At 25.7% G+C, this 72,089-nt stretch overlaps 2 protein-coding genes and 1 long non-coding RNA gene across 11 annotated transcripts in view; 2 read left to right on the forward strand and 1 right to left on the reverse strand.

The window, feature by feature from the left end:
* The first annotated feature begins 1,128 nt into the window (after positions 1–1,128).
* LOC129606457 (putative uncharacterized protein DDB_G0282133) lies at positions 1,129–10,002 on the forward strand. 2 transcript variants are annotated; one of them, XM_055516802.1, is made up of 9 exons: positions 1,129–1,826; positions 2,488–2,834; positions 2,910–3,159; positions 3,263–5,693; positions 5,940–6,599; positions 6,673–8,284; positions 8,361–8,529; positions 8,651–8,760; positions 8,851–8,991. In XM_055516802.1, the coding sequence occupies exons 1-8, from the start codon at positions 1,190–1,192 to the stop codon at positions 8,713–8,715; spliced, it is 6,171 nt and encodes a 2,056-aa protein (XP_055372777.1). In that variant the 5' UTR covers positions 1,129–1,189; the 3' UTR covers positions 8,716–8,760; positions 8,851–8,991. The 2 variants fall into 2 exon arrangements, with proteins under 2 accessions (XP_055372777.1, XP_055372772.1); XM_055516797.1 differs by having other exon boundaries at positions 8,361–8,760; positions 8,851–10,002.
* Positions 10,003–14,299: 4,297 nt separating this feature from the next.
* On the reverse strand, positions 14,300–40,034 carry LOC129606879 (inositol 1,4,5-trisphosphate receptor). Of its 8 annotated transcripts, none has more exons than XM_055517523.1 (23): positions 39,604–40,030; positions 30,212–30,425; positions 29,461–29,531; positions 29,234–29,349; positions 26,977–28,656; positions 25,079–25,627; positions 24,705–24,880; positions 24,450–24,605; positions 24,214–24,364; positions 23,982–24,138; positions 23,798–23,821; positions 22,753–23,655; positions 22,521–22,682; positions 21,849–22,072; positions 21,581–21,781; positions 19,398–21,428; positions 18,230–19,336; positions 17,942–18,134; positions 17,726–17,848; positions 16,436–16,773; positions 16,151–16,340; positions 15,756–16,075; positions 14,300–15,607 (listed from the first exon to the last, which is right to left on the reverse strand). In XM_055517523.1, the coding sequence occupies exons 2-23, from the start codon at positions 30,307–30,309 to the stop codon at positions 15,044–15,046; spliced, it is 9,534 nt and encodes a 3,177-aa protein (XP_055373498.1). In that variant the 5' UTR covers positions 30,310–30,425; positions 39,604–40,030; the 3' UTR covers positions 14,300–15,043. The 8 variants fall into 8 exon arrangements, with proteins under 8 accessions (XP_055373498.1, XP_055373489.1, XP_055373482.1 ...); XM_055517514.1 differs by having other exon boundaries at positions 39,438–40,030; XM_055517507.1 differs by having other exon boundaries at positions 39,393–40,030.
* A 3,348-nt stretch (positions 40,035–43,382) lies between these two features.
* The window catches only part of LOC129606818 (uncharacterized), a 34,329-nt gene continuing 5,622 nt past the window's right edge, over positions 43,383–72,089 (forward strand). The window contains exons 1-2 of the long non-coding RNA XR_008696775.1: positions 43,383–43,573; positions 47,948–48,315. This is a non-coding gene — a long non-coding RNA (uncharacterized LOC129606818). The remainder of the gene's footprint in view (positions 43,574–47,947; positions 48,316–72,089) is intronic.

Genomic DNA, 72,089 nt, shown 5'->3' on the forward strand with positions numbered 1-72,089 from the left:
ATAGGTTTCAGAAAAATGTGTGTGAATGATAAAAACTATGATGATATATCGCGTTTGTATCACATAAATCACATGAATTTTTTGTTGAATTAGAAAATAGATACTATGATGACTGCAAGTATTAAAGTTTTTTTATAACTGTTGCAAAAATATTATAATTTAAAAGAGGGGCATATTAAAAATATGTTGAATATTGAAGAATTAGTTGAGTAGATTTCTAAGTATATGTGTGAGACTTTTAAGATTTAATTTAGAACTTTCAGTGTATGTCGAAAATTTCCTTGCATTTTGATATAAGATAAATTTTTTACGCAATGTAAAGTATAAAATGATGATGAAATATCGCTGTGGAACGTCGTAAATCGAGGCATTGGTGTTCAGAATATTATACATTATGTGTGTATTATGTTGTTAGAAAATTAAAATGAAATAATCAAGAAATAAATAAAAAGTATAAAAAATATGGGATAGGATAGCACAGCATAAAAAAGGAGAAACAAAAAAAAGGAGAGTAGAAAAAAGCCAATATCTTATTTTAAAAGGATTAACCGTTATATATTTCATTTCTATTAAAGCCGTTAACGAAGCTGTTTTAAACGGAATATTAAAATTAAAAAAAATTAAAAGTAAATTTTAAAACAATAATATTAATATAATTTATTGAATTCTATAACACAAAAATTATTAATAAAGGGTGAAGGATGGAAGGTGAAATTATTAATTAGAATAAGATGGCTGAAGTCGCGTACCTTCACATTTTTTTATGTTTAAATTATATTTAAATAAATTTCCTTACAATTCGAATAGGAGTGGTATCTTTTAATAAACTACCTACATATCGATATTAATTACCTATCTATCGAGAATTGACAGGGAGAAAACAAGGGGAGAAGTTTACGAATGGAATGAGAGTTATAATCACATAATTATGTAATAATACTGATAACTAAAAAAGCTATTATGTATATAATTATAAAATATAATAAAACTTATATATTACACATAAAACTTTTTTTCGGAAATTGATCAACGAATTTTTTCTTAGCTTTATTTTGAAAAGTCTTAAAAAAAATCAAATCTAATTATTTATAATTAATTATTTTTTCTTTTTTCTTTAACAGGAAAAAATAAATAAATAAAATAATTAAAAAAATAAGAAAAAAAAACTCAAAACTATTTTAATTTCAAAATGCGAATTCTTGAAACATATAATTTCGAGAATCAAACAACATATGGTATTACTGGTGAGATTAAAACGGCAACACTATTAGGTGATAAAAAAATTGCCATAGCAAATGAATCATATATTGAAATTTATGATTTTGATGAAAGACAACAACAGCAAAATATTTTTATTCCAAACAATATTGAAATTTATCCAGCAAAATCTTCAGCAACACCACCTTTAACATCACCACCAATAGTATCATCGCCATTAACATCACCACCCATAACATCAGCAAAACAACATTTATTAGATAAACTATCAACTTTGTCGTCACCAAAAATATCATCAGATTTGTCGACGCCGCCACCAGAAATACATTCATCATTATCGAACAATATTGCAAAATTTTCAACATCATCGTTAACAAATCAATCATTAACTTCATCAGTACCATTGGTAGAATCATCAATACTAAAAGAACAATCGTTTATCAAAGAAGACAATGAGAAAATTGAATTGGATAAAGACAAAAAAGCAACTGATAAAGCAAAAAGTGATGATAAATCAAAATATAATTCAGATTCAAACCAAAATCAAATAAACAAACAAATATTTGCTACATTAGGTGATATACAGGAAATGATATTTTGCAAACAAGGTAAATTTTCATATTAGATTGTATTTTGTTTAACATATTAAATTTGAATTGTAAGTTAGAGATATTGGGGTATTATCAATATCTTTTTAAAACCAAAAATTACTATATACATGCATACTTATTTTGAATGTGATTTATAATAAGCATGTACATATATACTTATTTTTTTTAAATGTACTCAATCCTTTTATAGGATTGGTTCTATATTTCTTTAATTACAAGCATTAAAAGAAACTGCTCACTAAAAGTTTCTTTATTTGACCGTTTACATCTTCTGATGTAATTACTTTAAAAGCGATATAACAAAATGGAATTAAAATAAATTGCTAAGCTTCCGTATGCAATAATTGTAATTAATAAAACTTTTGGAATCGTATCGATAACCAGCGTAAATTATTGAAAAATTTTTTCAGTAGTAAAATGTGTAATAAAAAGTACAGAAGAGCATAAACAGTTTAAAATTTCACAGAACGAAAGGTTACGAATTATATTTAATTATATTAAATTAATTATGATTTTGTAATTTCTAATGATTAATTATGAATACGGATAATAATGAAATAAACTTATGGGTAAAAAATTAAAGGTTGTTTTTATAATACTTACAAATAATAAAATTATTATATTAATAAAAATAATGATTTTATTCAAACTATTGCAGGTAATTATCTTCTTAGCCTGGAAAAATTTAATTTTGAGAATGATTTCGGAGAAAATTATAACAATCACCAAAATGGTAGATCAAATAGCAATAAAAATCATCATGGATCAAAAGTTACCGTTGATGATAGTAATAATTCAATATGCAAAGTATTAATTTACTCAAATATATTGGAATATTTTGAAAATAATTCAAAAAAAGATAGTGAATCTCAGAATAATAAAGAAATGCCATTAATAGTACCTAGAATAGCATCAAAAGTAACACCAACTGTTAACGTTACAAATGGAATTGAAGTTATTGAATTGGAAGTTTATGAACCACCGGATATGGTTAATTGTTGTCAGGTATTTACAAACAAATAAATAAATATGTCTTGTGCATATATAATTAAAAGAAATTTTTTCAAATTATCATTTCAGGAAACTGGAAATATTCTTGTTAAATCAAATTTACATTTATATTTATTTAATTTTCGTGAATGTACCAATGATCAACAACATTTCAATTATATAGACTTTTTTGAATTTCCATTTTACTTAGAATTAAATTTTTTACCGACACAAATATCACTTATTGAAAATGTTATTGCGTGCATTAATAAAAAACAATGTATTGTATTTAAAATAATACAACATGAGCAACGGGAACAACAAGAGCAACAACAACATGGTAATTCAAAAACTTACATTAATTTAACTAGTATTTTAAATTACAACAGTAATCATAATGCTGATATTAATAATAACTTTAATTTCAATTATAACAAAAATAGATTTTGATGAAATATTAGACGATGATGAAGATTATAATGGTATCAGTTATGCAACAAGCACAACCACTACAACAACAACTGCAACAACAACTGAACTAAGCATTGCAGCAACATTAAGTAATGATGATGACGACGATATATTAATTTATAATAGAAATGATAATAATTATGATCCTAATATTAAAGTAGTTGATGATGAACAACATAAGATTAATGATACTATTCAACAACAACAAAATATTGAATATAACAAAAAGGATATAAACCGTACTAAGAAAGATATTGATACTGATTCATTAGAGTATAATAATAATAGTAAATACAAGAACAATAACATTAAAAAATTAACTGCAAATGACAGTAAAAATGATTCAAAAATAAAAAAATTGTTAAAAAAAATATCTGCATCATCAACACCATCTCTCGATTATGGTTTATTAGTTCAAAATTCTGAATTGGAAGACTGTGAATTAATTTCAACATGTGATTCAATGCCAACATTAAAAAGTAATAATAACAATAATAATCCAATTTCTTCAAGACAAAAATCTTTGAATGAACAACAATATCAAGCAAAACAAAATGATGTAAAAAATTTAACAATTGAAGACCATCCAATACGATCAAATGATATTAACGTTAAATTGATTAATGAAAAGCATTATAATTTTAACAATAATGATAATATGAATCAAGTATATAATAATAATTATAATAATTATTATAAATTTAGTGAAAAAAAATATGAAATAAAAAAAATGTTACAAATACGTATGGCATCATTAAAATATTCAAATTATATAAAAATCCCAGAGACCTTCACTTGTTTCGATTTAAAATCTATTTATAAAAAATGTAATAATAGTAATAATAATTACGAAAGCAATGATAAAACAAAATTAAATAAAACATTTTCAAAAACCGAATGTGGAGAAACAACATCGTCGTCATCGTCAACTGCTATACCAAGTAATAGTAATAATAACAGCAACAATAATAATAATACCCATAATAATAATAATAATAATAATAATACTCATAATAATAATACTGATAAAAAAGATTTAATGAAATCAAAACGTTATATTGATTGTATTGGCTTCAGTTTTATAATTACGACAACTGCTGCTGATGGCTATTTATATCAATTTTGTAATCATGGCAAATGGTATCGTGAAAATCAAAAATCATTGACAAAATATCAATTTACTGCACAAGTAATATCAATTATAATATCAGATTTTGTCGTACATGCTGTTACTCGTGAAACAATTGAAACAGTAACATCACGTATTGGCCATAAATTATTTTCAAGTTATTATGAATATCCAATGTTAAGTGAACCATTTCCCAATGAATCTTCAGCAACAACAGATATGCAAATTTTTTGTATGAAATTACATTCATTTTGTAATATACAATTTGTATTAAAAACAAATAAATATTTAATATTGATATCAAAATGCCCAGTGGAATGGTGTAATAGTGTTGCTAGTAATAGCAATTACAGTAATACTAGTAGTAATGATGTAATAAATAGTACAACATCATCATTGCCGCCATTAACATTAACAACTACAGCAGCTGCGACAACAACAACAGTAGCATCCTCAACAAAAATGGACACTACAAAAACAATAACAGATATGGAATCAATAACAGTAATTAATTCAAAAGAATCAGTTATTGATAATACCTTTACATTTAATAATGATAATATAAATAATAAAACTCATACTTCATCATCTGATGTAATATCGATTATTAATACAAATAAAAATAGTAATACTAATATCAATAATAGTGCTAGTGTTGTTGGCATACTTAATGGTAAATATTTTCAATTTAATGCAGTTAATAAAAAATATACAAATAATCGAAAAAATAATAAAATATCAATGTCATCTGGTTCATCGTCGCAATCATCATCATCAGCGTCACAATTCTCGTCGTCAATGATGACAACATCAGATACAACAACAAGTAAATTGATGAAACAAATTAATTCATTTGAATGGACCGTATATAGTTTAAAAATGCCAGATGCAATACGCTTAGCTGACGATTTAGAAATGTCAGCTAGAGAAACATTAAAGAATGGTAAATCAATATTTATAAAAAGCAATAATAATATCAATGATGATTGTATGAAATTACATTATGGTGAAGATGAAAATAATGATGTTAATAATACAAATTTGATAAATAATTTTGATAATACAATAAACGATTTGAATTATTTAATAAATGATATTAATAGTTTAAATGTAACACAAGCTAAGTATGATTTGGTATATGAGTTATTAACCGAAGCAAATATAATACTACGATTAGCCAAAAATTTAGATATCAATTATAATGAAATTTATTTAACAAAAATTGATGCAATGTTTAAAAGAAATTGTAAATTTTTAGCTGATATTATAATACAGTAAGTAAAAAGTTATATAAATTTTGATATACTTGTTTTCTACGTACATTCTCTTAGATGTATCATATGAGGTGATAGAGTATTATTCAAAAATATTTGTAATTTTCTAATTAAAATCAATTTTGAAATTTACAATTTTAAGCCCACAATACTTTTGAATAATACTTTTAATTTAAGCGATGAAAATGTGAATAAATGTATTATATTCTTGATGAGAAATTTCAGTACGTATTTTCTTTTTTTTAGGTTAGATAAAGAGGAACAATACGGGGAAGCAATCGGTTATTATAGAATGAGCGAGACGTTACCGCAAATTATATATGAAACATATTTTAATAATTTAAAAATTCAATCATCAGATTATTTAACTGCAAACAATATTGAAAATAATAAAAATAAAATGATTGGTTTAACGCATACAATGAAAACAATTTTAAATTGCTTTGCTAGAAAAAGACCAGATAGTGATTTTTTATATGAAATGATAATGCCAATATTACAAAAAAATTTGCCAAAAGATATTAATAATGACGATATATTGAAGTTCTTCAATATGAAGACTATAGAATCTTCGTCATCATTATCAAATAAAGATTCAGAAAACATAGAATTATCAGTGATAGAAATTTCAAAAACATCACACGATACTATTGTCGAATCATCTGTATTGGATGAAAAAAAAAAGAAAGATATCAAGGACACAGAATCAAATTTAGGAATAAGTAAATCGGATACAGTAAATAATGACGAAATAAATGCAATGATACCATTTGGTTTTGAATTATTTCGATATTTTTATGTGTATGACAGAAATTCATTGGGTGTATTAGGTCTAAAATCTATGCCATTTTTAGATTGTAACATTGATAATTATATATTATATCTAAGTTCAAATGATATATCAAGGTAAATAAAATAATTAATATTTTTCATAACATAAGTTATATGTTAAAACATTTTTGTTTTCTTTTAATAACAGTAATCACAACGAAATGTTATTATATTCACTAACATTAAGCCGTATGAAAAAATATGAAGAATCACTATTACAAATAGAAAAAATGACAAGACATCAATTATATTTATCTTTGAAATTCGCTTGGCATATAATATTTGATGATAATTTTAATCCAGATAATTATAATGATGAACAATTTTCGGAATTTACTGAACGCATATTATTTAATACAAGTAAAACGTGTTTAATTGAAGCAATTAGTGATGTTTTCTTATATTATTTATGTACAACAAATAAACTTCGGATTAATTTTATAATTAAATTGTTTGTTAATTATTTTGCTTTACATGTTGAAAATTATAATATTATAAGAAATAGTAGTAAAAATGATAACAAAACAAATAATTTGATAATTAATAATAATGATATTGCAAGAAAAATTTTTGAAACCATATTAAGTTGTTACTGTCATGATTTCTTACAATCCGAAATTAATGATATTGATAATATAATACCATCATCAACGAATAATAACATTATGTTAAGTTATTTTAATAATTCGAAAAAAATTACAACAACAGAAGCAACTTCATTACCATTATCACCACAAAATAGTATCGATAATCCAGATGATTCAACTGATAATATTTTAATAAATTATTTTAAAATAAATAATCACACAAAACATAATTTGAATTTTATTAATTGTAATAATAATAGTAATGTTATTAATTTAAATAACATAAATGATAATAATTACGGTAGTGGTAGTCCTAGTTCAAGTAATAATATACAAACACAACAACAACAAGCAAAGGATATTATTAATTACAATATAATAACACAGAATTTAAATTATAATAATAATAATAACAACGTTTTATTAATGAATATAGAACAACCAGAAATAAAATCTCTTATATTATTACTTAGATTATATTTAGGTAATTTGGCAACAAAACAAAAATGCAAATTAAATTCCAATTATCCAATAAATAATAAAACTGTTTTAAATGATGATAACATTAATAATATTGATGAAAGTATAATAATAACAAGAATACAATATATTGATGAGTTGATTAATTTATATGAAAAAAATAAATTAGCGACTATAAAATTATATAAAAGGTCAATTTTAAATAATAATTACAATGCTAATAGTAATAATAATAATAATAATATTAATAATAATAACAACAATAATAATAAAAATAATAATAATATCAATAATAATAATAGTAATAATAATAAAAATAATAATTTAAATAGCAACAATAACAATAACAATAAAGTTTTCAATTTACAAAATAATAAATTAAATTTATATACAAACGATTATGAACCAATTCCCGAAATTTTACCAAATTACAATTTACTACAAAAATTAAATATTTCCAATAATAATATTAATAATGATAATAATAGTAACACAAATAATAATAGTAAAAATAATAAAATAGATAATATTGATATTTTAAAAAATATTAACGATCATATAAGACCTATTGCATGCTTAAATGAGAGACCAAATTATTTAAATTTTATGGAACCATTTAAAAAGGAACATTTTAAAAATAATTATTTTATTGGGCATACTGATGAAATTGTTATGTGGACTTTAAAAATTCAAGTAAGAGAACTACACTAAATAACATAATCAAGCTAACATTTACTTATTATATTTCTTTTGTTTTAATTTTTTTTAGTGCTTATTAAATTCCATTAAAACAAATTGTATTTTATATGATTTCCTATTATTTATTCAAAAAAATCCTCATTTAACTGGTATTGACAGTTTTATATCAATATTATTACCAATGGATTCGGCTATAAATTTTTTAACAATTGTTTATCCAGAAGTATTATATGAATATGGTAAATGTTATAAAATTTTAAATGATGATTTTCGTGCAATATTTAGAACATTAATAAAAAAAATACGTGAATTGATGACAGAAAAGCAATCGATAATAACAACAAACAAAAATGTTTTTAGTTATGAAAGCGGAGACCAAGAAAATCAAACGAAAATTGAAAATGAAAATATTAATAAGTCATTAAAATATATTGAACATCAAATTGAAAAATATCAAAAAGTTTTAGATGGTGAGTCTCGAAGATTTGTAAAATTAAAGCAAACAAAAATTCACAAAAAAAAAAAATGAATGTATCGAACTTAATTTTTTTTCATTTCAGAACTGCTTCATAGTTTACATAATGATCGTTCGTTCGAATCGTTTTTAAATTGTTTACCAATTGAAGAGGTTTCGATTTCTGGTAAGTTTGTTATTCGTAAAACATCAAAAGAATTGATATCAGAAATTCATGATACTAATAATACAAATGAAATTGATAATGATGATAAAAATAATATTAATGGTGTTGAAGAAAATATCAGTGAAAATTTAACAGAACCATTGAACTTAGCATTACAACCAGAAACAACGATCACTGCAACAGGTGTAACGAAAACAAAATCATTGCGAATGACAACAAATCCAAAGCAAACAATAAATACTAAAAATGCAAATATCTCAAGCGGAACGCAAACAATAACTGAATATGTTATGGATAATGTTGATGAAACAAATCTATTTCAAGTTTTTCTAAGAAAATGTGTGGCAAAACAACGTGTTGAAGCATTGCAAACAATGATAGAATCAACTGGTAAACAATTATTTGAAGCAGCTAAAAATTCACAATTAAATTTAAATTGAGTTTTATTTGAAAATTTTTCAAATTTCGCGGAAATTACAAATCCTCAATTATTTGATTTAGCATTAATAAATAATTTGAAATGTTTTTTATTGTTCAATAGATTTAGAGAAATTGTATATGATCTCATAAATTTGATCATCAAAAAATGAAAACCCAAATTAAATGATCTCTGATATTGTTGAAACTTTCTTAAATTGAATCGAAATATAGCAGTCATGCTGAAAATTTCTAATAAATACTCTTTGTATAAAGTGTTTCAACAAAACATAGAATGTACAAGTAAGATCGATAGAGCGTTAAAAATAAATTTGAATTTTTAAACGGTTTGCTTTGAATTCCGATCAAATCCACATATGGTTGTTTTTTAATTGTATAGTAGTATCTTAAAATTACATTTATTTTAAAATTACATAAACATTTTCTTGGTATACAATTAAAATTTTTTTTTTAATTTTTTGTAACAACGTTTTGTAGATTTGGAGTGTTTTGTTGAATTATTAATTTCAATCCATTAGATTCATCTTGAAATGAAAAACTTATATTTAGAGGATTATTTTTGAACTTTTAAAATGCTTTTTAAAGTTAATTTTTTGCTTAATCTTATAATATATTCTATTTTAAATATTTTGATTACGATGCAAAATGTAATTTTTATATTGTTTTTTATGTAAAACAGTAATTATGATTATAATAGTATTTTTTTATATTGTTTTAATAAATTATTTATTTAAATTACATATATATAATTATATGTATATTAATATATTATGTAATGTTTTATTAATATAATTATGTAGTTTATGTAAGCATATATAAGCATATTTTAACTAATTAATCATCTTTTAAGCTTTGACATACCATAATAACATATTTATTTAAAATTCAAATAATATTATTTTATTAAAAATTAAAAATATGACAATATATTATGAACATACAAACTATATGTCTATATAATGAACGCTATAAATCGTCTAAACACGTTAAAGATATGAATACCAAAGAGTAAAAAAAACCAATTCGAATTTCCCAATTTTTTTTTAAATAAGAAACGAATTTTGACTTAATAAAACAGAATTTTTTTTATTTAATTCAATCTTAATCAATTTGTTTATTTAATTATCAAAGTATTTTTTTAAGCGGACTCACCAGCACGAATTATAGCAGCCTCTTTTAATCAATTTAAATTTAAACTTTTGTAATGGTTTATTGGGAAATATAAACTGGATATAAATGAAGAAATAAAGGACAGGAGATCATTAGAACTTTCTTATGTTTTTTCTTCATGTTTTGACTTTAGGTCCTATGATTAGCGAATTTGCCTAAATTTTAGGCGAATGAGCTGTGAAATCTGCAGAATGAAAATTCTGTGTGACAAGTTTGGCGAATGAAACCAAAAATTAATTTAATACACAAGTGTTTTTTTTATTGGATATTATAGCATTGAAAAGTTTATGAAGATATGAAGATCAAAAAATACAGAAATAAAAGCTGAATTGCGATTTGTCGCAGTGAGTAAATTGGAAAGAGGCTTGGATGCAGGGAGGTTGAGTGTAGTGTCTAAGAGTAGTAAAGAGCAGTAGTAACTCGTTTAGAGAAAGATAAATATAGTATCAAAAAAAAAAATTTTGTATGACATACGAACTATGAGTTAGTGAAACTATTCAAAAACGAGTTTAAAAATTTAAAAAGTGATTTCTTGTCGCTTAAAACTGAACTTAACCTGTTAAGCGATTAGTTTTTCTTACTCAGGTCGATTTACTGTGCAGAATTAATTTCAAGCGAAGACGCGAATTTACGAAATTTTGTTAACAGGGAAATTTTCGTTTTTTACTTAACTTTAAATTTCATAGCAAATGCAATTTTCTTTTTCTGCATGACGCACATATACGACATTAACTAAAAAATTAAATTTTGAAATTGACGTATATATACGACATAATCTCTTAACAGGTTAAAGAAGAGCTCAATGAAACTTAGTAAGCAAACGAACGCATTCAAGTTTTGGAACAAGAAGTTGAAAGTTTAAAAAAGATAATAGAAGAGAAGGAAAAAGAGCAAAAAGCTGAAAAAGAAACCAATGACCAAACGGGAAGAAAAAACAATTTAATAGTTGGAGGTATAAAAGAAAACGAAGGAGAAAAGCTACTAGAAATAGTGCTGCATTTTTTCAAGGCTGTAGTAAATGTTCCCATTTCTAAGGGCTACGTGAACTTTGTGAAAAGAATTGGTAGAAAATCAAACGATACTGAAAAGAAAAATCCAGCGGTATTAGTATCATTGGTATCACAACTAAAAAAAAAAGAAATATTGGGCAATATAAAAACACTTGAGGGCTGGAATTTTTATATGAAAGGCAGCTATACAACTAACCAAAGAACAACACACGCAAAATTAAACGGAGCAAAGTAGCAGTTGATAGCAGAAGGGAAGGAAATAATTATTAAATGAAAAAATCTCATAGTGGACGACAAGAAAATTGAGTTTAGTGAAAGTAATTTAAACAAAGAAAAAGAAAATAACAAAACACTTAGATCACCAGAGGAAGTTAATAGTATTACACCTAAACATAAGCATAATAGAGAGACGACAGATACTAAAGCAACTCGGTAAACCGAAACAAGACCTTTGGATCAAACGATAACAACATATAGAACGAATTTAGCCACGAATTTAATCAACATATAAAAAAAAAGAAAAATGGAAGAATATTGGGAAGGCAACTGAAATCCACCCCATTGTAAACATCCCAAGTAATTCATCAACATTGCATAAAAACATTTCCATGAAAGATAGTATCACAATATCAATAAAAAAGATAAAACACAATAAGAAAATAGGTACTTGGAACATGAGAAGTCTTTACCAAGAGGGAAAACTAAAAAACCTAGAAAAAGAAATAGAACGTTTAAAAATTGATATCATCGGTATTAGTGAAATCCACTGGAAAGACTGTCGATTTATCAACAGGTGAAAACTATTATACATATTCCGGTGACAAAAAAGAAAAGGTTCATCGCAATGCATCGGGTTTGCTTTTTGATTAGTAAAGGATTGAAAAACGCAGATCAGACTAGAAAAGAATTTTTTGAATTTCATTCAAGTTTATGAAGTAGGAGCCTTCAACTTGTGAAGAAGAGGTAATAGAAGTATTTAATAAAAAAATCGAAGAAATACTAGATACACTAAAGAAAGAAGGTATAACAATATTACTGGGAGATTTTAATGCCAAAGTAGGTAATATAAAGGTGAACTATGTCACAGGTGATTATGGATTGGGGTACCGCAATAAAAGAGGAGAGAAACTAATCAATTATTGCATAGACAAAAAATTTACAATTACCAACACCACTTTTCAACAACCAAAACGCAGATTATATACATGGGTGTCTCCTAAGAGCAGGAAAGAAAAAATTATTAGAAATCAAATTGACTATGTAATTATAAATTCAAGATTCAAGAATGCGGTAAAAAATGCAAGAACATACCCAGGGACAAATATTCAATCTGATTGCATTCCATTTCTGGCTACAATTGATGTAAATATAAAAAAACCTGGAAAGAAAAGCAGAACCAATAAAGGTGCCAATGTAAAACTCTAAGAGAATGAGCAGATCAATGAAATTCAAAAAGAAAAATTAATGAAAGAATGTCAGAAGTTAAAAACGAAATAAAAAATGAAAAAGATATAGATAAGATGTGGGAGTCGATCAAATAAATAACACGGATATCGAAAAAGTTAATAACATTAAATATCTAGGAGAAATAATTAATCAAAATGCATCCACAACAGACGAAACTACATCAACACTAGCCCAAGCAAGAACGAAGTTTATAAAAATTAGCTATATCTTCACCAGAAGCACAATAAATCTGAAAATAAAATTGAAATGGTTGAAATATTACATATGGCCAATGCTACTATATGGCGCTGACTTTTGGACAATTAACAAAAGAGAAGAACCAAAAATACATGCCTTCGAAAGGTGGTCTTATCGTAAAATTTTGAAGATAAGTTGGATCCAAAAAGTGAAAAATGAAGGGGTGTTAACAAGATTACAAAAGCGAAGCGAACTTTTGAACATCATCAAAACAAGAAAGTTAGCTTATCTTGGCCACATTATGCGCTCACAAAAGTACCAGCTGCTGAAATTAGCAATGCAAGGGAAATTTTAGGCAGGAGAAGAAAGAAAAAGACATGTGCTATTAATCTAACCAACTGGCTGACCGCAAGACATTAGAAAACTTACCGCAAGTTATGACGTTAACCAAACATATGTACATATTTTGTTTTTGCCGTTTTGCAAAAACAATTGAATTTCGTTTTGTACATGCTTAATTGAACTGACTTTACAGATAGATTAGATTTTTCCATTACATCACTATAAAATGCTATAATATCCAATAGAAAAAAAACACTTGAATTATTTTGATTTTTGATTTCATTTGTGATTCATCACACCGAATTTTCATTCGACAGATTAGTCGAATTATTATTTAGGCGAATGCACCAATCATAACACCAAAAGTTTATATTCGGCAAAAATTTCATTCACTTCGCCGATCACAATAAGGGCCGGGCCTATGATGGCCGGATCTCGCCTCAAGTTTTACAAATAATTTACGAATTGCCTCTTTATTTCAATTCAACTTAATCATCCAATCTCAAATAAGCTCATAAAGAGTGTTATTTAGTATTCTGCTCATATTTAAAAATTTGTCTTAATAGTTTGTGCCTAGCTATTAAGACAAATTTAAGGGGTACAGCATGATTTCAATCTATTAAAAGGTAAAGTTTGTTACCCTATGTTTAGCAGGATCTGAGATTTCGTCGGACCAGACATTTCCGGAGATGCCTTTATGAAAGTGTAAAGTTTCTGGGGACCCTTTTTTTGTTTACCTATTCGTTTAGAAAACAATGAAAATGTAACGAACAACTTTAGTTTTATTATATTTCATATTGAGATAATTAATACAATTTTTAAATATACGATTTTTATGTATTTTTTTTTCTTTTATAAATATTTTCAATAACATTATAACAAGTACATCATAGGTTTTTTTATTTTATTTGTATTTTAATTAATGAACAAAAAAAAAATAAAGGAAAACAAATAAAAAAATTTAAACTTAACAAAACAACACTTTTTTTCCTTAAATAGTTCCTTTTATGTACGATTACATCTTTTTTTGATGAAATTTTAGATGCTAAAACTAAGTTATTAGCCTGATTGTGTATATCCTCCTTTTTTCAATAATTTTTTTTAGTGTTGAAAGTCACTAAATATATAAAATTTTTTAAATTTTCAATTGAATTGAATCAGTAAATATTTTTAAATACAAGCACTGACATAACAAACACACTTCTCTTTTTCTCACCCGGTGAGTAGAATAAAAGTGTTAAAAAGGTGAGTTACACTATATTTTTTTTTCAAATATATTTTTATTTCAATTTCATAAAAATTTTATTAAACCATAATATTAATTTCCTTCTTAAACTATATAAATATTGCAAATATCAAATGATTATAAAAAATTCAACAAAATATCATTATTTGACATAGGAAACAAAAAAAAAGAAACTATAATCTTAAACAATTTTTTTTTATCGTATATCGTATGGTTTGACTAAAAAAATAAATTTTTAAAACCGAAAGAAGAAAAATTCAATTTAGATAATTGAATTACTTGCGATATTTTGATTTAATAAACCTAGCCGTTGTTTTTGTTTACGCATTTCTGTCATATGATCTTTTAATTCAGTTAACTGTTGTGATAAATTAGTAATTAACATTTTTGTATCTTCTAAACATGTCTGCAAATGACGTAATTCAATTTGTTCACCTTCAGCATCACTTGTTGCCAATGACATTGCACGTAATCTCGGAAACCAATCTAAATTACATGCTTTTACCATATGATATACATATGATTCAGGACCAGTAAATTCAGTTGGATCTTTCACTTTAACCAATACAATAAAATATAAATAGTGCCACATATTATGTTCAGATTTTATATGTTCTTCAAAACTAATTGTTTTGTTATCAAACGCTGAGCGATTTAGGCCGCATATAAAACATGTTGATTTTAATATCAATTCTTTTTGTTGTTTTTCACTTCTTAAATCAGCAAATGTATCAATAATAACACCAAATATTAAATTTAATACAATAATGATTACAATAAAGAAGAATAATAAATCATATATCACTCGTGCAGCAAATAATTTTTCCTTAAATAAAAAAAAAGGAAATAAAAGAGCTTGTCAATTGTAAAACAACTGTTACAACAGTAATGAGGATGCTACATACATGTAATAAGATTTTATATTCTAGATCTATAAAAATTTGCCATTAAATTTGGCAAAACAATTTTATTACCTTACTTGAAGGGTTACGTAATATGTCGCCGATTCCTCCACCATTACGTAATCCCTGATTTAATGTAGTTACAATACACATAACAAGTGAATCACATGCACGTTCTTTTGTTTCACTACTACTATCGCAATTTGTGGCGGCCACTGGACATTTTCCTGTTAATGATGGAATATTCGATGTTAAAAATTTTTCTTTATCACATTTTTTTCCATAGCAATAACCATTATAATCATCATTATCAAGTATATCATTTAATGCTGGATCAATGGTTGATATTTTTTGTGGAATTTCATTTAAATGATTCATTAGTGGTTCATCATCTAAAAAATTAATGATTCATTAGTGATTCATAAGATGAATATTCAAATTTTTTTTTTTAATTCATTCGTAAATACCTGTTAAAGGTTTTAATTCCTCATCAACTGGTAATAAGAAATCATCTTTGAAAAATATATAACCAATTATTGAAAATAAGTACACTAAAATAAGAGCTAAAACAGCAGTCAAAACAATTGAACGACCATTTCGTGTTACCGAACGTATAACATTCAAAAGAGTTTCCTCTCGGTAAACAACATCAAAAAGCTAAAATCGAAAATTTTTAATATTATATAACTATTTTATTACATAAATTAAATATAATTTTACATAAAACATTTATTTATAATTTAACTACTTACCAAAATCGAATAAAAAAATGGATGAAAGAATAATCCACATAAACAAAAGAATATATATAAAACGTGATATAAAATTTCTAAATCTGTTATTATTTTCAAGAAATTCTTTTCTAATGTTCCATTATTACCCATTATACTAATAACATGTATTGCCTTTAAACCAACAGTTACAGTACCTAATAACCATAATGATGGTTCTGGTCCAATTGAAAATATTAATCTTAATATAATTGAACCAATTAAAGTTCGTATTCCTGATTCTCTTGGCAATGTTACAACAATTACAAATGATAGTATCATAATAGTCCACAATAACATTGATAAATGAGTACTGATTTCTAGAATTAGCGAAAAATACAAACAATGTTTCAGTATATAATATAAAAATAATCCAAATTAAATTAATTTTTTTTGCTATACTATTTAATACTCGATTAATTTATTAAAAAATATTCAATATTTTCGTTCTATCTAATTTAATCACGTTAAATTATTAAATTTTTACAAATATGCAGTTGCATATAATTACTAAAACAATGAATTTTTATTGTAAAATATATGTAGTTATATACAAATATACAATTGGATAGAACAACTAAAAATAAGAAATTTACAGAATAAATACAATATGCAAAATATAATTTTTAGTATAAGTATATTGACATGTTGCAAAATTAAAAATTATTAAAAAATGAAACACATTATTAAAACATGGAAACAAATATAAATAAAAAAAACTCAGAATCTAAATTAATTAAACTTTAAATGTTCCATTACATTTTTATTTGATAGCAAATACTAATCTTGTACATTTATATTTCAAATACCAAAAACTATTAATCAAATTTATTAAATTCTAATTTAATTTTCCTTCATAACAAAAAATAACTAAAAACATGTGCGTCATTTTAGAAAAACACAGGCCCAAATTATGTTTTGTTTTGTAATGAGCAAAATTATGATAATTCTATTCTATAATTCTTAATTATATTGAATATATAAATTTGTATAATTATAGCAACTGAAATTTATATAATTCCAGCATTGATTAATCCATTTTTGAAAATTTATATAACAACGTAGCAACAAACTTAAATTTATCTTATAAACTTTGAATTTTTTCAATTCGTTTTATATTTTTTAATTTCAAAAACAGAACTTACGAAAATATTGAATATTTTGCAATAACAAATTTGTAATTAAAATTAAATTGAATAAGTTAGTTAAATGTATGAAAAAATAACTTAATATTTATTTTCTTTTTTAGTTTTTGTAATTCAAACATTTTACCTGGAACACTATTTTTAAATGGATAACAAAATGCCAAAATTAAATTAATTACTACAATGCAATTGAATAGAATATTACTCCATAACGACATAAAACTACTAACCCAAAATAGAACTGGTTGTCCTAAAAAATAATAATAGCACATATATTATCGAGATAATATCGAAGCAAATTATATTTATCTTATTTAATATTTTTTTTTTATTATTTATTTACCTCTTAATTTTTTTTGCCAATTCATTTCATTAAATAGTTCTTCTGTTTTATCAAAGAAATCAGCAACTTTTGACCCTTGATCATCTCTTTCAGCTGTTGTGAAAACCTTTTTCTTTGTTTCTTCTGTTAGATATTCACATATTTCTGGTATTGGAAATACAATTTGTTCTAATGTTCTATCATATCGTACAATCTGTTCAAATATAAACATATAAAAAAAAATAAACAAATTAATAAGAAATAGTAAATGCATTTATAATTTTTCTATCAATTTTTATTTAAACTTACTTCAATTTGAGCTGTATGTGTTGCATAATGTAATAATGCTTCATTCATTTTTTCTCCATAATTTTGCATTGAATTTTCTGTCATTTTTAATAATGCTGATAGTTCTTTATTATGCTGCGATAACTGATGACACAATATATATATATTATGCCCAACTTCTTTTGGTTTAACACCGGTATCATCATCTTGAGTATATTCACCATGATTAAATACATCATTATCATCATCGTTATCATCAACATCTTCTTGGTGATACGCTTTACATGCAACATCAATTAATTGTTTTGGATTCATATTATACATAATACGATCAGCATTTTCATTATCATGTCGTGATTCCATTATAGCCAATAACAATTTTGATGCATTATTTTTTAATTCTAATACTAAATCCATACGGTTTTTACCTAATGGATTAATATCATTTAGTAATAATGCTTTAACAATATCTAAACCATTAGATTCATGTGTTGCAATACATGTTTGATTATCATGACACGGTCCTTGACAATATTCAGTTAAAGTTTCTAATGTTTGATTAATTAATGCTACATTATTTTCATTAATATATAAACCTAATAAACCCAAACCACCAGTTGTTGAACCACATATACAATCTAAAAACATTAAGGTTTCGGATACAAGATTATAATTTGTTTTATTGTTTTGATTTCTTAATAAATTTTGTAAATCTTGATTATGATTTTCACACAACAGTTGTAAAAATCGTAATATTGGTTGCATAACTAACACTTTTACTGATAATTTATTACGATCATCTTTATTTTTATGCCTCTCTAATTTTTCAGCTAACATATCTTCTAATGCTGACCCAATATTCATCATTGATTGTTGATCTTCACCCGGGGTTATGCTACGTGCGTTGTTGTATGACTTTGCTGTTTCAATACCAGCATTATTTAACTCATCACGTAATTCATCGGTTATAACAATACCATTTGTTTTGACACCATGTTTGCGAGAATTTTTATCAAAATCTTTAACATCTTGCTTTGATTCGTGTGCTTTTGCTGCAATATCTGTAGTGTTCACAGATACAGTGGATTTAATTTCATGTTGTGCATCTTTCATTTTTTCGAAAAATACCTAAAACAATAATATTTATAATAGTTCTTATTCTTTTTTTTTTTGTTTTATAAAATCTAACCTTAAAAAAAGTCTGGTTTAAGTCGCCGCTCAAAAATTTTTGAAACATTCCCTTTTGTATTATTGGATTACCACCTTCTAATAATGCAATACCTAATTCAACAGCTTCCACAAATATTGATGGTGAATGTACCGATTTGATAACCAATTCTACCACTAAATCAGATGCACCTTCTCTATCTAAATGATTTTGAACTTCATGTAATGTCTTACCAGCTCTTTGTAAGTATTTTGCTCCCGGTCCATGATATATTATTTGTGTTGCAATTTTATTATCAATCGCTTGATCATATGTTGGAGGAGATAATGATGATGACGATGTTGAAGATAATGTAGCAGATGTTGACATTAAGTTGGATGATACTGATGCTATTAAACGATTTGTTGTTGCATTCGGTGAGATTATATTATCATAATTTTGATTGTCAGTATTTATATTATTTGGCTCAAAGTTATTAACATTATGAACATCAATATTATTATTTATTACTGATGATGATCGCACTAAATTTGTAGCATTGTTACCGTTACTACCATTTAAGTTAAATCCAAGACCGACATTTGCTAAATTCTCATTATTATTATTTGCTGAATTATTTACGTTATCATTACTACTGTTAATATTGTTATCTATTACTCCAATTATTCCACTATCATTGGGAGAGGAGATTCTACTTCCCGCCCTCATTCCATTAATTCCTCCAATTGCTCCGCCAATACCTACGTTCGATATTAATAGTTCCGATGCTGATGTATTGCCAATACTATTATTATTTTGTTGTTGCTGTTGTTTTGTTGATAAATAACCTTTACCAAAATAACGAACTAATAACGTATTTCGTAAATTATCACCTTTTTCACCATATTCAACATCAATTGCCATCATTTCACGTAACGTACGTAACACTTTAACACACAATTTTTCTTCTTTTTCTTCTAATAATTTTTCAGTATGTTTTATTAAACGTTGAATAAAACCACCAGTTTCGCAACGCTTACGAGATTCAGTTCCATATGGAAATAATAATTCTGATCTATACAGAATATCAACTAATAATGACAATTCAGCTTCAACTAATGGTTTTAATTGATCTTCCAATAATGATACAATATCTTGTAATCCTTCAATAATACTACGATCTTCTCGCATTAATTGTGATACAGAACGTTCAGTTTTTGTTTGTTTTGTTGCCTTAACCCATTTCGATGTATAATTTGTTAACGTTGATGTTATTGATAACTGACGTTCCAATTCAGATGGAATTGTAATGCCACGGTTTTTAGCTGATTCAGTTAAACTACGTACGCAATTTTCGACTGTGAAACGTTCAGCATATGATAAATATTTTATTTCAGAAAATTTATATATAGCATTTAATAAATGAATAAAAATATTTTGTCTTGCTAATACAACAGTTGTTTGATCAGAAAATGGGCTATTGAAAAATGTAGTTAATACTGTTAACACTCCATTTAATACATAATTATGTAATGATTTTTTTTTATTCAAATTTTTTTGTTGTAATTGTTGTAATTGAGACTGAAACTGCGATTGATTTTGTACTATTTCAGGTGTTAGTGATGAATTTTGTTGTTGTAACAATAGTTGGTGTTGCTGTTGTTGTGTTGTTATTGATAGTTCACATACATGATTAATATCAACTAAAAATGATTTCTCAAATAAATTCCACATGTGATTCGATGAAAAGATTTCTTTCATTTCAACTTCTGTATCAATGTAACAATGATTCAAAAAATCCACATAAGCTTCTTTTATTTCGCAATGACAGTCAGGATGAGATATAACGTTGACAATATCATCTAATGATAATAAATTATTACATTTAATTTCTGTAAATATATTTTTTCCCATTGTGCAACACGCTAACAATTTAACTAACTCTACATGATATTTTAATGGGCTGTCTTCATCTAATGGCAAATCTTTTTGGTTTCTCATCATATCGACAAATTGAGCAAATGATGTTTGATCATTATAAAATACAAGAACATCTTCGCCAGCATTTATTAACTAAAATTATATTATAAAAATTGAAATGAATTTATGAATTAAAAAAATTAATACTGTGTTTAATGTAAAAATGCAATGAACTAAAGATGAAGTTTTAGCAAATAACAAATTGTCATTTCTTTAAAAAATTTTTTTCGTTCAATTTAACTTACCTCTTGCATAACCATATCCTGACTCCTTCTAATAAATTGATTTTCAGCTTTAACAATTGTTTGTAAAAACTTTAAATAAACAACATGTCTACCATGAATTTCAATACAATGTACAAAGTGTTGTACAACTTTTTCACTAACTTCGTTGCACAATGCTAAATTATCTTTAAATATTGAGCATACAGTTTTTGCTTCTAATATCTGAATAAAAAAAGTTAGCAGACCAATTTATATAAAAAAGGTTATATATTTTATATAAAATACGTACACCTGGATTTAAAAATAAATCTAAATGATTATGTAAAAGAACTTGATTCTGTTGATTATCCAAACAAAAATGCTGCAAAAATTCATGCGCCAAACACATTAGTTCCTTCATTAATAAATCATCTTTTTCATCATAAGGATTTTGTAATAAATCTAATATAACAGTATGTACACCGACGTTTCTTAATAATCGTTGTTCATGTTTCCTAGGCTTAATATTATCACCTGAAAAATGGAGAAAATTTTCTTTTAAAAAAGATAGACAAAATTCACATAATAGATTAATAATTGTAATAGAAATAATTAGCCATACATATTTTATTAGAAGCATTACTTGAAGTGACGTTATTCAAAAGTTGATGTTTTCGAAATTTATTCTAAATGATTCAAAAAATTATAGAATTTTTAATATTATGATCTTAAGTGATGCCTCTAAGAGAATATAAGGGATGTAATGTCTCATAATTTATGTAATTTTAACTTAGAAATCAGTTTAGAAATAGACAAACAAAAATATTGGCTACATTTGGTAATTATTACTTTTAGTAATAAGTAAAAAAAATTTATGTAAAAAACGTACAAACATTATGTTTATATTTTATGTAAATAGTTTTCAGCAACAAACTTATCACAAAGACTTCGAAAATTAAATGTTTTTAAAATCTTTGCTTACCATTAGTTATGCAATATTTATTCATTCGAATTAAAATGTCTTTAACTTTCTTATATTCGCTCCACTGATATGTATTCAAAGACGCTTTATATTCGGCTGTTAATTGACCAGTTTCACCAAATGTTAAATCTATTACTTCTTCTGTATTGGTAGCCTCTGCATCTAAAAGTAATTGCCGAGATAAAATTATTATTTTCTACATAGTTATTAGACTTTTATAAATATTATTTACTTGTTGTCCCAATTTCATCATTTGCTTTAGATTTATAAACCCATAATTCTGACTTTTCAACACTTTGCCTTAATATATCTAAATCTGATTTTATTTGTTTATACGATTCAACATCGCTATCTGAAACAAGTAATTGCACTTGACGAAATGCATGTAATACTTCTTGTCGTTGACTGAAATGTCTAAATAATAAATGTAATGCACCAGATACTAAAGGCGGGTAATCATGCATAATTAAATGTAATAGAACACGTAAAAAAGTTCTACCACCTTGACCATCTAAATCTAAGCTAGTTGATTCAACATCACAACCAAAAATTTTTTCAGCTTGTATACCAATTAGCTCTAAATCAATATTCGTTTTTTTAGTTGTTCCGATTGGAGTAGAATTTGTTGTTAAATTTGCTGAATTTTGTACAGTATCACGATCATTTAAATTTCCACTTATATTTTCAGTTTTGGGTGATATACCTGTGGCCGATGTCATGTTAAAATTTGTTGATGTTGATGTTAATTTTGTTAATGTAGATGTAGTATTATTTATTGTTGTTGCTGTTGAAAAAGTGCTAGTAGCAGTATTAATGTTAGTATTAGTAGAAGCTGCTGCTGCAGCTGCTGCTAATTCAGATGGTAATGATATTGTTTCATCAAATTCACGTTTAAAAATCGATAATAAGCAACTTATTCTATAATCAAGTCGTACATCTAATATAAATTGTAATATTTCAATTATTTTTAATTTTGTATCCATAACTAATGGGAATTCTTTCATTAATAATGTAACTGATTTTCGGTGTTGTATATTTTTTGTTGGAGACGTTATAGCTGTACCAATTGGTCCTAATGCAAGTGATGTCATAACTGTATTCATATCACTAATTGATCTTAGAACACCACCTTCAGCTAAAACAAAAAATTGTTAACATAATTTCAAATTAAAAACTAAAATTGATTATTGATAATCTGCTTTGATTTTTAATTAGTAAGAAAAAATTAAAATCGTTAAAATAAGAAAATGAACAAGCAAAAATTTTCATTTACTTACCGTCATTTTCTTCTTGTTCATAATCTTTATTTTATATTTAGATTGGGTTAGTATTTTAGATGGAAAAAAATTTCAATTAATTAAATTTTATACTTTTAACTTATCTTGAAAATTTAAAATATATCTAGTAACATGAAAATCAATTTTCACTTACTAAGTGTTCAAGTATACACTAATAACTTACTAGAAAATCTCGCATCACTAGACATTGATGCGTTTGAACCAACACCATCTGACTCAGATAAACAATCTAATATACGTAATAAAGTTTTAGTTAATCTAAGTAAGTCATTCAAACTGTAAAATCCAAAATATATTAAGTCTCTTGCTAATTTTACAACCTAAAATGACAAAAAATGTTTATTGTGTATTACAATTAAATATGTGTATTATTTTTATATTTTTGTGTGAATTACCTCAAAAGTTAACTTATTCTGTTCTTGATCGGTAAATAACCAAACCTTTTCAGCTACATTACATAAATAATTTTCAACAAATGCTATCGTTGTATTAAATCTTACCCGTACAGCCTTTTTATTTGTGTTTGGCTGTTTCTTACAATCGTAACTATAAAATAAAACAAAAAATTGAAATTAATATTTTAATAACACATATAACAAAACACACTAAAAATTTTTATTTAAATATTTACTCTTTAATGGACATTTCTGATGGTATATCCTTCCACAAACGAGCGTATTTAACTGGTGTAACAGGTTCTTGTGGATCACGGTCAACATGTAAATGTAACATTAAGCGACAAAATGATGCTCTCAATTCATATGGCATCGATTCATCTGACATACATCTGTTTAAAAAAAAAATTAAGAAATTTTTTACCTTATATTTGTTATCATTATAAACAAAATTTAAAAATTTCATATATATATATTTTTTTAAATTTTACTTCAAAATTAAATCAATATCTAAATGTGGTGATAAGTTATTCAACGCTAAATACTGACGATTTAAGCACATATTCGAGAATAAATTTAATTGATGATTATAATAATTTAAAATTAAAGATTCTTCTTCAGCTCCATTTTGTATTGCGTTCGTTATGGAAGACATTGAACGATAATCCTAAAAAAATGCAAATTTAAATAATTTATTATTGGTTATTTGAAATTGCAAAATCAAATTCTTATAAAATACCAAATGATAAAATGATAATCCGAAATTATGTAATTTTTGTATAATTTGATTATTTAATAATAATATATAATAATATATTATAAATTATATAATAATATTTTATAATAATATATTATAAACACTTACTGCAGCTTCACCCCACTTTAAGTGAACTTCATATAATTTATTTTGAGAATCATTATTATCTGACTGAGATGATGATGATGATTGTAATACTAAATAATTATTATCATTATTATTATAATTTAATAAATTATTTTCATTTAATTCATCGATATTTTTTGAATTTTGCACATTTTCTGTTGCTGTTGATGACGATGATGATGAAAATGTTGATTTCAATTTTGATAATTGATTATTACATTTAACAACTTTTGTTCCAATTAATATATCAGAATTTTTTGCACTTAAAACACTTTTACATATTAATTCTTGTGTAACAGCAATAGCTTTACGATTTGAAACACATAAATCTGATAAATAATCTAAAAATCTTGAATCCCAATTTTTCATATTTTTACGTACTAAGCCAACAAATGTTTCAATTTCTGCAGCTGTTATATGTTTCTCTAATAGTTTACGATTATTATGTAATAATGCTGTAATTGTATCTTCAGCTAAAATATCATATCCAATTTGTTTTTGCATTTGACCAAAACGTTTTGCAATATATTCCTTTGAAATTTTTTATTGTTGAAGAAATAAAAAAGTTATATTTGAAAAATTAAAATATTTGTTAAAGTAATTTAAAAAAAAATTAAAAAAGCCAAAAACAAACTCATACATCTAAGTGCACTAAAAATTAGTATCGGGAGGAGGTATTTTCCAGTATGTCAGAATGTTAATCTTATAAATTCCAAGCCGTCAGAACGCAAGTGTAATAAATAGCAATATACTTGCGTTGCCAAACCAAATTTCATTTCGTTTTTGTATTTTTTATAGTTGAAATAAATATATAACTGTTTTAAATCTTTGACATAACAGAAAACAACTTTACCATTAACTAATAGTAAATCTAATAATAATAAATAGAAAAATATTGGAGCAACATCACAATTTTCAGTCATTTTCAAATTATAAAATTAATTCAACAACAACGCATTCTATATACAAACCGATTTAGTTTTTGCATTTAAACAAATTTAAATCTTTTTAAAATTTTACTTTATTTAAAAATAAAAATTAATTAGAAGAAAAGAAAACTAAACCAACCAACACATTAAAAAATTAATAAGACATTTTCTCATTATTATTGAAAATCAAAAAATTTAAAAAAAATATATATGTTGAAAAACAAAAAATATCAAACAAATAAACCTTAAGCCAAAAACCAAAATATATTTGTTAAAAATAAATCGTTTACCTTTTTAATTACTTTTTAAGTTAAAATATGGAAATTATGCATGTACAACTCATAGTTTCTCAACTTTTTAGAATACAACATTTATAAGAATAACAATTACACCGATATAATATTTTATAAGTTCTAGTAACAATCAATCATAATTTTTCAAAAAAAAAAAAAAATAATAATAATTAAATGAATAAATAAATAAATTGTAAATAAATTGTAAATCAATTATTATATTTATATTTTCAAAAGTTTAAATTAATAATAAAGTTTGAAATATTACTTTATAACTATTTTAATCTTAAATCGTGGCTATTCTGGAAACTGAGTGTAGAATTATTACGAAAATACAATTAATATAATTAATCTTAAATGAGGTCAATACAACCTTTATAGTTTATTACAAAAAAATAATCAAAATCACTTTTAATTCAAATGTTTTTTTACACATACTATGACGTAACAACACTTAATCTTCATTTTTAAAAATTTAATTTATATTTTTTTTTTAATTTTACAGTTTAAGGTTAAAGTGATTTAAATGAAACCTGGAGCACCGACTTTACTGGTTTTGACGATTTGGATTTCGAAAAAAAATTGTAATCTAGAAAAACCACGATTACAGATTTTAGATAATCAATATATGTTTAACTCTACAATGCTAATAATTTACCTGATTTTTACGATAGTCTTGTTGACTTAAACGTAATATTCTATAACATAAACGGAACATATTTTTGAATGGTGCATTTTTTGGATCACTTAATTCATTTAACTTTAATAAAGGTCCAGTATTATCATTTTTTACTTGAAATGGCTCTTGTAATATACGAAACAATTGCTCTAATATATATTGTTCACGTAATAATTTCTGTCGATCACGATTAGGTTCTTTTATTGTCAATTCTAATGCTTTTGCTTTATTTTGTTCATTTTCTAATCCAGCAATAAAATAAACAATATCTTGTAATAATGATATTAATGATCTTCTTTCATTATTCGATATTAAACCTTGTTTTAATTTTGAACTCATTGTTGCTAATACTTTACATGCATCATTTGCAAAATCTAAGTCACGTACTTCAACTGGTGGTACTGGTATTAATTGAAATGCTTCTTTATCTTCTTTAATTGATGAACAACATACTTTTGACATAACTGGTTTATCACTTTCAACGTCAATTGGTATTGATGTTGCATGTACCCATGTATTTGAACATAAATGCCTTAAACGTACATAACTCGATTGTGGTACTAAACTATCAGCTCTTGTTAATGTTGTTGGATCTAATTCAAAAACTGATGCAATATCATTTGAATATGGTACAGATACTAAACGATATTGTCCAATTTTTGTATTATTATTATTATTATTGTTATTATTATTATTATTATTATTATTATTAATATTGTTATTTAATAAATTTGTTGGTAATGATGTTCCTCCTGATAAATTCGGTGTAATTGTATTTGGTATAATTGCTGAAGTTATTATACTACAATCAAAATTTTCAATTTGAGGTTGAATATGTGCTGCTGTTATTTTATTATTATTTATATTAATTTTATTTATTGTTGTACCATCTTTATTATTTATACTATCATGTATATTAATTTCATTATTATTATTATTAATTGTATAATTATCATTTGAATTAATTATATCTGATTCCAATTCAGCAGCTAAATAATATCCAGTTGCTAAATGTTTAAAGCGATATAATGAATTCCAATGACCAGCACCACCACGACATGAATCATGTTGTACAACTTCAATTTCCCATAATGCCTTACTACTAGTTGCAGCTGTTGCGCTAGTTCTACCAGTTGTTCTTAAAAATACATGTTGCTCTTTTTTATATTCATCCATTGTTAAAAATTTTTCTTGTTCAGCATGAAATAATCTAACGACATCACCACCCTTTAATATATTTTCTTGGTTTTCTTTATGTTCCATAAATAATGTTATTTTCCATGCTGTAGATGAATTTAATACATTGATTTCTTTACAACCGGGATTATCTGGTAGTTCATAATTAGAAGATACATGTAAATTTTGTTGATCAGCATTACATGGATTTAATATAACTTTATCACCAACAACAACATTGTCACCAATTGAACGTAATTTATAAAATGGTGATATTAAAAACCATGAACCTTCATTGCCATTTGCATCCAAATAAACACGTAATGCATTTTTTTCTAACAATGATGGTAAACGTTTATTAACTGTTAAATATTTATTTGATTTTAAATGTAATAATTGACAAACACTTCCATATTGTACCGGTGTACCCAAAAATTTTTTATTGTCTGTTTCATTCGATTTTTTTTCAATTTCAGCTGCATGCTATAAAATACCAAAAAAAGAACTATTGAAAAAAGCTATGTACATGTGTATGTATTTTTTTTTTTTTTTGTAATAATTAGCTGTATTTTTGATAAACTTTGGTAAAAAAATAATTCAAATTATTTAATGAAATTACAATAATTATAGAAAAACAAAAGAAATTTCCAGCTATAAGGGGCTCTGACAGACATGCAATTTTTAGTTTTGCAACTGTTTGATTGCTTATTTATATTCCATAGGTTTATATTCAAGCTAATTCATGCAACTGTAGGGTCGCATTCAATTAAGCAATCAAACAGTTTGCATTTTTTTACAAGCCGATTGTAATTTCTGTTTAACAAAATTGCGCGTGTAACGATTTTGCAATCAAGTAGCAATTGCAAACCAAAAAATTGCATGTGTGCCTGCTCCCTAACTGAAAATAAAAGTATGTAATAATTATACATATGTAGATACTTATGTCCAAAACATTAAGTAATTCGATTCAACTTTTATTTTAAATAACTAAAAAACAAAAAAAAACACAGCTAAAGCAGAATTAATTTTGTTTTTTTTTTTTTCAAACTCTCCAACCTACATGTAAACGTGTTAATAAACTAGGATCTGTGTTTGAATTTGTGCTTTGCTTTGCAGCTTTCCAAAATTGATTTTGTGCTGAATAGCGATTCATAGGACATATTTTTATTAAACAGTCTAAGAATTAAAAAAACGTAAAAAAAGCAAAACAAAGAAAAAGTAGTATTAATAAAATAAAAATCCAATTATAAAAGGTTTTTATTTTGTATATATTATAGTAACAATTACCTCTAAATTTTTTAGGTGGATTCGTTAAATCACCAGCTTCCGGACATACAACAGTTCTATCATCGACCAACCTACAAAACAAAATGAATATAATTTTTGGGAAATTATCATCTAAATAACATCAAAAAATGAAGTAGGCAATTCTCCAGTATATCAAAATTTGTAAAACTATGTATTAAGCTCGTTTATATGACAGCTTCAACCGTATTTGAAGCCTATTTTATGTTCATATAACAGTTACTAGACTTGAAGTCTACTAGACCAGCTTCACTCAAGTCAAGTTGACTTGAAATGTTAATAATGATTTAAAAGTTAATAGCAATACGTCAATTTCGGTCTTGATATGATTTGAAGTCAAAAACTCAAGTTGCCATATAAACGAGGACATGCCAATATATTTTATTTGCTTGATTTTTCAAAAACGACAAATCTGCAATTAAGCAAATTTTTACAATTTAAATATTAGGTCTGTCTGGTATACTCGTAAAACTTCTCAAAAACTTTGAACATTGATAAAATGAAAACGTCATCATTTTCTCTCATTTCTGTTCAAAAAGTATTATCCCAGACGCTTTGCATACAAAAATTTTATAAAGTTTTTAAAAACTTTCTTATACCATCAATTGCAATATTAGGATTTATGACCTGATTGATCTAACATTGGTCATTGTAAACTGCAAGGATTTGAAATACTGGAAAATTGGTCTTAATTGTGTGTTATTATTTAAAATTTTTTAGATTCTAATATTACCCTAAGGTACTTAAGAATCCGCAAACACGACCTTCTGCATATAGTGATACAACATCCCCCATATGAAGAAAACTTGTCTGACCAATTAAATCTCCCATTTTTATTATTTTTTTTTTAATAAATTTTTATTTAAATATGTCGTTTTATTTTATTTATATGTTTTAAATAATTTTCTATATATTTCTTTTATTTTCCTTTTTTATATTAATAAACCCTGTATTAAAAAAAAATTTAATTCACATTAAAAAAATTGAGTATTTAATTTTTTATAAAAATAAATTGGTTTTTAAATATAATAATTTAATTAACTTTTTGCATTAGCAAAGAGATCGAATTCCATCAATATTTCAGTAAAAAAAAATATTTTGTTTAACTTATAGTTTCTTTTTGAAAACCTTTCTTCTTTGCCAAAATTGAAATTTTGCATTACTGGATACCTTCTTTTGCTAGATAAGGTAATATGAGTCATACGTTTGGAAAGATATTCCAGAAAGCTCTAAAAATATTGTTGGAGCGACTTTCAAATTTCCTGATCTTACAAGCATAAAAATAAGTAAAACACTTTTTTCTCGAAAATTTGAAAATGCTAGTTAATACGTTTTACCTTTAATTCAACGATCTACATAATATAGAGTACTGCCATACATTGTATTATTAATGTACATATGTATATGTTTAAACATTCTGTTTAAGATTTGGTTGGTTTCAATAAATCCAGCTGAGAGTCTTTTCTTACTTGATCATCCATATACATATTATGATCTTCCAAATTTCTTAAATTTTTTTATTTTCCTTACCAACAAGTTTTTTCTAAGTATGTAGTACTTTCATATGTTCACACATAATGTATATGAATATGTATGAATGTATCCCAAATTTATATATTTCTTACACTTAAAGTTTTTTTATTTGAAAAATTTATTAATACAATTTTTGTTTCTTTTTTTTTTATAAACACAATATAAAAAAATATGTAATACTATTATATATTTTAAACATACACATATATACATACATACCGTACATTGTATTCATATATACAGTAGAGCTTTCATAATTTGAACTCAAAATTTTTGCTTTACTTTATCTTACTAAATTAATGTTAAAACTGCGATAGCAGAAATCATACAAATGGATGCCGCAGAAGTGTCATTGTCACAATTCACTTCTAAATTGTTGAGGTAGCGCGACATCAAAATTTAATCTCAATATTTTACTTATCATAAATAGATTTAGTTTAACTTTTACAAGTTGTATTCATTTTTCCATATATTATGTAGTATGCATGCCCACCATTCAATTTATTTCAAAAAATAAGAAATAGTGGTTTTTTATTCAATTGCAATTCAGGTTTATGCGGTTTTCAAGTGGCTAATAATGATAGTTTTCAAGTTACGGCCGCGAGAGTCGTATAGACATGTCGCAGAAATTTCATTGTCGTCGTTCAGTTTACGTTGGCAGCGACAACGACAGTAAATTATTCAAAAACAATTTAAAAAATCTAATTTTATTTTTTACTAGTTGTATTAATGTTTTAACTTCTTCTTTTGGTTTTTTAATTGTTTTTTTTTTCCTTTTTTTTAGTTTTATTTTTACCGACCGTATTGTGTATACAATAGGTAAGTGATGTGATGGCAACAAATTTTGCATATCGAGTTTTCGGTGGAAATGCACTTCTCCATGGTAGGGAAATGTAAATAAACTATTTTTAGCAACCTGTCGGTCTGTTAGTCTGTGTATCTCAAGTTTGGCTAAACCGATTTTAATGAAATTTTATATGTAAGTTTATTTCGACTGTGGCATCGAGTGATCAATTTTTGAGATATATCAGGCCTCGGGAACTGCACTTTTCAGCGGGCCTGTTTACTTGAAATTTACTTGAAATTTCATATATAAGCTTTGCTCGATCGACCGCGAAACCTTCTGACTCTTGGAAGAAATCAGGCGTCAGAAACTGGACGTTTACTACGGGCCAAATATACATTTTTGCGTATATAATCATAATATAAAAATAATCAACCGTATTCATTGAAATTTAATAATTAAACTCAAGGTGCTAAAACAATAAATCTATAAATCTTTTGAGAAGACCAGAGCTCGGAAACTAATCTGAGGGCCGATTTTACATTTTTTAACTATAAGTTTACTAATGCCCTGAAAATTGGATTGAAATATTTTGTAACACTTTCACTTAACTAGACAATACACAATGCGGCCGGTTATGTGCTGATCACATCAGATTTTTTTTTGAGCGTTTTTCTCGCTATTTTTATATTTAAGAATTATGTTTGTCATTGAATTGTCATCGAAATGTTGCAACTATTTGAACTACCTGTTAACCAACAAAAACGATAACAAACGGTTGACTGTGTTATAACAAAAAATTATGAGTGCATGTAGGTGTTTCAGTTCGTTAATCTTACTTACCTCTTTTTTTTGTTTTTTGTTCTAAAGACTTTCTCTTCTGAAACTTCACTGTTATTTTTCTACTGTGCTCATAAAAGGAAAGTAAAAACATATCATGTAAAAAAAAAAATTCTAATTTTGGAAAATTTTTTTAATTGTTGATAAAAGCGAAACTACAAAGCGTGTAGAAAAAAGAAAAAAAAGTGGAATTATAATTTTCTCATTGCTCTTTTTTGTCAAGTCTTTTCGTTGACATTATTGCAATTATCCTTAATTTCTAAAACGCAGTACAAAAAATTTTTAGTGCAGTTTAAATACCGTCTAAATACAGTTTCACAACAATGAAAAGCTGCATTGGATGTAAGCTTTCGTTACATTTTCGAATGTCAATGACGACAAAAAACATAACATATGTACATAATTATACATTGTTTGTTTTTAAAATTTGCTTGTATTTATTTGTTCCAAAAAATTTTATTTTTGTATTAAAATTTTTGAAATCAGTATCCGTGTGAATAAATAATTATAATACAAAAAATATACTAAAAGATTTTCTAAAAGACTTAATAACTCAATTAATAATTTGTTGCTCTTGCCTTCGTGTTTCCTCGCATTTCTTTGTTGTTTTAAGAAATATTTTAAAATATCTTACTAATTTCAAGATTATTCTTACGAAAAAAATATTTTTCTGAAAAAAAATTATGGTTATTTTGGGAATTAGTAATTCTGGCAAGTCTTATTTTGACATGTCTACAAAAAATGGTCTCAATTTTTTCACTACACGCTGTGCTTTTATTTTACGTTTCCATTGCGCATTCAATACATTTTAGAATAGTGCAATCAAGAGCTTTTAATATACATTGTAGAGTATGATACATTGTAAATTTTACCTTTTCTAGATTAACACGTACGAATTCATAACCCACGCAACACTGCAAAACTTTCGTTATCTCTAATACTTATGTATTAGTTAAAAAATTGTACAATTTTGTTTTATATGTAGACACCCATGTATGTGTGTGCATCTTATAGAACATCTTAGACCATGGATCTAATAATACATGGATAGCTAGCGCTCATATGTTTCACATTAAAAAAAATCTGATGTGATCAGTACATAGTAAACCGCAATGTATATTGCTAGATTAGTAAAAGTATTCCAGAAGAGCTTTTAGTTAACATATCTAGAAAAATGTGAATTTTCCTCTAAGTAGAGTTTCATTTTGTGCCGTTCAAATTATACGAAAAGTTTGTCAGCAACTTTTGGTAACAACAAGAGCTCAAATAATAAATTTCAAGAAATTCCATCAATTCGTTCAGTAGATATGTCAAAAATATAAAATCGGAAAGTAGATCAGTTTCCAACCCCTGATATTTCCAATAAATTTATAGATTTATTGTTTTAGCACCTCGAATTTAGCTATTAAATTTTAATGAAATCAGTTGATTATTTTTCTTTATATACGCAAAAATGTATATTTGGCCCGTGGTAACCGCGAACGGTCGAATGAAGCTTATATATGAAATTTCAAGTAAATCTGTTGAATATTTTCTTCAAAATGATCAAAAATGTAAAACAGGCCTGCTAAAAAGTCCAGTTCCCGAGGCCTATTGTATACACAATTCGGTCAGTAAAAATGAAGCCAACATAAATTATCCGTGACTTCAATAATGCGCTTACGACGTAAACTTTACAAAGTATCACATCCCAAAGTTTAATAAAAGGTCTTGACACTTCTCTTAAATGCGTTCTATACGTAGTAGGTACACGTAAAATAAAAGTAAATTGGGTATCGATAATATCGAGCATGTTTTTCAGCAGAAGTAACCAATTAAATAAAGTAGCATTTATTTTCAGCAATAAAGTGCCAGTTATTAAGCTTTTCTCTTAAAATGCAACATAAAAATGCTACGTTTCTAATGATGTGGTAACGTTTGTTTAAAATTGATATTTGCACAGAACTTTAAATTGAACTTTTCAAACAAACGTCGAAGTATTTATTAATATTGTAAAAATTGTATTCCAAAATTGTATTGAGAGCTCTGAGACGGTACTACAATCGTATTAATACCGTACTTAAAACTTTTGTAAAGTATTATTGAAGTGACTGTATGTACCCTCTCATATAACGCAGTGTCAAATTTCCAAGACGACTGCAACCTGATGCAAATACAAGCAATGGAATTTAAAAATTCAATAAGTGTGTTTTATTAAAGTGGCTTGTGTAAAAAAATTATAGCGTTTTTAAGGCGACTTATTTCACATCATACACAATGACTTTGTTCATTTATCTCTTTCATTTAATTTTAAAATTTTCAAAATGATACGTTCATGATTTGGAAAATGATATTTTGGATAATCATTAATCCAAATCATGAACATATTTAATATATTATTAAACATATTAATTTTAATAATAATAGCATCCGAGTATATAAAAATTGTATTTTGTCATGGAGAAAAACGCTTGACATTAAATTTATAGAAAAAATATTCGCCAACATCTGACAAAAACTATTTTGTTTTTGGGTTAATATTTTAACGTAATGCACGTAAGCAATTATACACAGAAATATTAAGTAAACACCATTTGTTTTAATTTTGAAGAAATAATTATGTATATCTAAAAATAAATATATATAATATGTTTATTGTATTATTGACTTAAAATAACTTACATAAATTTCTAACTATATTCATATTTCCGTTTCTGGCAACACCTTTTATGTTGTAAAAAATAAAAACAAAAAAGGAACCTATTTGTGTTGGCTTCTTGACATTACAAAAAATCAAGGGCTGGACCCTGCTTTTTTTGTAAATCCATTTGTAAAATTGCATATGCATTTTTGGCGAAATGACATTTCTGAAGAATCGTTTTTTTTTGTTGTTTTTTTGATAAAATTATGATTTTTGCATATTTTTATTTCGAGTGTTCTATACGAAAAGTTGACTAAAACCTAAAAATTCTTATACTAACATGAAACTTGGAGTTTTCTAACCAAGGTATCAAAAATTCAAATTTCAACTCAAAATTTTAAGGATAATTTTGATTACATTTTCGAATTTTCTCCGAATTTTTTGTACCATGCCAGGCAACATATTTGAGAGAATTGAGAGTAAAAAATGATAATACAGTGAATAAAAAAAATTTGGTGCTACATTTTTTAGTCTAGAATACGTGACTTAAAATAAAGTTCATAAAAATTTTATTAGGTTTTAATTTAAGTTTGTAATTATTTGATTTTAAGGTTTATAATTATGAAAGTGCTTTCAAAATTTTGTAATCGTTATAAAAGATGCTTCGTTTCAAGTTGTCCCCTATATAAAAACAAACATAATAAAAAAATAGGTATATATTTTATTATATAGGGGTTTGATATGTTGGTCAGAAAACTCCAAAATTCATGTTAGTATAAAAATTTTTAGGTTTTAGTCAAGTTTTCGTATAGAAAATTCGAAATGAAAATAGGCAAAAGTCATAATTTTTCTAAAAAAAAAACAACAAAAAAAAATGAGTGTTCAGAAATGTCATTTCGCCAAAACTACATATGCAATTTTACAAATACATTCACAAAAAAAGCAAGGTCGAGGCCTTGATTTTTTGTAATGTCAAGATTTTGGGAGACATATCCTACAAAATTAGCAAACTCGTTAATATCAAATGTATGTACGTTTTCTCAAATTTGAAAAAATACCCCAAAATCAACTAAATATTTCGAAAAAAAAATTGCATTATTTTTTTTCATTGAAATCTTAAAAAAATGAACGGAATCTGGAAGGTGTTTTTTAAATCAATTTTTTAATATTTTAATAACACGAAACTTTAAGAATGTAAGCCCAAGTAATGTAGAAAAAGATTGAATTTTAACTTTTTCTAATTAAAAATTTGAAAAAAGTTTATCTTGTGGGAGATTTATGATATTAAGAATGGACCTCTATATGTCCCATAAAAATACGTGTAAATTCGTCAGCTGTGGACTGTCACTCTTTCTTAGGGTCCAGGCCTGTATTTCTGTCAGCTGTGGTTGGCTTTAAAAATTATTATTTGTCAGTTATCAATGTATTAGACATAAACACCAATCAATTTCCATATTTGATGTCAAACATGTCAAAACTCTTCGATTTTAATTTTTATTAACTAAAAAATGTCACACATTTCATAAGGTTAAATTATCCTTAAATTGAGAGTAATTTTCGTTGTTTACGACTTTACTTTGTTTATTAATGCCATCAAAAATGATAACCATAATTTAAATTACGTCGGTTCCTATTAGAAAATTACACACATATATGTATATCCATATGTACATTTGTCCTATAAACTTCATATATGTATGTATGTATGCGTATATAAAAATTAAATTAATTTTTAACTGTACAACAAAACCATTTCTCGTGCTGTGTAACATTTTACGAGAATTTTTTTAACTTAGAATATTTTATTTTATACTTGTTGTGTTGCCATTATTCGCCGCAGAAGCGACACACGAACTATATGTCTATATACATATAGTTTTATTGCGAATTTACAGATTCGACTTTTCATTCACAAATTTGTTTTGATATTTTTTTGAACTTTCAACTTAGAGTTTTCAATTTTAAAAATATTTTTAAAAAATTTTCTTTTTTTGTTATGAATTGTATTTTAATTGTATCAATTTTATTTTATAATGTAAAACAAATATTTTAAATTTCCTTTGGTGTTTTCTTAAATCATTTGCCTATAGATTGTATTCTTTTTATATCAATTGGATGCAAAAAAAAATTATCTATATTATACGTACATCATAAAGAGATGAATGTGTAAAAGATTTAATTATATGTATAGATTATATTTATATATCAAATATATACATACATGAAAGTGTGTACATATGTTTTCATATATCGCACCTTGCGAGCAACACTGCAATAATTCGATCAAAGTATATCTACTCAAGAAGTAGTTCACTCGTTCCATTCCGTTATTTTTCGTTTGCTTGCCACTTCCAAAATCTTAAAATATTCGATTTTTCTTTAAATAGATCTGAATAAGAGTTGTGTAGACAAGAAACAAACAAAATATTGTAACGAATGTGTCAAAATCATAAAACTTAAATAAAATTAAATTAAGTTAGGTAAAAATTTCGTTATTTTTATTTTGATAACAACAAGATTTATTTTTCATATTTTATTTTCCATTTCAAAAAATTAGGTAAAGACATTCGAATGTATGAAAGCAATAGCTATAAATTTAAAACTTCATACTGTGTATAAAGTCATAGACTCCTATAATGTACAATATAAATAAAGATGCTGTTATAAAGTACATACTTATTTAAGGTAAATACACAATATGATGTAGTAATATGTATGTACCTCCTTTACATGTTTGCTTTATTATTATGTCTATATAAAAGTTACTTGACTTAAAGCCGGCTTCACTCAAGTCGCTTACTTGACTTGAAATGATAAAAATAATTTGAAAGTTAATAGCTAAACGCTGTTTTCGGGTTTTTAAGCTAACATTGTAAAAACGCAGCTTGAGTTTCGAGCTGATTTCACGTCAAGCCGCAATGTACACGAGGTACAGAAATAAAGCAATTTATAAGAAGAAAATGTGTATTACCGATACGAGTGTATGTAGGTTTTTTTAAAGACAAAATTGAAATAAAAATTTCATAGTTTATATTTATTACAATAAATGTAATGATAATTACAAATTTTAACTTTTTTTTAATATTATTTGTCTTTTTCAATTTGTATACATATAAATTATAATTTTAAATTTATAATCGTCAAATTATGTTTTTAAAACGCTTTGTTTTTATAATATGGATACACCATTTCTGCCACCTTGTATTGAAATAAACTACAGATATGAAACTCCCGCTTTCAAAATTCTTAATATTTTTTCCTATACTTTATATACGGAAAAATAAATAACTCCCGCTTTTAAAAATATATTCTAAAAAAAACAGGTAGACATCTACTGCGTACTCTTTCCCTCTCCACAAAATTCTTATGTGTATAAAAATGGAAATAAAAAGGTATTCTGCTTGGTTGAAATATTGATTGCATTAGTGTGATGTAAACGGAGAGTCGAACTACTTTTAACCTAAATTCTATGAAATGAAAAGTAAATTTTGTTATCAAAATAAAAATAACAAAATTTTTAAGTTTATTTCAGTTCGGCTTGAAACGAGTCGAATTACTTATAGAATAAATATACTTTGGTCAGAACTGCAAATGCAAATTCAATCAGAGTTTCAAAACACTAAAGAGATACATAATGTAACCAAAAAAAAGAACATACTTTTTTTTTAAAACTGAAAGGTAGAAGAAAAATTATAAACTTAATATAAAATTATATTAAGCTTTGAATAAAATGATACACTTAATATTAAAAATTGAGTTAGTTTTCTTGTTGCGCTATTTTAGTAAGGGTGCAATATTTCAAATGAAAATATGTTAATACACATTCATTATTATCTTATATATGCAAAATATATATATATATAATTGTATATTTTTTTAGGTAAATTTTTGGTAGTGTGTATGGATACTTTTTATTATTATGTTCATATACATATATTTGCTCTGTTAATATCTATGTTATAATTACAAAAATAAGGAGAATATTAATTATATATAAAATTCGACCAATGGTTGCATTGGTTATGGCACCAGCCCTATAACTAAAGGGTTTCGGATTTCAAACCCTGGTGCGTAAAAGGACCGGTGCCATAAGCAGTCATTGGTCAAGTTACATTAAATATATAGGTACATACATACATATTTTTAGATTTGCAAATTCCTAAATTTCATGAATTTTCTTACGTTTCGCTTTTTCTTTTTTTTTTAATTAAATCTTTTGATGATAATTGAATATAAAAATAATTATTTTTGTATATATGTAAATTAATAAATTAATATTTTATGTATAATATTCAGATAAGTAGGTATACATAATACAATAATTTTATTTATACACACACACGCGCACTTTATACTTATATTTTTATTGTATAGATTTTGGTTGTAAATTCTGGTACTAATTTATTCCTTTTTTTTAATTCCTTTTGATTTATATATACATATATATATATACATTTAATTTGTGCACAATATTACTTTATATTTAAAAAATTACAAATAATTATAATCAATTTTAGTTTTTGCATAATTATTATTTAAAAAAAAATAACAAGAAAAAAGGTGCACATCAACTTCATTTTTACAACACACTACTGAACAGTGCACTATTATTTTTTTTCCGCGCTTTGTGCGGCGTATTTTAATATTATTATTGCAAAATTTTTGACATTTAACAGGCTGATTGATGGTATCTGATTAAAAAATAATAGTTTTTACATTGTTATTTTTTTATCTTATTATTTTTAAAGCTTTACTATTTTTGATTCATTCAAATTAAAATTTTGACATTCTCTTTATTAAGTTCAGATTTTTTTCCTTTCTCTGTAAAAAAAAGTTCAATCACATTTTAATACGGAGTTTTTTTTAATGTTGATTATTAGTTTACAGATCACAATTACATGTCATTGTTGTCAAAACAACTTGTCAAACAGAAAAAAATGTCGTACATAAAAAGGTTATGGCGTCAATGAAACTGTCAAGAGGAAATGAATTCGACTTGAAATAGCCAAGATTAGAACGGACAAATTAATGAAAGCACCTGATAGAACTGTTCACTCGATATCCTTTTATTTATATTTTATTATTTACATATATACCTGTTTTTTTTTAATTTCTTTTTTCAATGCGTTCAGTCATAAAAAATTTTGAAAAAAACATAAAAGTTATTTTGAAATGTTTCAGTGGTGTGTTAAATGGCAGCCAGCAATCATAATAACACAAAATTATGCTTAACAATAACTGTATTTAAAAAATGACTCCGCTTGCATTGACATATACGTTTTACAAATTAATTTTCTATATTTTTATAAATTATTTTCTACATAAACAAGGATAAATATATAAGAGTTGTTGTGTAAACGTAACTAATTTAAATTAAGTTCATGCAACAATCAACAGCTTTGTGTTCGATAATTATTACACTTTTTATATGGCAGATTCAACATCAAGTGTTTTTGAAACATATATTATGACATTTTTGTCAGCCGTGGTTCATATAAACATTTCTTGACTTAAAGCTGTTTCCATTCAAGTCAATTAAAAAATTTTGCTTACTTGATTTGAAATGTTGAAATCAGAGTATAAAAGCCATTTATTCCACTAATTTTTAATCATTTTTAATATGTTAAAAAACAAATTAAAAAATTAACCTTTTTAAATTTTCTTTATATTTTGTTCTAATGCAAAATACATTCAAAAGCCAGTTAAAGAAACAACAAAAAAAATTCGTATTTTTAACCCAATGTAAATAACATAAAAAACTCGTTTTGTATAAAATTATAGTTTTTTATTTCACAATTACCTGTTTTTTCTCTTTATTGAATTATTTCAATTTGATACATTTAAGCAGTGTTTCCACTTTGGTTTCATATAGACAAAATTAAGTAAATTTTTTAACATTTAAAATTATTTTTGAAATCCTAAAACTTATATAAATTTTTTTTGTACTTCCGTTTATTTTTTAAATATTTGCTTACATACATATATAGATATATTTTTGACTGTGAACAGAATTTATTTAATTGTAAATACAATTAGGCAATCAGTTAATGAATTATCAAAATTTTTGTAAAGAGAAAAATATTTGATTAACATTTTATTTATGGCAGGTTCAAGTTTGCTTCAAAACTTGGTGTGATTGTGTTGTTATTTTTTAATTATGAACTAAAAATAGAATATACTTTTTATTTCAAAAAACTAACTATTTTAAAACTATGATCCGAAAATTTAGCAAAATTTGGCTTAAAATTTTGATTTTATAAATATAGCTCATAAAATTTTGCAAGAGTATGGCAGTACGAAAAATAAAATATAAAAAAAAACAATTACAGAAAAATAGAGATTAAATATTAATATAACTTTATGCTTCCAGGGTTACCACCGAACAAGAAAATAATTTCAATTGTCATCAAAAAAGTTAATGAAACGAAATAAAATGTTACTTATTATAAATTCTTTTAATTAGAAATCTCACTGAGGGCTCAGGCAGATATGGTGTTTTTAAATTTGTAACTGCTTAATAGCTTATGCATTTGTATTCCATATTTTTCTTACATTCAAGCGCGCACACATGCATATGCAATTGGTTAATCAAACACTTTGTAATTTCAATTTTTACAAACTGATTAAAGTTTTCTAGTTAACGCGATTGATTTGGGTTGGCGTAATATTTTTAATTGCTTACTTTAATTAATCAAGTAGTAATTGCAAAACTAAAAATTCCATATTTTCCCGAAACATAAAACTGAATTCATTGGTTCTACGTTTTCAAATTGAACCGATTTTTTTTTTTATTATAGTTTATTTGATAAATTTTTACACAATATAGTAGTTTGTAAATTTGGTAGTGCAATATTATTTAGTAGTACATTTGTAATCTCCGCACAAAAATGAATTTGAATTGTGTATTTTTAGTAATTACAGTTATCTATTTATTCATGAGTTACAATCACTCACCAATGTTTGTATACAAAAAATTTGCTTAGCTAAAAAAGTTAAGCAGAATACCTTTTTATTTTCATTTCTATACACATAAGAATTTTGGAGAGAGAAAAAGAGTACGCAGTAGATGTCCACCTGTTGTTCTAGAATGTATTTTAAAAGCTGTAGTTATTTAGTTTCATTACATTTATTGTAATAAATATAAGCTATGAAATTTTTGTTTCAATTTTGTCTTTAAAAATTTAAAACGCATATCTCTTATGAATATATACACATACACACGTATCGGTAATACGCATTTTTTTTTTATAAATTCCTTAATTTCTATACCTCGTGTAACTTGCGGCTTGACGTGAGATTAGCTCGAAAGTCAAGCTGAGTTTTTACAAAAAAAAGCTGAGCTTAAAAACCCGAAAACGGCGTTTAGCTATCAACTTTCAAATCATTATTAACAAGTAAGCGACTCGAGTGAAGCCGGCTTCAAGTCAGGTAACGTTTATATAGACATAATAATAAGCTTAAGGCAGCCATATAAACGGGGTACATGCATATTACTACGTCATATTGTGTATCTATCTACCTTAAATATGTAGGTATGTACTTTATACACAGTATGAAATTTTAAATTTATAACTGTTGCTTTCATACATTCGAATGCATTTACCTAAGTTTTATGAAATGAAAAATAAATTTTGTTGTTATCAAAATAAAAATAACGAAATAATTTACCTAACTTAATTTAATTTTATTTAAGTTTTATGATTTTGACACATTCGTTACAATATTTTGTTTCTTTCTTGTCTACACAACTCTTATTCCCATCTATTTAAAGAAAAATCGAATATTTTAAGAATTTCAAGTGGCTGACAAGCAAACGAAAAATAATGGAATGGAACGAGTCGAACCACTTCTAAGAGAAATATATTTTACTTTGGTTACAAGCTAGCCGTACAGAAAATTACCGAAAATATATGGCATCCCTGCTGATACTTATAAAATATGTTAACGTGCAAAATATGAAATTAAAAAAAAGGAAAAAAAAAAGTACTTTATAGTTGTCTTGCTTCTTCTGCGTTCATTTTGGATAATTTTCACTTTTCGTTCTGTCTTTTTTAAATATATATTTTTAGCTGGCCTACTCTAGCAGCTCTAATAGCATGTTAGCTAAACCCGATTAATGTCAAAGAAAAAATATGTATTAAATTTTTTTGTTGTTTTTGTTTCTTCTCTCATTTTATAACGTTAGTGTGAATGAAACTTTCAACATGGTCGGTGTAGCGACGACGACGACGGAGTATAACACTTGAATAGGAAAAAAAAGAAGAAAAACAAGAAAAAGAGAAAAATAATAAAACGAATAATAAATTTGGCTTTGTTGTGTTTGTGTTTCTTAAATATTTTTTTAAAATAAAAAAAAAATTATTAAAAATTTTTTAGTTTGTTCTCGTTCAATATATATTTTTTTTTACTGTGTACAAAAAAATCTTTTTATAAAAATTTTAAAAGTTTTAATTTTGTTGAAAATTATAAAAATTTTTGGTGCTGTTCTACAAAAAAAGAAAAAAATAGAAAAAAAAAATCTGAAAAGCTGATTTTTTTTTTTAATTCCTTAATTTCGACATTTTTATTTTTTTCTCCCAAAATTGTATTAAAATTTAATTGAAAATTTTATTTTAAAATTTGCAATTTTAGTAATTCAATTTTATATATATACATTTTTTATAGAAGGTTTTGTAAAACAAATTGCAATAAAATTGAATTGAAAATATTTTTTTTTAATGAAAAAGCGAAAAAAAATCAATATTAAAAAAAGAAAAACGTGTAAAAGAAATTTTTTTTTAATAAAAATTGAAAATTTTGAATAATTTTTATTTGAAAATTGAATAGAAAAAAAGAACAAATTTAATTTCCAAATTAAAAAAAAAACTTATTTAATAAAGAAAAAAAAGTAAAATTTAACATCCGTATATTCATACATACAAAAATACACATATATGTATATTTATAGTTTTCTATTATATATAAAAATCTATTTATATATATGAATCCGTGTAATTTATATATATATAAATTATATAAAACTTGAGAATATACCGTTGTAATATTGTATATGCAATATATATATCCTTATATATACGTAATTGATGTGTATATATGTTGCATATACAGAAGTAGAACCGCGGTAGTGCAGAACAGTGACAGTTTTTTAAATATTTTTCTCTCGTACTTTCCTCCCGTATATATGCACGCACGTATACACATATACATTTGTGGTGGCTTTGCTGCGATATGTGGTGATGGTTTTTTTGTATATCTGCAATATAAAAAATAATTAAAAAGATGAATTTGAAAAAAGAAAAAATATAATAAAAGTTTTGCTCTCTCTCTCTTTATCCATATCTGTATGTACGTACATACAAACATGCATACATAAAATGTGCCTATATAGTCTATACCTGAATGCATAAATATAATGTATGTAATATTTTTTTTGTTTTCATTTTTTAAATTGTATACTTGATTAGGTACTTAATATATATAATTTTTTATTGTAACTATATAATGTAACTATATGTATATATTTAAGTGTATATGCATGTATATATATATGTATATAGGTATTTAATAAAATATATATTATTGTGTTTTATAAAAAAAAAATTTTATTTGCACTTGCGATATTAATTTGTGAGTTTTTCCTTTTTTATTATTGAAACTTAAAATCATTTAATTTAATTTCAAAAATTAAAAAAAAAATCAATTAAATATAAAAAAAATATTTAAAAAGGCGCGCTGCTACACATTTATTTCCTAATCACAAATTATTATAAGGTTTTTAACATCCATTTACTACATATTTTATGTGTTAACTTTCAATCATTCATAATGTGTGGTACCAATCCAGTTAAAAATTTCGTTCGTAAAGGGTGTAAAAAAATTGAAATTTTTCGGGAAAAATAGAATTAAATATTTAAAGGCTCTTCAATTTCTATAATTATGAAAAAAAAAAAAGGTTTTTACCTAAAGTGCTCACTAAAATTTTGTACCTAAATGCTTGCTAAAATTGTTTTAAAATAAAAAAAAAACAAGGAATGTGTGGTTTAAGCGCTGTGTGTCAAAAAGAGAGAGAGAGTGTTATTATTTTTACTTCTATTACCGACCGCATTGCATACAATTAGGGAGGTAATGTGATGGAAACAAATTTTGCATATCGAATTTTCGGTGGGAATGCACTTCCCCATAGTAGGGAAGCATAAATAAATTACTTTTATAGAGATTTCGGTTCTCTGTGTGCGCGCGTGTATCTCAAGTTGGATTTGATCAACTTTTGGGATATATCACAGCTCTGGAACTGAACTTTTTTGCGAGTCAATTTTTTTGAAGTTTAATATTCGAATTGACATTTTTTACCACATTTACGGAAAGAATTGATGGAATTTTTTGAAATTTGATATTTGAGATCTGAATGTCACCGTAACTACGTAACTAGTTACATTTTCAGAGGATTCGGGTGACAGAAAGCGAAAATTTACAAAGTTTACACTTTTCTAGGCATGTTAGCTAAACATTTGCTAAGTTCCTTAAAATTGATTCAAAAGATTATTGAAATCAAAACTGACTTACAACCACATCATTTTTTACCTAAACGTATATTTCTTGTTAATTTGCATAATGCGAAAAATATAGTAGGATTTCATTATTATTACAACATTAGACAACAAGAATCAACAGGAAATTTTAGTTCTTGGAAAAAAAAGCAATTACATAGGTACATATAAATTCTTTGCATTATTTTGCTCTGATCTCTGTTTCTTATAAAACATTAGAGTACATATACATACATAATCACAATGGTTGTATCTACATAATATTTAACATATATATGTATATTTTAACAAAAAAATTCCCAGAAATAAGTTTTTTATAAAAATTGTAATTTTTTAGACTACTTTTTTTTGCGTTTTAAAAATTTTCCGTAAATCGATTTTTTTCCCGCAAAAAGGGACTTTGGTTTAGTTTTTGAATTTCGTAAAACCGAAATTCCGTATAATGAGCTTCCGTTAAGCGAGGCATGGGTGTATTGTGTTACATTGTTCAATGTTATTGAAAAAAAAAACAAGTTTGGTGTAAAATTAACTTTTACAGTACTCTATTATCCTCAATAAGTCCTTAACGAGATTAGGTAGCTTGATTGCCAAGTCTTTCAGCTGTACTAAAATTGGACCAAGCTCCTGTGTTACGTGACTTAGGAAATTAAGGTTTTTTAAAATTGAAAATTTAAAATTTCAAACTTTTTGAACTTCAAAAATATGTGATTCCGAGATCTGAACAGATTATAATTAATGTAGATCATAAAAAAATAATAAGAAAGGTACAGATAAGAAAGCTCTTATTCTGAGGTTTCCAAATCGTATTTAATAATAGTTGTTTTGCACAGGCACGGAGTTATACTTAACATTTCAAAAAGTAAAAAAAATTAGTTGAAATTGACTTTAAGCCCCTATAGCTCCGAATCTGTTGAACTGTGAGTATCGTCTCTATACAAAAGTTTTTCTAATCATGAGGGCCTGTGCAATGGTATATAGCGGTGCACTTTGATAGGAAACACCCTGTATAAGCCTGTTTAAGGTACCTAGACCAATTTTTTTTTTTTATTTCAAGCCTTTTTGAGAAGTTATTATTTATAATAATTTTTTATAATAGTTTTGTTTAATTTTTTTTTTTATATTTTAAGGGGATAGAAAAATTTTATGAATGAAATGGAGTTAGGTATACAAAAATGTGAATTTATTTTATAACGAAGAAAATAAAGTCGAAGAAGGGAAGGGATCAACACGAGTTTTGTATTTTCAAATTTAATTGGAATTTAAAATTTTTTTGCCATATCTTGGCTGCGGATCATAAGAATTAAGATTGCTTTTGTATTGACAATTGCTTTTGTATTCGATTATTTTATTTTAATAAATATAAATTACTTTTGAACATATTTTGGAATTAAATTAGATCTAAAGTATGTACAAGATACAAAACTTTTAAAACTTTTCAATGCTTCTATAACCTGACTGCAAGGATTTTATTAAATAAATACCTTTATTCTTATCTTTTTTTTTGGTTTTAGTCTTCTTTTGATCATTTTATATAATTTTTATTTTTCTTTTTTTATCGTAATACGGTAAGAAAAGCATAATTATTCTAATTCGAAGTTTTATTAGTTTTATTATTTTTATTATTTTTATTTGAATTGCACGCACATCTTTAGTTCATTCTCTGATTTGGTGTATTATTAAAAATCATTTTCACTTTATGACTATGAAGAATGTTGTCTACCTTTTCTCTTTCTGGCCAATTAATATTTCTTTCCCATAGTTATAATACTTTTAACTACTTAAATAAAATTTAACAGCCCATTGAAGATAAACCCTTCTTTTCATTCTTTGTATAGACCGTATAGGTATGCATTGCTGAATCTGTCGGACAATTTTATTTTGGTAGTTAGGTGGGTAACCTACCAGCTTCTATTATTGTATCTGCTATGCTAATCTAAATATCTAATATTTAAATTGAAGATGAATTTTTTGCCTTTTTTAACGTAAATTTAATATGCTATTATTATTAAATTCAAATGTACATTTGATCTGTGAACGAATGGCATTGCAAACTGGGAAATAAAGAGTATTATATATTAATGTTATGTAAATATGTATGTATGAGTGTATTTTGGATAAATTATTAATTAAAAATATTTTTAATAGAATTTAAGTAAAGCAAAATATAATTTTATTTATTATGGATAGTGTAAAAATGTAAATTACGAAAAGGATTAAAATTATTTTTTATTTAATTAGAAAAATCAATGATATTTATTAAAAAAAAATATTTTAACAATTAAAAAAAATAAAATATATTTATTTAGAGTGGTACACAAATAATATTGTATTAAAAATATAAAAACAAAACAATAAAAAAATATAACACTATAAAACAATTTTTATAAAAAAAATTTGACAGATGAAATTTAACTTTTCAACTATAAATGAAGAAAAGAAGCAAGAAACCTTTTAAAGTAAGACAACTCATATACGTTTAGAGAAAAAAAACACTTATTTGAGCTAAAATTCAGGTAAATTTTCAATATTTTTTAATTTCCAAATATATGTAAACTTTATTAAGTTCTCCTTGGTTTTTGAAGGATTGCAATTGCAGAAGAATAATGCCGCATAATTCTGTAGCGCTAATACATATTCGTTTCTCTATCCCAAGTAGCAATTATAATAATATTTCTATGCCTTTATTTTTCACTTGAAATTTTAGACACCGTTTACACATCAAACAAAGTTTATTAACTTTTAACTCTTTTTAATTTTAAATTATTTAAAATCAAAGGAATTTACTTTTTTGACATTTTATTATTTTTTTTTCAAAAGATTTATTATTCAATTAAATTGTAGCATACCAGTAATTTTCTTATCTATCCTCGTCATTTTATTTTTTTATTTCTCTCCAAAAGTTTTGCTTTTTTTGATTATATATTTACATATCAAATTAACCAGCTTATACAATTTTCTGAGATGTACAATTTGAAAAAATAATTCTGTATTTTTATGTAAGTTTCCATTCCTTTTATGATTAAGATTCTTGTCGTACAAAACGAATTAAATTACGTCTCCCTTTAATTTGTCCTCAAAATAAAATTTTTACTAAGTCAAATATCATAATATTGTAACAGTCAGTAATGAGATTTGTGGCAGAAAATTTAAAATTTCCGGCATTGGCAGGTTCCAAATATATAAAAAATTCCAAAATTTACAAATATCGGAAAATTGTGGCTCAGATCAAATTGACTGTAAGATCGAAAATAAAGAGCAAACAAATGCGTGTAAAGCAAGTACCTGATAGTAACTTTAAGTCGCGTGGTTCCGTAATTTTAACCGTTTGTTTATATGCAGAAAAAGTCTGGTACCTTTTTTTTCAACAGGCTGTAGCTCGAAAACGAGTATATCTGCACCTTTAAATTTTCAAATTTGCCAATATTGGCACACTTACTTTGAATAATAGCCTATCACTGATGAGATAGTATTAGGTACGTACATAATATTATATGTAACTTAATTACTTAAGTATATATAAAAAGTCAAAGAGTATTAAAAAAAAAAAGCAAGAAAAAAAGGTTTGTAGAGAGGGTCTGTGTAAAATGCGCAAACGTGTTATGTGTGTACTTTTTCTTTTCTGTTTATTTATTTCCATTTTCATCAATTTTTATTTTTTTGTGTGTGTTGTCCGGCTCTTTATTAAAGAAACCAATTTTATATTATGTGATGCTGTAATATTGCTGTTAGGTTTGCCATCGTGGTAATTTTCTACCATAAGTGGAAATTTTTTATTTTCGTTTGGTAACTTTGTAGCTCTTACGCAAATTTTAAAATTCTTGATACTGGGATTCTTGAATTATCTACTTTTGCTCATTTCACAACAAAAAAAACTGTTGCTTCCAGATTACTTTGGTCTTAATATTGAAAATAACTTTTTGTTTAGTTGAAAACTGTTAACAAAAAACTACTTTCTTTTAAAATATTGTTCTTGCAAAAGTTATTGTAAATGAAATTTTTATTTGCCACAAAAAAAAAATAAATCGTTGCGTCGATTTTTCCCATTTAAGTATTCAAAATTAATCAAACACAACGAATTATAAATATTAAAGGAAGGAGCATCTTTGTTTCTATCTCGCTTACACTCCTTATAAAGATAATATTTTTAAAAGTATCTTGAAAAAAAATCATAGTGAAACCAAAAACCACAGGTAAGTCTCTTTCTTCGCTCCGAGCATTGTCAAAATGAAATTAACATTAAATGCCAAATGCTGTTGTTTTTTTTCTTAGAAAATTACGCGCCGCAGTATAAAAAGTAAACAAAGAAAATTTTGTTTTTTACTGATAAAATTAATGCAGTTCGTAAATAAAAAATCTCAAAACTTTTTTTTATAATAAAGCTGGGTGACACCACTGGTTTGTACTGTAGCATTTTTCCGTTAAACAAGGGAAAATACTGCTTTTAAATACAGTGTATGTATACCTACCACAGTATTAAAATTATTTTGATTCATTAACGAAACGATTTTTAGGATTGCATATATTTGGGATGAACGATTTATGTCGTCTTTGAAATAAAGCAAAAATTAATATAAAGATGGGTTAATTTAATGCTCGTTTTTAAGGGTTAATTGCGTGAGTTAAGAAAAGTAATTGTATTTTTTAATGTCATGGAATTTACCGTTAGCTTTTTGCGTTTATAGAAATTTGAAAAAAACTTGCTGTTTCGGAAATATAAGGCGTCAAAAATTCAAATTTTACAAATTTCAATAGGCGATAACTTGAGAGGGGGTGGAGATGGAAAAAAAAATCCTTCTAACGAAATAAAGTATTTATTAGTATTTAAAAGCTGCTGGCTCCACCAAACTGGGGTCTAGAAGAAAAACAACTTCAAAAATTTGGAAAAAACAGGTTTTAGATAACGGTAAATTTAAACGGCCATTTTGTTTTTTTAAAGTTTGACTATAGTATGCCACGATAGAAGAAGCAAGGAACTGCCTTTCTGCGTTTGCAAATTTGAAAAATGCTTATTGTTTCACTGCAACAAATAGTTAAAAAATGGCATTTTTAGGGTTTTGGGGGGTATAACTTCTAGAGCGGGAGAGACACGTAAAAATTTTGTTCTACGGCAATAAGTTTCTAGTAAAGATATACGCACATATAAAATTTCAGCTTTCTATCTTCAAGGGTGTATAAATTTTGTAAACAGACACACGGACAGACGAACGGACGGGCAGATAGAGTGAAATTAATAAGCACTTTTTTTAATTTTTTTTTTGGAAAAGTGCTAAAAACTCATAAAAAAATTATAACAAGTGAAAAAAAGAAAAAAATTTGTTGAAAAAGAAAAAGGTGTATAATTCTAAATTGTTATTCCCATTTGTAAAAACAAATAGTTTTATTACACCATATATATGTGAATATTATTGATTTCAATAATTAAAAGAAATATTAATTCAATAGCGCTTTGAATAATTCACAATTTCTAATTTTATCAAGTTTTTAATTTTGCAAAGAAAATATGTTTTTGTTTTAAATTAAAATTACTGCGGATAACATCATTTTAGCAGGGCCGGATGATTTTTAAGCAAAAAGAGTTTGTGTTTGATAAAATGTAGCATACAAAAAAATATTTTAAATTATTTTTTTTTGGATAATTACAGTTTCCTAAAAATGATGAAATGAGATATATTTCCCTTTATAGAGTGAAGATTTGGTCACCAAAGAAATACATGAAGACGTCCCCCAATGGCGTTGAATTCAGTAAGTAAAATAAAATATTAGCGTGAATTATTTGGATTCTAAAATATTTTGTTTCAGAATTAATTAGTATGTGAAGCTTAATTGAAATAAATAAGAAAGAATACGACAACATACCATCTACTTCAGTGAGTAATAACCACCATATTAATTAAAATTTGTTAAAAATTATACTGCTTTAGACTCATTAAGATTTATATGAATTATTAAGATTTATTGTCATTAATATTGTTTAGTAAAATTGTCAAACAAAACTAATAATAGATATAAAAAATTTTTAACAAATTATGATCATTTGCAATTTATAAAATAAATTTATTTAAAGAGAAAAAAACAATTTGGTTTTTTTTTACATATATCTAAAATGAAAAAATATTTTGGAATATTTTTTAGTTTTTACTTTAAAAAAACTTATCCTTCTTACAGACAAGAAAATAAATATATATACTCTACTGTTACGACTTTGACAATGCTCGGAGCAAAGTAAGACAACTAGAACAAATTTGGCTTCATTGTTTTTTTCAAGATGCTTTATTTCTTAATTGTTGATCATACATGCATGTCTTGTTTAAAGAATTATATTAAGGTAAGGAGAATCAATATCCATTATGTTTAATCAGAATAAGATATTTTAACGAGTATACTAAATACAATAAGAAAGCTTATGTGAAAGGTTGAACTAAAACTTTCAACATAAATGTCTTCTACATGATAGAAGAACGTAGAATTATATTTTTTAGCAAGATGCCGGTCTGACCGTCTGTCTTGTACTCTTTTGTCAAACTGCGAACTTGTTTGTCTAATTCAATTTCAACTAACTGACGACTAATTTTTTCGTAGAAATATAATGTCATAAATTAAACCTCAACTACGAGCTTAATTTACATTTTTTTTTTACAGTAGATGTGTTAACTAAAGACTTGGTTGTTTTATTAAAATTTGAAAGAAATTTCAAGGAAATTTTTGTTATCTTACGCAACATTTTCATGAAACTAAAAAGTACACTTTTTCGTGACCACAATTTGCGGCAATCAAATAAAATTTTAAAATTTGGTCCACATGTCACCATGTAGTAGCGCTACCAAATTAAAAGAAACGCATTATTTTGGTAGCGTTTTTCTTAATTTGATAACTTTTTAAAACGAAAGTGGTAATTGCTTTTGTTCTTTTCTCCCGACAATCCTGATTTTCTTTTTTCGTTTTTTCATATATATATTTTTTTTTTTCAAATTTTTTTTCATATTCATATTTTTTTTGTGAATAAAACAAGTTTTTATTTTATGTTTTTCTAGTTTAATTTCTAATAAAATAATTTTGCAATCTTTTTATATATGTATATAAGTATATGCATACAAGGTAAATCCAACTAAAACTGTTATTCAGTAGGATACTTTTTTCGATTCAGAATTTGAGAACGTTAAAGATTATGTTAAACACATAAAAACAAACGTGAAGAATACAATATTATTGTCGTCTCACATTAAATGAATGGGGATTTTTGACAATTTTGTTTTAATTTTTGTTTTTGATCACCTTCGATAAATCCAAACCGCAAAATCTGGTCAAAATATACATATATATATATATATATTTGTATATATATATATATATATATATATATATATACCTATATGTCGGAAGGCCACGACATTTGCATACTGTTCCAAACGCGCTATGTTTCATGGCAGAGTTCCTTATCTCCTCACTTACCTGGTGACATCCAGATCCCTATGAATATCACTATTGCGCACATACAAGGGAGCACCACATTACTAAGGACCTTTTTCTGGGAAGTTTGTATTTGTTTGATGTATGTTTGCTTAACACAACCTCATAGCTGCAAGCCATACTTCCATATAGGCTTTATCATTTGGTTATATATCAACACCTTATTGTATGTTGACAATCCAGACCCATGACCTAGGAGCCAATAGTTTTTCTATATTTGTGTTCTAATTCTATTCTTTTTTTCTTTTTATGTTCTTTCCATCTGAGCCGGACCTAGATATTTCGCTTTGTTTTGGTTGATACTTTAGCATCATTCAAACTCCATTATGGTGGGTTCACTAAATTTTTGTTTGTTAAATCCACATGTACTGGTTTACTTTCATTTAGCCTTGTTTTCCATGTATTCGTCCATTTACCTATATTGTATTTTTTTTGTTGATTCTTCAATACTTAATTCCACTGCCAATATTTCTGTGCCGTCGGTCAATGTAGCCCAAGTTATGCCTTATAAATCTGTCAAATCGTTTGTATAAAGCACGTATTTCCCTAAGCGTAAAGTACTCGTCGTCCTGTTTGATTCGAAAAAGCCTGTTAGATTAATATGATTCAGGTAACTCCACGAATTGCAAAGGTATCAATTTATTAAGTTTAAATAATAAAACGGCGTGCCAAATATTATCGAGCGCAACTTTTGAAGAAAACTTATACATCCCAACTTTCGAAGAAAAGTTTTCGAAACCAAGAAACCGAATGGCTTTCTTTAGTTCTCTACCTCTAGTTGAAATCAATCTAGAGCCCCAATTTACATGTTTGGCATTATATTCACCTCCCAGTAAAAATTGATTTCCTCTCGCGCGCATAGAAGGTGCTTAAAAATATTCTTTTTTATGTTACATCCCGGAGGACGATATACTGAACCAACATTGAAGTTCGACTTGGGAGACTCAATTTTAATCACAACAAGTTGAACCTCCTCAGCCTCTATTTTGAATTCCTCATGATATTTTTTGGTTTCCCTAATTAAAATAGTACTACCTATTCTTGAATGATTACAACGTAGGTTGTTCTATAGCAGCTATAACCCAGTTTCTCCAAGTCTTTCCCCAAATGTATTTCTGACAACAAATATACGTTGATATTTTCAGCTCTAAGGAAAACCTGTAATTCGTACCTTCTATTTAGAACGCCATTTGCATTCCACGTATCAATTCGCATTTTATTTACTCACATTTTTCATAAATCAAAATTTTCCATTTTTTCATAATTCAATATCCTTGTCTTTCTTAGGTCTTTTATCTATATAATTTTCTGCCATTTTGAAGGCCATTTGTGAGTATGTAAAACCATTTTTTACCTTATTTGATGTAAAAGCATTAATCGTCGAGGGTCCCTCCATGATTACTCAGGACCCGCTTAGGCAGATTCCCTTTCATTCTCCTTTTTTGTAATTCCTTATCTACTAAACAGCCTAGGTATTTAGCCCCTCTCCGGCAAAATCTTTGTATGACCGAACCTTTGGCATCTCTTGCATTGTGGGATGGATCAATTATTTCTAAAAGGCTCAACTTTTACTCTTATGTACTGAAGATATTCTGTTTTACATATTTTATTTATATCTTCGGTATGATAGAAGGAAAATATAAAAAGGGACAACTTTTTAATAGTATTTATATCATTTTCTTTTAATTTTTCATTTTATTTATGACTTCCACGCATTTGAATCCCCTTTGGGGATTATTAGCGAATTTAATATGCTGTGTGGCTCACATGATGGATGTAGATTTCTGACCACTACTTTAATTGGCCTCGTCAATTTATTTTCATATGTATGCCATTCCAAATTGGCCTTATTAACAGTTTCAGTTAATTGTCTATATTCATTTTCATTTTCAACATTTATTTTTAGTTGATCATATTTACATTTCCGTAAATACTTTCGTCGTTGAGGATCCCTATTAGCTAGCTGCGTCTAGTTAGTTGCACTACATACTATTACCGGCGGAGGTTTATGTTTTTTAAGATGAGCGTTCTTCTTTGGTGGAGATTTCTCCACCCAGGTGCTATTAATTTCTAGTGCCGAATAAATTTTTGGTAAACTTTTGGCTTTTCTCTTCTTTGAGTTTCTTTTGGTTTTAAGAATCCAATCGGTTTCTCTAGCCAACTCTTCCTCATTCGTTTCATACACGATCACACCTATGTCTTTTTCGGTGCCATTTGAAATTGCATTATGCTATCCCAGTAATCTTACATTTTCTGTCTTAAGTTTACAGATCTCTTCTATCAGCTCCTTACACAAGTTCTCCAAATCGCTTAAACGCAAATCGACCATTGGACGCTAATGTAACGGGCCCTTTACATTACCTTCAGAGGTTTTACTTTTGTTGTCGTCTTCAGACCTTCTTTCTATATAACCTTCTATGGTTTTTCTTCTAACTTCCCCTATAGGAGAAGACCTTGCAACCCCTGAGCTCTTGCCAAACGGGTTCATTAATTTCGCTAAGTAAAAGAAAAGAAGATGCTAAAATAGATTGAAACAAAAAAGTCTTGGCATCCACTGGTCGCTTGAAGGAGAACTTTCTTAGCTTTAAAATGAGTATACAAAATTGTCATATTTTCCGAGTTATAAAAATTAGAGGGTTTTAAATGAAAAAAGTAAAATTTCGCTAGATGTTTTTGCACGTCTGAAGTCTCTCTATCACCCTGCTTCGGGAATACCATTGAGTTCCGCCACCCTGTATATATGTATGTGTGAATACACACAAATAAAAACTATAAACTTTATAAAAATTTAATTTTGAAATAATTGACTTGAAAATATATTTGAATGCTATTGTTATTATTGTTGTTGTTGTCTGTATAAATACTTTAAAATTTTTATTTTCAATTTGAATCTCTCTCTATTTTATTGTTTCTCAATGCTTCAATGTAAATATTTCAATTATACTGATGGGTGATGGGGGTGATGGGTAGGAACGATGGTGATGGGTAGGAAAAAGAATTACCAGTTTTTTTTTTTGTTATCATTTCAATCGCCACTTCCGAGATTGATTTGAGCTGTAGGCTTTAATAGCATTGTGGAAGAGGAGAAGAACTACATAGTTTCGAAATTCAACTTTAAAAATCTGTTTTTTTTTTCATATATTCGAATTATAGGGTTTTTTTTATTTAATGAGCTTAAAAATTCATATTCGGATTATGAAATTTTAATAAAAAAAAACTCACAACTGGTAATTTGTTAAAATGACACTTTTCTGAAATCTGGATCCTCGCAGAATTATGATCATAATTTATAGTTTTGTAGAGAGACCTATTTTTTAAAATGTCCATTGACACTTCTCATATATTAGCCCAATTTTTTTAATATGTTTTTCAAGATCATAAAATCTTATCAGGCTACATAAAACCTTACCGGTATAAAAACTTAGCCGATGTCTAGAAATTTGTACAAATTTTATATATTTTTTCAACGATATGATCATATTTGTTAAATTTTTTATAAAGTCTTTACTGAGACATATTCGGGAGGCTACAATTCAATGGGGACCAATCTAGTTAATTTTAATATTCATCAATTTCAGTAAAAACACATGCATTTATATTAAATTTCAAGTCCGTAGCTCTTGTCGTTTTCAAATGAACTCCTTCAGAGAACAGATGAGTGCTAGATAATTATGTAGTGCATATTATATTATACATAATACATAGTATGTATTATGTATATCTTAATAAATTTAGATAAAAAAATAATTGCCGACTACCCGAACTACCGAATAAACCATCAAATAATAAAAACCTAAAAATCAAATTGAAGAAAAAAATTCGGGTATTTTTATTTAGCTATGCATTCATTTTAACATATGTATGTATGTATTTACATATTTTTAAAAAAAGAAAACAACCAATTTTTTTTTTAAATTCATTTAAAAAATGAGAGCGTAAAATCGAATATCTACTCAACTTTCAATTCTCAATTATTCTTAAAGTTATAAATAAATTTATACTCAAAACATGCACACATGCATTAAAATATTAAATTGACCTCTAAAAGTTTAATCATTTTGTAGCTCTGCAGTAGCTAAAATATGTATGGATATTTTTTTTTTTTTTGGAGATGATACATTCAGGGACTTTCAGTAGGCGTATTTTGTATGTAGGGTGATGCAGAAACAAGTTAGGAGCAATATACAATCGTTTAGAGGGTCGAAAATAACACTATGTTTTGGAAAATAGTGTTAAATCGGAACCATTTCCGAGTTACAGGAATTTTAAGAAAATTTGATGAAATTGTAACATATCCAACTTTTTTGGTTATGATTTCCGTTCCGAGATAGATGGAACTTCAAGCAAATAGGTTTTTTAATTACAATCAGAGGATTTAAATTAAAAAATAGAGGATTATTTGGTTTCACATGCTCTTTTAAAATTATAAGCATTCGAACTTTGGAAAAATATTTTAGATATAAGCCAAAAAACTTAAATATGTTAAAATTTTATCAAATTTTTTTATTATCTTGTTGTTGATTAACCCTGTATACATTAGCCAATAAGGATATTATAAATTTATAAATTTTGTTTTTCTAATAAAAAAAATTCATGACTACACACTACATGTGAAAAAAGTGTATGTGTGTATTTCAAAATGAGAGGAAAAATCAATTGTGTTAAGTAGTAATGTCGCTTAGTATAATGACATCGTTTGATTTATTCTCTTTTTTTCCTCTTAAGAAATTGACCCTATCCTCTTGGTGGTAATTATGCTGTTCGAACGACGTTTGTATAATCCCTATGATCTTTTATATTCTCTTTGATATTTTTTCGTTTCTCCATGCCTATGTGTGTGTTTGTATATATTATTAAAATATAAAAAAATTTAAATATAGAGTGCCCATTTACACATGGAACTTTTTACACGTCTACAAAAGTATTAAATTAATTTTTGAAAGGACAATGATTAATAAAATGTTTGGATAGGTTTTTATTAGACATACGTCTGTCTAGAAGTAAACTTGAAGACTTTAAACATTGAGAAAATGTCATCATTTTCTCTTATTTTTTTTTAAAAAGTATTGTACTAAACGTTGTATACTAATACCTTAGAAAGCCTTAAAAAACTTCCTTATACCAGATGAACTTATAATTTTAATAATATGCTTTATTCCCGATTTTACAATTAATCATGTGTGTAATTACCGTTTTATTGCAATTTGAAATTCACAGTATTTATAAGTATATTATGCATTTTCATACGAAAAAAAAACTTAAATAAAAATCAAAAAATGTTATTTTATGTTATGGGCGTGATCGCGGTTCTTGCTATTTTACTCGAGAAATGAGAAGAAAGTAAGTGACTTTCATATATTTTTAAAATGTAATTTTCGAGTGAGAAGAATTTTTCGTATTGCGTTTTTGTTTTTAAATGTTTACAATATTTATTCACAATCAATTGGAAAAATTTAGTAATCCCTTTGGAAAATCACATTTTCAATGAACAAGCGAGACAAAAATGCAAGATACACAATCAATCAGCTGTTAATTTCTTTTTACGAAAAATATATTATAGTCATTTAAAATTTAAATCGAATAAAATTTATTCGACTGCTGCATGTGGCATATCCTCAATGGCAAAATTTTTAGGTCCTTTTTTTTTTGAGGATCCTTTGATTTCGAAAAACAAAACCAAAAATCTCTGTCATTACTTTAAATTCTAAATAGATAATTATCACTTTGTGTCACATAGCACAGGCATCTTTATTCTCAAGACTCCGATATATTATATGATACCGTATTTTAATAATATATGGTGTATTCAAAACTGATTATCATACTTTTTGTGAAGAAATATATTCTTATATTAGGTATTTTCGAATAAATTATAAATGTTCATTGTTTGAAAAATAAAAAACGATTAAATATAACAAATATACAGAAATTATTTTATTTTGTTTAAATATTAACAAAATTAAATTTTATATTCTTACAAACTAGTTACTATAATTACCGGTAAAAAATTACATTATAATAAATTACGAGTAACAGAGTATTTTTCAGGTAAAACCAAATAGTTAAAATTGAACATTAGTAGGAAATTGATTAAATTACATTTGCCACAGGCAACTAAATTAAATTTAAAACTCTAAATAAATAAGCTAATAATATTTAAAGCTCTTAAAAATACTTCGTTGGTGTAAAATTCCTTTATATCCATTTATCCTTAATAACCTCGTTCTTTGAAAAAATAAGTGTAGGTTTTGCATTTCCTCTTTTTTTGGGGACTATTGCTCTTGCATCCTTCATCGCAACACCTTCGAGGCATTTCTATTTATATAATAGAATCTTGCTAATTTATTAAGTCATTTTTTTAGTTTAAATAAGCTTTAGTACTATTTTTTGAAAAGCACCTTTGTTTTGTACTAAATATTACTAACAAAAGAAAAAATTTAATTAATGTAAATTATAAATCTTCATTTTATTTAATAACATAATTAATAAATATAATTATTGACTAAATTAAAATTAAAATTAAATTTTAAACAACAAATAAAATTATTTTCCTGCTCGGTGATATACATAGCTTTCCCGTACGAAATTTATATGTGTACTAAAAAAATGAATAGTTCTCTTTTAAAAAGAAAACTTTGGATACATCACCGTGCTGTTTTTCTTTTGTTTTTAAAATGCATAAAGAAACATATGATTGTAGTTTTACGAATGCATGTGTGCATTCGTAATGTATTTACAATAATAATTTATAAGAACAACAATATATCAATATACATAATAATTAGGGAACGGATTTTTAGGTGCTAAAAAACTGCTTTTAAGAACCTAAATAGGCCGCTTCTTCTTCAAAAATAATAATAAAATGAATCGTGCTGAAAAAAAACTAAATAAATTAATTAAAGGTACAATATAACAAAATTTAACTCAAAAATAATAAACAAAACCTAAAATTAAGACTTATAAAAACCCAAAAGTATCACGAATCAAAAATATAAATTAAAATTAATAGAAATTGTGCAACCAAAATAAAGCTTTAGTTTTGATTGTACAATTTGGTTAAATATCAATTTAAGTTTTGTGACATTATGTAAAATTGCAGTTTATAATAATTACGCAAATTTTCAAACATAAAATGTTGTCGGTTAAATCTCAAAATATATTTGTACATTGAAAACAATCTTTCAACATCAGTTGAGGTCACTGGCGCAAATTTAAATGCCATGTTTTCAGCTTTTGTCTATAAATTTTGAGATGCTGCTCCCAGCAATAATATTCGCAAAATTTTTTAAAATATTGAAATCACTATTTTTTTTAATAATATCGGAGATTTTAACTTTAACTGAAATTGCATGTGACCGAATTGCATGTATTTTTCGAACATCATAAATATTCAGTAATCTTTATTTGAGCATGAAGATACAACACCGAAGTTTCCAAGCAAGTGATTGAAGTCCTAAGAAAATTTGCGTATGGAAATACAAAATCATTTTTCAATTTATTTTAAAAATCTGAATTTGAAAACATGTTTTTTGTTGTTGCAACGACAGCAGTATCTTCTTCTGGTAATTGGCACAACGTATCTTAAATTTTTTTGCAAAGTAGTGAGCATAATATTTTATTGCATCTAATCATGTCTCCCAGCGTGTTATAATAGGTTGGGGTGGAAGTGGTAAATTGGATTCAGTTTCTTTCAGAATTTGTACTCTTGCTGGTGCCTTTGAATTACAATTTTTTTAAACAATGCAATAACACGATCAACGTCTATGTAATCAATGGGCTAAGCACGTTATATGTAAACTTTTTGGGTAATATACGTTGATGGCGGCACTTGCTTTTGCCATATATTGCAGAATCCGATTTTGCAGCACTTTTTCAAAGAGCAAAATTAAATCGCGATTAAAATCGCTGCCCAATATATTCATGGAATCATCAAAAAAATGTACACCCGTATTCTGGTAGGCATTTATTTCTTAAAGTAATTGTGACAGTCAGTGAAATAAAATCAGAGAGAAATTAAAGAATTGGACATTTATTTGACTTAATTTTGAATTGTATTTAGCAAAGTAGCTGGAAAATCGCAAAATAGGTTAAAAAAGTCAAAAAATAATAAAAAAATATATATTTATATTAAATAATATATATTTGTTCATACAAGGAAAATTTGAAGTTATGGTTGATGAAGTAAAAGAAAGCGTAAATATGTAAGTACAATTTGTGAGAATACTGTTATATATTTTCAAAAACTTTCATATCTCACACAACTTCAGTGATTTTTCACTTACTCGTATTTTTCTATGTAATTTTTCTAATTTAAAATATTGTACCAATATAGGTAACACATTTTAAATTTGATGTTTATAAGCCCCTAAATGCCCCTGGTTTTCACAAATATTTGTAGGTTTAAATTGATATATATACATATATATATATATACATATTCTGTTCTCTTTTTTGATGTTTTGTTGTAGGTTTTTTGGTTGTAGTAGCTCTAGAATGTCTTTTCCTTTTTTTTCTTTTCTTAGTTTTATAACTTACTTCCTTTTAAGGATACTTACCAAAAAAAAGTGCATTAGTATTGCCACTTGCAATAAAATTTTATTCTAGTAGATCGAGATAGTATTTTTGATTTTTGTTGATAAATATTGATACCTAATATGTTGTCGGAGTTTTTTGTTTAAATTTATTATTATTATTTAAATACTTCTTTACTAATAAAAGCAACTAATGTTGCTTTATGTTTATAGTCGCTTATATGATGTCGTATGTCTGGACCACCTTATATTATTCTCAGTTATCACACATTCATCCTTTAATATACGGTTGACAGAACTAATATTACATGTGGTCATTCACTTGTCATAGCTAATTTAATTTTTTTTAATAGCCAACCGGAGCGGTTAAATGGAATATTTCTAAAATTTTTTCTATTTGAAAATTCATGAAAACTTCTGTAAATTATATTCAAAATAAACATTAAAAGAGAGAATGCCAAATATCCAATTTTCATAAAAATACATCAATTCATCGTGAAACTGACGAGCCAATATGTACATATGTATCTATATCCAACTAATTAGACGCATGTAACATAAACCTTTTTTTATACCCTGCACTTTCATGAAAGGTATATTAATTTTTTAACGGAGTTTGTTACCACTAAAGGTAGACATCTGCGGTATGAATATGTATTTTATTCTTGCTCAGCGAAAAATTCTGCGTTGATTTATACGTCTTTTGTCCGTCAGTCCGATCGTGCAATAACTCAAAAATGAATAATAAAATCGGTTGTGTCAATTTATTTCTCCATGTATTCTGAAAATTTTAATGGATTTGGTAAGTTCGGTTACCTACCATATTAAGCTTATTTTCCAAAATCTAATTTTAAATATTCGAAAAAAAAATATGGTCAGATTCATGAAAGTCAGATTCATTGGCAGTCGTGTGCCCAATTATAGGTCAAATATATCTGTAAAGGTTCGGTGGAATGGTTTGAGAGGTTCGAGTAATTGCCATACAATAATGAAAATTAATTCTAAATATTTCAAATACAAATTTTTGTATGACTGTTAAGATTCAGGGTTTATATTGACTAAAACTCTTTTACTTTTTTTAACGGAAAAATTAATAAATGGGAAATTCTATAAGAGAGAAAAAGATAGATAGACTGACTGACTCTCTATCGCTAGTCTATTAATTTAAACAACGTTTTCGACTTTACTTACATGTACAAATATATGACTTGAAATTGTGCTTTTCCAAATTCTTCTTTCGATAACAAATAATTGAATTTTGCAATATTTCTCATAACAAAGAAAAAAACGAAATCTCATTATATTTTGGCAATACTCTTCTGTTTTTAATATACAGGCGTATACAGGCACCCAACAAAATAATATAAAAGAGGATATGTGTTGTGTATGAATGTATTTATATTTCCATGACTTGTTTTACACGACACAGAATAATACATATTGGATAGTGTATTGCAGTGATGAGCAAGTAGCTGATGTTTTTTTGCGGCCCGACAAATTTTTTTTTTGCGACTTAAAATTTTTTTTTGCGACTTATCTGATCATGCAATAAAGACGGGGTAGTCTCTTCGGAAGTACGTATCTTTGCGAACAGCTTTTTTCAAAAACGAAAATTATCAAAAACTCAGCCCGAAATCGACTGAATGATGAAAGGTTGAAAAGCTGTTTACGTGTCGCAGTTTCTAATACACCCGCAAATATTTCTAAACATGCCGACAAGAAGCAGTGTCAAATTTTTCATTAAAACTTTTAATACTTATTTTTATTTTTTCTTATTATAATTTTTCAATCACTATTTTTATAATGATATGTTTAAGTTTAAGAAAATAATTATAATATCTAAGATACATTTAATAAACATTTAAAAATAACTACGAAATGCCTTGAAATTACTTATTACTGAAATTAAACTTACTTATTACTGAAACTAGAAAATAAATTTGCTATAACTGCGGCTCGGGAAACGATTGCTTTTTCTCATTTAGTCCAATTTAAAAAAAGGTTGCACATCACTGGTGTATTGAATAATGTAGTGTATTTGCGGCAATAGCTAGTGAAAAAAAACAATAAAAACAATTTGTTACTGTCGCTATGTAGTTTAGTTTTATTTTCTTTTAATTTTTACTGCATGTTTTTGTTTTGCTCTTTAACATTAAATTTGGGATTTTATTTTATTTGTTATCTTATTTATCTTATTTGTTAATATTGTTTCTCTTTATATATAATTACTCTTAAAATCATTAATAATTTTACACAACAAAAAATTATATTTTTGCATGTATGTAAAGGGAAAAAAGCAATTAAATATTTAATAAAAAAATTAAGTATATATGTATTAAAAATTTGTGAAATAGAAAAAAAAACTACAAAGCAATAAATAAGAGCAATGAATAAAAATTCCTAAAAATAAGTTTTTTAACAAACTTGTGTGTGTGTGTAGGTTGAACAAAATAGAAAATTTGTGGCGTACCGCACGCGCAAATATTTAAAGAAGTAAAAATAAATACAAAAAAAATATACTTGAAAATGGAAAAATTTTGTAAAATTGAAAAAGAATAAATAATAATGTGAGTTTAATAAATGTGAAATTCAAAAAAAAAAATTTATAATAGAAAAAATATTTCTTTTGGTATTTTTGTTTAGCGGATCAAAAATAAAATCAAAACAATAAAAATTCACTTTCAATAATTTTTTCGCTTTCTTTCTCTTTCTCTCTCGAACACTTCATTCATACAAAACAACAAATTACTAAGCCTTAATTCAAATCATAAGTATAATACCACACAACTATAAATTTTTAATAACTACCAAATAAATAAGTAGCTTACATAATTTTTTTTTTGTTATTTACTACAATATGTGTGTGGTTAGGTGATACCTACAATATGGTGTGATACATTAAAAATTTTGCAATAATAGTTTAATTTTTATAATTTTTAAAAAAGAATAAAAAAATTTCAATATAATAAGAGAAAATATTAATTAAGTTTTTTTTTTATAAAAAATTAAGTTATTAAATAATTAAAATAACTACAAAAAAAAACAGCAAAGGAAAAAGTGAGTTTAAAAATTCCATTTATTTTTGTTTTTTTTTTCTTTAATTTTGATTAGTATTTAAAAAAGTTTGTTGAAAAAAAACAAGAGTAAAATTAAAAAATGAAAAAAATGTACATAGAATTTTTTTTGGTTCTTTTACTGCTTCTCTAAGTAGTCGCGACGACGACGACACGACTGCGTTTTAAAATGAATGAAGTTAGAAAAAAAAAATATAATAATTGTGTTATACAAACAAGTTTCATTCTGTCTTACACAAAACAACCAATTCTTTGTGGTCAACTTCATAATATAGTGTTTTTGTGTTTTGTCGTGTGGTTGAATAATTTTTTTTTGCATAGGTATGAATTCTCTTCTGTGTGCTCTGCTGTTTTTTTGTGTGATTTTTCAATATTTCAATAAATTTGCATTGTGTAGCTGTGGTCAGGGTTGCCACTGTAAAAAATATTTGTAAACCACTTGAATAGAAAAAATAAACCAATTTAAGAAAAAAAAAACATTTTTTAGTCATTTTTAGTTTTTATTAACATAAATGAAGGTACAACATATTAGCATTATTAACATGTACACGAGTATAATAAAATGAACATTCATTTATAAATCATAATAGAAGTAAGGAATAAATAGAACACAAGGAATTCATTTTATCACATTTCATTTTTCAAAATCGCAATATATGTATGTATTATAATGAAGCGTTTTTATATTATGCTACAATTATACATTTGTATTTGCGTTTTTAATTCAAATCAAATACGTAATGTTTTTCATTGCTTTTTATTAAATTTAGCTCTTTTGCCAACTCGTAATCTATTTCTTAATTTGATTTTTATTAAGGCCACATCTAAAAATTTTCTTTCAGCAGCAGCTGAACTATTTGGTCATGACAAAAAGGTATAAATAAAATTAGTCTGATTCCTAAAATAATATTCGTCTAATCCATTTTTTTATATTGCTAACATTTTCCCAAAATGCATATTTTAGCAAGAATTTGTTGGCTATATTTCAGTTATGCAAATTCATAATAGCTTTCGTTTTGAAAATTGGCGAAAAGTTGATCATGAAATATATGTACGAGTACTGATGTATTTAAAAATTTCAAATTGGGAAATTGTTTCGATTTTCTATTTCCAAAATAGAAAATATTTTAATTTTGGTACAAATCTACTAAAGCGGCAACCCTGACTGTGGTTTATTTTATGTTGTTTTCTCTTTCTCTTTTCTGTTTTTTGAAAACAATTTTATTTTTTCTCTTCATCATCATGTCATCATTATAATGACGACTACACACTGCCTGCTTCAGACGCTACTCTTACACATTCATTTACACATTGCAATAATTTAGGAAAAAATTCTGAGAGGCAAAAATTTATTTTTATTTTTTTTAAAAAAAAAAATGAGAGAGTCCTGCTCTAATAGTGATATCTTTTCTGTCTGCCTTTCTATTTGGTTCTCTCATATTAAAATATAAATTTTAATTTTTTTTATATTGGTAAAATATAATGAAAATAAAGTATGATAGGAGACCGTATTATGTATTTATGTATAGAGGGGGAAAAAAACTTGAAACTTTTATTTCATTATTTTTTTTGCTCTTCTTTAATTTTGTGAGAAAAAAGAAACAATTTATTAATTTAAAACATTAATTTTAATATAAAAAATAAAATAATGAACTTTCAAACAATATTTTACTACTAATTTTGAATTATATTCTTAATAAAACAAGCTTCATTTAAGGGCGTTTTTTAAATGTACCGTTAGTTTATTGAATTTATTGTACTTAAAGCAACATTTCCGATTGCACTTTGAATGTAAGTTTCTACTTTACGCACATTACTATATAGTGTACAATAGAAATGAGAGTGTTAAAAAGTTTCTTATGATTTGTGTTAAGATCATGAGGAAATGCCCGTCCGTTGGTCTCTATCCTCCATATACTAAATCGAAAACTCGTGACTGATTTATTATTAAAATCTCAGTCTATTAAATGTGAAATAATGTCATCAGATCTGTTGATGCATCCTTTAACACTGACCTCAAACCCCGGTATTTTTTTATGATTTCAACTTTCTGTTAATAAAAATATAATGTATATCGTATTTATGTAGGCTAGGGAAATATGCACATACATACATAGATATATAGAAATGTTCATAAAAAAATCTGGTAATATTTTTTTTTAAACATATTTTATTTTTGATTTAAAACGTACATATACATAAATATTTTTATTTGTTGTATTTCAATACATTTCCTATGTGTAAATATGTCTCTATTCATACTGAAAAATAAAAAAAAATACATAAGTATAATTTTAAAATGGCGGCGGTTCTATTAAAATTTTTGTTGTATAACAAAAATGTTAAGAAAAGGTAGCAGTAAACAATGGTTCCCATATGTATATTAACCTTACATATATATTATAACAATATGTATATATATAATATAACATAATTATATATGGTTTTGCACTTTACTTTACACTACTACACAAAATCAAAAAGCTAAGAAATAACCGAAATTAAATATCTATTTTATATGATATTTACTTTAAATATTAGCAGGCGTGGACATTAAGAGATTCGCGAGAGAAGGAACATATAAGAATAAAAGAAAAGACTACATAATTACCCATGTTAACAGTAAATTAAAATTTTATTCAATAAAACTGAATTTTCATTTTTAATTATTCTTTTGCTCTTCACGTAAAATAGTTCCATTAATTTTTAAACAATTTCATTTCATTGGAAAATTTTTCTCTTGTTTTCATATTATTTTAATCAAAGTATATGTATCTATCAAGAAGTAGTTCGACACGTTCCATTCCGTTCTTTTTCGTTTGCTTGCCACTTCCAAAATCTTAAAATATTCTATTTTTATTTAGAAAGAAACAAGATGTGTAGGCAAGAAAGAAACAAAATATTGTAAACAAACGAGTGTGTCAAAAACATAGAACTGAAATAAAATTAAATTAAGTTAGTTAAAAATTTGGTTATTTTTATTTTGATAAGAAAATTTGTTTTTCATATTTTATTTTTCATTTCATAAAAGTTAGGTAAAAACAAATGAAAGCAATGTATGAAAGCAATAGTTATAAATTTAAAATTTCATACTTCGTTATACAGTACATACCTATTCAAGGTATGTATGTACCCCGTTTATATGGTTACTTTAAGCTTATTATTATGTTTATATAAACGTTACTTGACTTGAAGCCGGCGTTACTCTAGTCGCTCACTTGATATGAAATGTTAATAATGATTTGAAATTTAATAGCTAAACGCAGTTTTTGGGTTTTTAAGCTTACATAGTAAAAACGCAGCTTGAGTATCGAGCTGATTTCATGTCAAGTACTCTTTCACCTCAAGTCGCAATCTAGATGAGGTATACAAATAAAGCAATTTATAAAAAAAATGTGTATAATATTTGTTTTAAATTTTTAAAGACAAAATTGAAATAAAAATAAAAAATTCATAATTTATATTTAGTACAATCAATGTAATGACAATTACTAACTGAAAATTTTAAGATTTTTTTTAATATTATTTGTCTTTTTCAAATTGTATACATGTAAATTATAATATTTTTTCTTTATTTTAATAGTCAAATTTTGTTTTTAAATCACTTCGTTTTTATAATATGGATACACCATTTCCGCCACCTTGTATTGAAATAAACTACAGAAATGAAACTCCCGCTTTCAAAATTCTTAATATTTTTTCCTACACTTTATATACGAAAAAATAAATAACTCCCGCTTTTAAAAATACATTATAAAAAACAGATGGACATATACTGCGTACTCTTTCCCTCTCCCTAAAATTCTTATGTGCATAAAAATGAAAATAAGAAGGTATTCTGCTTAACTCTTTTAGCTAAGGGAATTTTTTATATAGAAATATTGATGAGTGATTGTACTAGTGTGATGTAAACGGAGAGTCAAACTACTTCTTCGACAGATATACTTTGATTTTAATTTGATATATGAATTTGTATACCAAATTATATCTACTTAAGAAGTAGTTCGACTCGTTCCATTCCGTTAGTTTTCGTTTGCTTGCCACTTCCAAATTCTCAAAATATTTCATTTTTGTTAAGAAATAGATGGTAAAAAGAGTTATGTAGGCAAGAATGAAACAAAATATTGTAAAAAAACAAGTGTATCAAAAACATCGAATTGAAATAAAATTAAATTAAGTTACGTAAAAATTTTGTTATTTTTATTTTGATAACATCAAAATTTATTTTTCATTTTATAAAAGGAAGTAAAATTATTCGAATGTAAGAAAGTAATAGATATATGTACATATGTAAATTTAAAATTTCATTTTTTGTTTTATAGTATATATGAAAGGTAGATACACAGTATAATGTAGTAATATGTATATACCCCGTTTATGTGGATGCTTCAAGCTTATTATTATGTCTATATAAAAGTTACTTGACTTAAAGCCGGCTTCATTCAAGTCGCTCACTTGATATGAAATGTTAATAATGATTTGAAATTTAATAGCTAAACGTAGTTTTCGGGCTTTTAAGCTGACATAAAACGCAGCTTAAGGTTCGAGCTGATTTCACATCAAATACTCAAGCCGCAGTATAGACGAGATATAGAAATAAAGCAATTTATAAAGAAAAAAATTCGTATTTAATGAGCATACGTGTGTATGTATATTCATAAGAAGTATTTGTTTTAAATTTTCAAAGACCAGATTAATATAAAAAAAAAATTTAATTTATATCAATAACTGCAATGACTTATTGAATTACTAATTACAAATTAAAAAAAGTTTTTTTAATATGATTTGTCTTTTAATTTTTTTTTATTTTTTGTATTTATACATATGTGTACCTACATATAAATTATAATAATTTTTTTTAAAACGCTTCATTTTTATAATATGGATACACTATTTTTACCACCTTGTGCTGGAATAAATTATAGGAATGTTTTTGTGCGCTTTTAAAAATATATAATGGAAAAGTAGGTAGACATATATTGCGTACTCTTCCTCTCTTCCAAAAATTTGTATGTGTATAAAAATTAAAATAAGAAGGTATACTGCTTAACTCTTTTTGCTGAGGGAATATTTTGTTTAAAAAAATTAGAGAATGATTGCATTAGTGTAATGTAAACGAAGAGTCGATGTACTTTTTAGATAGATATACTTTGTGTGAGAGTCACAAGCAGTGTTCCCACTCGGTAAAAACAAAATGTATCCAATTTCGAGAAAAAAATGTATCCAAAATGTATCCAACCTCTTAAAATAGCATTATTATACTAAGTCGTCTTATTTTGTACAAATTAACCCCTAATTAATATTAATTTTTTTTATTCCACAATATGAGTTTTGTTATTTATAGTAAATTCTTTAAGAAAGCACATACAACTTTTATTACATTTTAAATGTAAAAGTTAAGGAAAGAGAAAACATATGTTTATGTTCTGTGGTTGTTGAACTACTATGCGGTAAAGACGATTCACCATGAAAACGGACAAATTTCAAAAAATATGTACAGCCAATGCATTTTCTATAACACCTAGCTTACACTAAAATATTTCTGGTATGTTCTTGTATAAATGTTAGATTTGAATACAAGAATAGGCGGGTTAATAAAGTATGTTTTTTACTTTCTTCTAAAAAATTCGGAAACCTGCTTAGAAAAGCCAGCAAATAATATTTTTTGAAAATAAATCAACAATCACGATTAAATATTAGCAGCATTTTAACTGTTTTGTAATATTTATTTAGTGTTTGTAAGGAAAATGTAGCCATATTTCAGCAAAATTTTCAAATGTAGCCAATTTCGGAATTTTAGCAGATTGGAGTATCTTTGTATCCAAGCTCAAATTTAGAGCAAAAATGTATCCAAATGGATACAATTGTATCCAAGTGGGAACGCTGGTCACAAGAAACATTCAAAAATTTATCAAAAAAAAAAAAATTGAAAAATATTTCAATCGGAATACTTCGAAAACATAAAACATTAAGAATTGTTTTTGTAATTTTTTCCGATTGCAAAATTTCGGGAAATAGTTTCAGTTTGATAGCCTGATAGATAAAAAAAGTGTATCTATTCAAGAAGTTCGACTCGTTCCATTCCGTTAGTTTTCGTTTGTTTGCCACTTCCAAATTCTCAAAATATTCCATTTTTATTTAGAAATAGATGGTAATAAGAGTTATTAGGCAAGATTATGTAGGCAATAAAGAAACAAAATAAACAAACGAGTGTGTGAAAAACATCGAACTGAAATAAAACTAAATTAAGTTTTTGGCATTTTTATTTTGATAACAAAATTTGTTTTTCATTTCATAAAAGCTAGGTAAGAAAATTCGAAAGTATGAAGCAATAGATATGACTTTAAAATTGCATGCATTGTTGTATTGTATATGCAATTGCATGTACATGGTACAGTAGATACACAGCATTATGTAGTGATATAGAAATAAAGCAACTAATTCATACTTTATGAAATAATGTGTTTTAAATTTATAAAGACAAGATTGAAAAAAAAATAAATATATATTTTTATAAATTTATATCAAATATATATAATATAAATATATATTTATATATTAATGATATAAATATATATATTATGGATATAATATATATTGATTATATTAATAACTTCAAATTTAAAATTTTTTAATATTTTTCGTCTTTTTAAATTTTATTTTCGTTATATTTTTATTTTAACACTCAAATATTTTTTTTTAATCGCTTCGCTTTTATAATACGGATACACCATTCCTGCCACCTTGTACTGAAATGAAACTCCCGCTTTTAAAATTCTTAATATTTTTTCCTATATATAAATAAGAAACTCCCGCTTTTAAAAACACATTATAAAAAACAGATAGACATCTATTGCGTACTCTTTCCTTCTCCCAAAAATTCTTATGTGTATAAAAATGAAAATAAGAAAGTATACTGCTTAACTCTTTTAGCTAAACAATTTTTTGTACACAAATATTGGTGAGTGATTGCATTAGTGTGATGTAAACGGAGAACCGAACTAGTTCTTGGGTAAATATACTTTGGATAAAATGAGCTTTATAATAAATTCATGCACAATTGTGATGCATTTAGCTTTGCAATTTCTTTACCTTTTTTAATTAATTGAAATTTCCCTAAAGAGCAATTTATTTTACCTAAATTGCTGCATATACCGTGACCTCAATAATGTTTTATAAAAAGTTTAAGTACGGTATTAATACGGTTGTCTCAAA

Source organism: Condylostylus longicornis, unplaced genomic scaffold (genome assembly GCF_029603195.1).
Source record: "Condylostylus longicornis isolate FDR11 unplaced genomic scaffold, ASM2960319v2 ptg000003l, whole genome shotgun sequence".
Lineage (NCBI taxonomy): Eukaryota > Metazoa > Arthropoda > Insecta > Diptera > Dolichopodidae > Condylostylus > Condylostylus longicornis.

What these genes read in the sequence shown, in the direction of transcription:
- LOC129606457 (XM_055516797.1), top strand. Translation starts at nt 1,190, where the DNA reads ATGCGAATTCTTGAAACATATAATTTCGAGAATCAAACAACATATGGT. An exon ending in ACAAGAGCAACAACAACATG is followed by an intron (nt 3,160 to 3,262) that starts GTAATTCAAAAA and finishes TAACAAAAATAG; the next exon opens with ATTTTGATGAAATATTAGAC. An exon ending in TGTGGACTTTAAAAATTCAA is followed by an intron (nt 8,285 to 8,360) that starts GTAAGAGAACTA and finishes AATTTTTTTTAG; the next exon opens with TGCTTATTAAATTCCATTAA.
- LOC129606879 (XM_055517523.1), bottom strand. Translation starts at nt 30,309, where the DNA reads ATGGGAGATTTAATTGGTCAGACAAGTTTTCTTCATATGGGGGATGTT. An exon ending in ATTTATTTTTAAATCCAGGT is followed by an intron (nt 21,782 to 21,848) that starts GTACGTATTTTA and finishes TTTTTTATTCAG; the next exon opens with ATATTAGAAGCAAAAACTGT. An exon ending in CATTTTTTTATTCGATTTTG is followed by an intron (nt 16,341 to 16,435) that starts GTAAGTAGTTAA and finishes TTTCGATTTTAG; the next exon opens with CTTTTTGATGTTGTTTACCG.